Source organism: Mustela nivalis (assembly GCF_964662115.1).
Source record: "Mustela nivalis genome assembly, chromosome: 4".
Lineage (NCBI taxonomy): Eukaryota > Metazoa > Chordata > Mammalia > Carnivora > Mustelidae > Mustela > Mustela nivalis.
The window spans coordinates 89,650,533-89,722,621 of record NC_139023.1 but is presented as its reverse complement, the minus strand read 5'-3'; the positions used below and the strand labels follow the sequence as shown (position 1 = coordinate 89,722,621).

Below are 72,089 nucleotides of genomic sequence, written 5' to 3'. Positions count from 1 at the left end.
ATAGAGAGATCACAAGTAGGTAGAGAGGCAGGCAGAGAGAAAGGGGGGAAAGCAGCCTTTCTGCTGAGCAGGGAGCCTGATGCAGGGCTCAATCCCAGGACTCTGAGATCATGACCCAAGCTGAAGGCAGAGGCTTAACTCACTGAGCACTCAGGTGCCCCTGTTGTGTGAAATTGTTAAATTAATATATGATAAAGTATCTTGAAAAACATAAAATAACTTAGAAATACATTTTGTTTTTTTCCTCAGAACTAGTAGATTTCTGGAATCTGGTACAAATGAACAAAGGGCTGTCTTTCCCTCAGCCCCATTTTTTGCATCAGATTCTTGGGAAATAGCTGAATAACTATCAGGTTATTTGTAGCATGTACACTGCATCTAATGTAAAAAAGGCACATTAGCCAGAATTAGGTCCAGTAATTTAAAACGTAAGCCTGAAGGAGGAAAACTTTATTTTATTCCATCAGAAAAATTCAGCTGGTTTTGTTCTATAACCTAATACCTGAATTATGGATTAGTACAAAGAAATGTGTTTTCTGGTAAATATAGCTGAATATGTATCTTGAATAAGAAGATAAACTTTCTCAGAACTCCTTGCTCCGAGCATTCTGAACCCCCCCCTTTTTTTGGTACTGAGTAATATCACATGAGAGACAATACAAATTTATTGCTACCTAAAAGGAAACCGAGGTAGCAATATTTAACAGTTCTCCAACAACGGTTAGTAACATTACTCAAGTGATGACCCCAAACTTATATTCCTTGTCTTCCTCCCCAGATTTCAGGACTTTCACCTATCTTCAATCCACTGTCTTTGATTTTTGACTTTGGAATGTATACATACGGTACTTGGTTAAGTACATAAGGTAAGGATTGAAATGATCATGAGGCTTCCTTGGACTAGAAGCTTCTGTTGTATTTTCCTGGCAACAACTTTTCTCTGGTGGGGAAGGTAAAGGAATTTAGGGAAAGGGGTGAATTTCTCCATGTCAGTTCTGCTTGAACCCACGTAGACCCATTCTTACAAAAAATGATTCTGCCTCATCTTTGACATGTTAGACAAAGCTCACTCCCTCTGGGAACAGGTCTCTGAGCTCTCAAGATTGGGTCAGATGACTCTCCTTTGGGTCCTAGAGAACACTGTGCTTGTTTCTTGTATCATGTATATCTTTTGGTCTCAAAACACCAACAAATATGAATAAAACCAGCTTATACAAGAAAAGACCATTTTCTTCCACAATGTATATATCTTCAGTGCCTAGTAAAGTATGTGGCTTTTATTCATTCAAATATTGAATTGTGGATTAAGCATCCACAACATGCTAGGCTTTATTTTAGGAATTGTGGAGCTAATGTTTGAAACATTAACAAGTCCCATCTGCAGCTGGGACTAAGAATCAATCTTGCACCATAATCCTGGGCCTTCCGTTCCCATCAAGATACAATTGTTTCCCTTAATTATCATTGTTTTTGTCCAGCCATTTTAACTGTGCTTCTCCTTAGTTTTCTACTGGTTTCTGAAGTCCCATGCTGTGACTAGAACTCTCCACTCAGCAAGAAATGCGCCCTGGTTATTTACCACACAAACTTTATGAGCTCTCTGAATCATGATGCTCCTGTCCTTTTAACTTCAAACAAAGCCACTGCCCATTCTCTACAGTGGCTATTTCAACTTTTATTTCTTAAACCTCTTCAGCTACTGCTGCTCTCTCTCTCTCTCTCCCAACAGATGATCTCACCTCTTATTTCAGAAGACATTTGATACAAACATCTGGAAATTTATATCTCCACATCTTTAAAATTACCTTCAACCATTGTTTCCTTCTTTCCTGCTTTCATTAGGGGAAAACCTCCCTTCTCCTGGGAAAAACAAAACAAAAAACAAAAAACAAACAAACAAAAAACCCAAGCTCCTCAAGCTAAGGTCTGGTTCTCATTCTTGTCTTATGTCTCTTTGACTTTGAAGCAAAACTTTTGTTTGAAGTGTAAGTTCCCTTATAAATCAGACCTATTAACTCTTCCATACAGAGCCTAAAAATCCTTTACTGTACCTGAAAAGGTAGCAAAGCAATGCACTCAGTAAGGTTTTCAATAAACTAGGTTTTCTTTTGTTTTTTTACCCTTACCATTCTTGGCATTTTGGATGGGATAGCTTGGGTGGAGGTGTCCTGTGGATTACAGGATCATCAGCCAAATCTGGTCTCTATTCACTAAATGCCAGTAGCACCCCATGTCCTGACAATTAAATATGTCCAGACATTGTCAAATGTTCCCTGGGGAGGCAAAATTACCCATTGAAAACTAGTATTATATACAATCAGGAAAAAAAAAAATGTAGGATTTGAAAGCAAGATCAAGAGTTTCATGTTTCTGGGTTCAGATTCAGTCTGAATTGTTTCAGTTTGAACACCATTAACCACACAGATTTCAGGGTCATTGTAGAGCTGACCCTTGAGCAACACAGGTTTGGACTGTGCACGTCCACTTATAGGCAGATTTTTTACAGTGCAGTGGTATAATGTATTTTCTTTTCCTCGTGATTTTCCTGATAACTTTCTTTTCTCTAGCTGACTTTATTATAAGAATACAGCATACAATGCATATAAGATACAAAATATGTATTGACTGTTTATGTTATTGGTAAGGCTACTGGTCAACAGTAAGCTATTAACAATTAAGTTCTGAGGAAGTCAAAAATTATACAGGGATTTTTGACAGCATGGGGTTTGGTGCCCCTAACTCCCATGATATTCAAAGGTCAACTGTATTGTGAAATTGTGGTAAAGAATTAAATAATTCAAATTTCAGCTAGGGTTCCAAGATAAAGTTATGAATCACAATGAAATAACAGATCAAGAGCAGAAAGATTTTAAAAAATAATAAAAGTAGAAATATCTTCATTTTGAAAGATATATAATAAAGAAGAATTTTATCTTCTGTTTGTTCTTTCTGTAGGAAGCTTTGTTGAATGAAAAGGAAAACTTCAAAAATCTATGAAGTGACTCAGTATTCACAAAATCCTCCTTGAGAATGTTTATAAATATCTCTCCAAAGAAGCCTTTCTGAATTACACAGTTACAATAAAAACTTCCTCTTCTGATTTGTAGAAAATAAGACACAGATTAAGAAGATAAGAACTCTTCCAAACAGTATAATGAAACAGTTCACATTTATTGTAATTTACAATGTTTCATTCCTTAGTTGCCCTGTGTAATTCTCATACATATATTGTTACTTGCATCAACAGATTAGATACATTCATAGTCACTTCTATTAAAAATCTGGTCAAGGGTCATTGAATATACATAGGAAATAATACCCTATACTAATTTTTTTTCATGAGAAAATTCAATTTTCCATTTATTATTTCAATTCATTTTCTTTTTTCAGAAAGGGAAACTTGACAGGAACAGAGTATGTTGTGGTTAAGTCTAAGGGCTAGAGGCAAACTGTGGGGGCTTGGATGCCAGGCTCCCTTACTCGCTAATGTGTGATATTAGGATAATCACTTATCTTCTCTGTGTCTGCACCATAGAATTCAATGTAATAATGCATGTGGGGAGTACAGTGCTAGTATGTCCATAGCTATCATAGCTATCATTGTCACCATGAGTAACCATCCCTGTTCCATAGCCACAGCATGAAGGCTAACCAACGTGCCAGTCAAGAACAGGGCTTACAGGACCTTACAAGAACAGGACCAGGACAAACCTTGTGCCAAAAGTGATCATCAACTAATGATGACTTTTCTTCCTAATGTACATCTGGATTCACTGGTATCTGCTTCTGGTATGATTCTAAAAATCTCTCAGGAGCTTGCTGCTGGCTGACTATTAACCTGATCATCAAGAAAGGAATTATCTAGGATTTAGCACATTCTTCAAATTACAAAATCTAATTTTCTTTCTTAAAGAGGTAAGATATAAAAACATATCTTGGGACGCCTGGGTGGCTCAGTTGGTTAAGCAGCTGCCTTCGGCTCAGGTCATGATCCCAGCGTCCTGGGATCCAGTCCCACATCGGGCTCCTTGCTCAGCAGGGAGCCTGCTTCTCCCTCTGCCTCTGCCTGCCAGTCTGTCTGCCTGTGCTCGCTCTCTCCCCCCCCCTCTCTCTGATAAATAAATAAAATCTTAAAAAAAAACATATCTTATGCATTGCAAAAAAAAAATAAATAAAAGCAGAGAAAATATATGGAAATAGTGATTTCATTGATTTATTTTAAAATTGTTAAATGTCTACAATGTACAAGGAATAATTTTGCTGGGTGTTACAGAACAATACAAGATGAATATAATATGATTGCTATTATCAAGCAGTAGAGACAAATATAAAACATATATATTAGATAGCAGATTACATATCAGAAGCATGAGTTAAATGCTGTAAGAACATAGAGGAGAAAGAGAAAATTAAATATAATATAAGAAAATGGAAAATTTCCTTGGCTTCTAGGAAGACATATATAAGACTATCTATAGAAGGACAGGGACAAGGAAGGGTGGATTTTCCATTACCAGCAGCTGTACTATCTCATCTTCCCCACCTGTTAACAACCACAGTTTTGGTACGGGAGATAGAGCTAAGAGAAAAAAATAGCCATCAGAATAAGAAAGATTGCATGCCGAGAAGTATATGCGAAAAAGAGGATTGTCCCATTCATGATACAAAGTGAGGGAATCTATGGGGTGATTATATACATGGACACTAGAGTGCCAACTTAAAAATCCACTGTCACAAGGCAAGTGGGTGGCTCATGGGTTAAGCGTTCGACTCTTGATTTCGGCTCAGGTCATGACCTCAGGGTGGTGAGATGGAACCCCTTGTTGGGCTCAGCTTGTTCCTCTCCCACCCCTGTCATGCGCCAGACCAGCCTGTGTGCACATGTGCTCTCTCTCATGTAAATAAATAAATAAATAAATAAAATCTTAAAAAGAAAAAAAAAGCCACTATTACCTTTTATTTCCATGTGCTGCAATGCCTAGCATTGTCTACATGACTGAATGTGGCTCCATACTTCATACCCAAGGCTTTATTTCCTGTAAAACCATTCTGATTCTCAGTATTCCGGGAATAACTTTGGCATAATTGAAACAAAAAAACAAGTAGACCAACTTTATGTGACTTCATTAACCAGCCTTTCCTTCATTATCTGGTCTGTCTTACTGTACACAAAATTTAACTCAAGGATGATGAGCAGCAAATGTTTCCACCACATGGCTGCTAACCAAAAGGCTTATTCTTAAATTGTTTGAAAGCAGAGTGATTAGATGTTTTCTGTAGGAAGAGTAAGACAACAGAAAAAAGTTGTCCTGACTTTTTAGCTATGCCACCACCTCCCTCTCTACTTTCCTTCATTCCCTTAATTTGTTTTCCTATATATCTCATTTCTAAATTTCCTCCTATAGTTATTTCTTAGATTTGTAACAATTTCTGTTGTTCTTGCTCTCAGAGTAAGTTCCAGAAAATCACTATGCCTGGAAGGAAACATGGTTTACTGAACTGAAGTAGCAACTTGGAAAGGATGGCTCTAGAATGTTCTAAACATATGATTTTATTAATGCAAAATGTGTAGCAGAGCAAAGTGATGAACCGCCAAAAGATATTGTGAATTTTAAAAACAAATAAAAAATCAGAAGGGATAAACTGTACCAATCTATAATACAATCACAACTAATTATTTCAAAACTCCTTTCAGTGAATAATAACATTGAGAGATTGGTTTTTAGAAAAACCTTAAATAAGATCAAATAAAATTTTTGATTATTCTCAGCAACACTTTAAATTTATATAAGAAAAAATATTTAAAAGACCAATGGACAATGAAGATAGCCTAATTCCTAAAATATTCATTTTGAGAAACTGTCATTTCTAAAACTGGATTGGTAAGATTGGATTTTGTAGTTCTGATAGGTAGATAGATATATAGATGATAAATATTTAGATAAATGAATAAAATGATTTAGCTATTCTTCACTTGAAATTCAGATTTGGTATTAAATACTGTACCAAGGGGCGCCTGGGTGGCTCAGTGGGTTAAGCCTCTGTCTTCGGCTCGGGTCATGGTCCCAGGGTCCTGGGATCGAGCCCCACATGGGGGCTCTCTGCTCAGCGGGGAGCCTGCTTCTCCCTCTCTCTCTGCCTGTCTCTCTGCCTACTTGTGATCTTTCTCTATGGCAAATGAATAAATAAAATCTTGAAAAAAAAAAAAGAAAAAAAATAAATACTGTACCAATAGTAGATGTTTACCTTACTTTGCACTTTTCTATGATTCAGCAAAACAACCATTTCAAAAAACGTCACATTTTACTCCACACTTCCTCTACCCTGCAAAGGTGCCAGGGGATTACTGTTTATGAAAGTAGGAAGATGGCTTGAAAGGAAAAAGACTGGATAAATGTAAATTCTTGCCCCAACTTTACTATTTGCCATGCAACCTTCAGTAAGTCATTTAATCTTGTTGAACCTCATTTTCTCATTTGAAAATGGGGACAAAAAAAAAAAAAAAAGAAAACGGGGACAAAAGGATTGTTCTCTGCTTTACCCATAAGGGTGTTGGGAATATCAAATGACATGTAAAATACTTTTATAAAAATTGTAATGAATTTGTATGCCCTTTACTAAAGATATATAATGAGACAAACTCTTTAAAAATATACTTATAACCCAAAAAAATGCATCTATAGTCCTTATCATGATTTTTCACTAATTCTTTTGAAGTAATTAATACACACCAGAGTATCAGGATTAAGTTCATAAAGTTTTGAGTCAGACTGCCACTTACTAGAACAAATTGCTTTATCTATTTCTCAATGTTTTAATCAATAAAATGGTATGCAGTAAGAGTACCTACCTCATCTTCGGATCTGTTGGGCACATTAAATTCATTAAAATATGCAAAGAACCTAGAACCATGACTCTTAAAGAATAGACAGTCATAAATATTAGTTCTAAGAATAAGAATCTGAAAAGATATGTGAGTCAGCTGGCAATTTTATCATTACCAGAGACAGGTATTTAAATAATCAGACCAGGGACCCCCTGCGTGGTTCAGTCAGTTAAGTGTCTGCCTTTGGCTCAGGTCATGATCCCAAGTTCCTGGGATCGAGTTCCTCATCAAGCTCCTTGCTCAGCAGGGAGCCTGCTTCTGTCTCTGCCTACCACTCCCCCTGCTTGTGTTCTCTCTCTCTTACACAAGTAAATAAATAATATCTTTTAAAAAGATAAATAAATAAATAATCAGACCATATGATTCATTTATTCTTTCAGAAAAAAAAAAAACACTTTAAACATTTATCCAACTTTCTCTCTTAAAATCCACTCATCTCCTGTATCTAAGAACACAAGATCAAGAAAACTTTGAGAGCTGAACTGCTCATTTCCTTGCATTTTTTCTTAAGAAACTAAAAGATATAACCAATATGACTCATAGCAACCGAGAGGATATGGCTAAACAGTGTCATATTCCAGACGTCCACTTCCCTTTGGTGGCTCACCTCTGGGTCTGCATTACTTAACCATAAGAAAAAGGAAGTGATGATGGACTTCAATGAGAAAGGTGTCTTCCAACTACCCCACCTGGAAATCCAAAATAATCTACCATACCTGGAAGAGAACAAGAGAGCCTCATGGTCATGATGGACACAACAGAACCCTGTCTTGAGAAACAACTAAAAGTTTGTTCTTTGTTTTATCTTCTATTTCTGAACAACTAAAAATTAAATTTCAAAAACTTGACTGATGGCAGTCTTACAACCACCCCCTCGATTGCATATAAGCATCACATCTTATAGATTTTTTTTACCTCTTCATTTCTTTCATGAGGTCTATATTCATATCTACATCTGCCTACTAAAATTCTCCAGTTGGATATCCCACATGCATCTTAATCACCATAATTTCCCACCAGTCTCTTAATCATATTTATCCTATTATGGTGAATAACACCATTATCCCCTCATTGGAGGAAAAAAAGTAATCTGATAGACTTCATAAGTTTTTTCTGCTCCTTTGATCATCTACTCACCAAACAAGCGTCATGCATAACACCCCCCAACCCACACACTATTTAACCAGTTAAATCACTACTGCCTCTTAATTATCACCTAAACTATCACAAGTGTCTTGTTACTGATTTTTCTGCCTCTAATTTCATCCCACAGTCTACATCACCTCAACCTAACTTCCATACTGCGGCCTGAATGACATTCGTGGCATGAACATTTGCGTCTTTTTCCTGCTTCCATTTTCATAATACTGTATAAGATCAATTCTGAACACTTTTGCAAAAACACTTTTTCCAATTCACTCAGATTAATCTTCCAGTGCTATTTCCGTGGTGTGGAGTATCTCTTCTCTGGGACTCCCACAGATCTTAAAAGCTTCACTTGAAATGCTTCCTCCTTCAGGAAGACTTCCTGTCTCTTGACGGCACACTTTGATGCTAGTGCTCACATGCTTTCAGTTAATTTGTCAACATCTCTCTATTATAACAATTATCTTAGAGCTATAGAATTGTTTGTTCACACATCTATCTTCTCACTACTATTCTGGGAGGCAAACTAATATATACATTTAAAAAAAAATTATAACACTTAAAAAATGTGATCCATTCTCATTGTAGGCACCTCCAAAAATTCAATAATGTGTAACAAAAACAAAATTGTTTCTATTTCTTCCACAAAGAAAATGCCATTATTTTAAAAATAGCTCTTCTATTCATATACATATATGCACACACTCACATGCACACACCCACACTACATATTTTTTATTTGTCTTAGAACAGTCATAGTTTGGTTTGTTTTGTTTATTTTTCTAGCAGCTAGCACAGGGCCTACCACATAAATAGTCAACAAATATTTACTGAGTAAATGAATAATCTCAAATCTATGCCCCACTTCTCCCTGTTTTTGGCTGCTGCCTTATAATCATTCTTCTAATCTACTCTAATAATCTATAATTGGTCTCACCCTCACCAATTTCTTTTCCCTTGGATTCACCCTCCATATTGTTGCCATGATTATATAATCAAAAGAAAATCTTGCTACGTTGTTGTCATGTTTATGAATCTTTTGGGGACTTTTGTTGCCTATGAAATAACATGCAATTCCTTATCATTCAAGACTATTCACAATTTAGTTCTACTATACTTTTCTGACCCATCTTCTTTCACTTCCACCTCTTATATTGAGGATCAGCCTGGTCACACTAGACCATTCACAGTCCTCAAAGACGGCCACAGAGTCTCACTCGACTCATGCTACTCCTTCTGACCAAAATATCCTGCCCCACTCTTCCTCATCAGGCAAATATTTGATGTGTCCTTCAAGGGCAAATATATATATATATATATATATATATATATATATATATATGTGTGTGTGTGTGTGTGTGTGTGTGTATACACACACACATATATCTTCTACAAAGTCTTTTTCAACATTTCATCCATTTTCAGCCAAGTGATTAATTCTTTCAGCTGTTTCCAGAGAAGTTTGTCCCAAAAGCTAAAACTTAAGTTTTGTAAAACTGCATTCTCTGACCCCCACAAATGGAGGCTCGGATTTCGTAAGAGTGCAGTGGAGACAGGAATCTGTTGTTTTAAAAACATGCTACATCCCAACATAAACAATGCCAGACTGAACTCTGGGTTGCTGAGCACGAAACATTCTTCTTAAAGCATGACTCAGGATCATGCTGGAAACAGCCAGAAGTAGAGCATGTGTGGACCCATGTTTTCAGAAATAAATAAAACCAGTCATTGTTTTTCACAGGTTTTATGTGTATGAGTCTTTGGGAAGTAAAATCAGCTTCTGTTATTTCAAGCTGTTCAAAATACCAGGGAAATAGAGGGTTTGAAAACATAAAGTAATCAAAACTTATTTCACATAAAATAAAACAAAGGCATAAACTATTATATATATACAAAAAGAAAGAAATAAAAGGACATGAAGTTATGTAAACTGTCTCTATAATATTGTAGTCACTCATAGGAAAAAAAAGTGAAGAAGAGAAGCACAATGAGACTAGTTATAAAAAAAAATATGCTTTGTGTCCAAGGAGCCATCAAGGGTCTTGGCTTGTTCAAATCAGCAGAACTATTATCCTAGACTGGCATTACTGGCTCTGAACAAGTCACTTACCCCAAAATTCTTGGGATTTTCCTCATTCAAAAAAATACGCAACTCCTTTTGAAGATTTCAGTTCAAAGTAACTCTGTAAAACCCACCCTCCCTTCTCTTGGATGCAATATGCTCATTCACTGAACAAGTGCCTGGAGAAAAAAAGTACATTAATACTTAATCACTTCTGAAGTTAACTTTAGAAAAAGAGTTTTTAGAGGCAGAAAGACTGTTAAGAGATTTTCTAGGCCATACTTTTTAAACTTTTTCACAATAGAGTGGAAACTCCATAATACAACAGAAAATGGTATTTGTGTGGCACACTGGAATAAAGAGCTGAGACTGTTGGAGACTACAGATGACCAGCAAGGGGCTCCTGCTGCCGGTGGGCGGGTGTCAGAAGCTTGGTATCTCCCAGAATCTCTGTAACCCATACTACTCAAGTAGTTTATACTAGATAAACCAATGCATCTTAGAGAAGAGAGAACTCAAGCCCCAAAGTGTGGCTTGACACCAAAGAGGTTAACAAAGTCACCTGGTGGGAGAGTGAGCACTGGGTTTTCACACATCTCATATGAACAGTAGTTCCAGTCTATATGCCACTCAGAATTTACCAGTTCCGATCACTGGTGGAGGAGTCATTTGAAGGGACCCACCAATCACTGAGGCACCCCGATAGCTCGCAAAAATGATGATCTCTCCCACAAATATCTTACTGATTTCAATCGTATTTAATGCTACTTTAAAAAACAGCAAAGACATTCATTCATAATTCTCTTAATTCATTGAAAAAGTGCTAGATAAAATCCCAACAGCACTTTGTAAGGAAATGGAAGAGGCTGCCAGGAATTAAGCAGGAGTATGAGTTTAGCTAAGTAAGTGAGAAGTAGTTGGGTGTCCTGGGAGAACCTGTATATCCAGGATGCCTAGAACTTTGCATCTTCCCAGAGCAGAAAGCTCCATTAGTGACCCTCCAGCATGAAAGCCATGCTCAGGAAAAGCCAGGTATGTAGGAAAAGAGTTCACTAGAAATATTTGAATAAATAGTCCTTTACAGAGGCAAGCAGCAAAGAAAACTGAGATTTAAATAAAAGAGATTTAAATATGGGGCCAAAGCTTTCCTGAGAATCTGTAGCCACTGGAAGTTTCAGCCACGCATTTGGGATCAAAATTTACACAGTTCACATGATATGGAAAATTGTAAGCTAAAAATTTTCAAGTCTGGATCCATTTAAACTAAACCCAGGTCGGTAATGTCCTCATACATGTGCCAGAAAGAAACACAGATCCTCCCTGGAGGAGTGAATTAGAAAAGTCCAAAGGATTGTGTTTTAATTGTGAAGAAAGTTTGCAATAAGAGAAAAATCACAAAACACATGAGGAGAAACTAAGCCACCATGAATGCTGTCATAGAAATTATAAACAATAGGAACTTGGATACTGGAAATATACAAATACAGAGAATATATTAGAAAATAAATATATAGGGTCACTTGGGTTGCTCAGTTGGTTAAGCATCTGCCCTCGGCTCAGGTCATGATCTCAGGGTCCTGGGATCGAGCCCCACACTGAGCTCTCAGCTCAGTGGGGAGCCTCTTCTCTCTCTCCCTCTCCTTCTGCCTGCTGCTCCACCTGCTCATGCTCTTCCCTCCCCCATCAAATAAACAAATAAAATCATTTAAAAAAAGAAAGTTAATTTATATGTTTAAAGAAGTTTTAAAAGGGAGAGGGGGAGGTAAAAGCCTCACTAATAAACAAGAGATTAGATAGATTTGGGAAAAGAGATCTAACAATAAAAGTATAATAATTAAAAGTAAATATTCAATGTAGGGATTAAAAGCAGCAGATGATGGACAGAATTAATAAAATGGAAAATTCTTTTTTTTTTTTATTTGACAGAGAGAGATCACAAGTAGGCAGAGAGGCAGGCAGAGAGAGAGAGAGAGAGGAGGAAGCAGGCTCCCTGCTGAGCAGAGAGCCCGATGCGGGACTCGATCCCAGGACCCTGAGATCATGACCTGAGCCGAAGGCAGCGGCTTAACCCACTGAGCCACCCAGGCGCCCTAAAATGGAAAATTCTTATTAAAAAAGAGAAATTACATAGAATAAAGCAATAGAGATTTAAAAAATGGGAAATAATTTTTAAAAAGATTTTGAAGACATGAAGAAAACAGAGGAAGTCCAACATGTATTAAAGAAGAAGTCCAAAAATATATCTAGTTAGAGTTTCAGGACAACAAGGCAAGTTCAACCAAAAGAAAGTAATTTAGCTGTAACTAATGTCAGACAGGATTCTTTAAAAAAGACTAAAAACAATTTTATTTATTTGACAGAGAGAGTGAGAGAGAGCACAGTCAAGGTGAATGGCAGAGGGAGAAGCAAGCTTCCTACTGGGCAGGGAGCTGGACGTGGGGCTCCATCCAAGGATACTAGAATCACGACCTGAGTTGAAAACAGACCCTTAACAGACTGAGCCACCCCAGTGCCCCCAAAATTATTCTTTGAAGGAAATAAATACTACTAGTAAAGAAGAAAACTCTTTAGAAATAACAAGATATAATCAAAACAATATCACATTTATAGGTTTATATTATTTGATATTGTAACCTCAAAATAAATAACATATAAACAAAAAACACTACAAAAAGAAATTGGCAAAGGCAAATATTTGTAGGGAATATCTAACACATAACTTTTAGTTACTAATACTTAGAGCAGCTAAACCCATCAAAGTTGCAACCAATAGATAACAAGTTAAGTCCTGGAGATCTATAAAGCACAGCATACTGAATATACAACAATACTGTATTATAATTGCCAAACTTGCTAAGAGACTAGATCTTAATTATTCCCACCACAAAAAAGAAATGATAATTATGTACATGTTAAAGATGCTATCATTGCCATTGGGCAATTATATTATAACAAATGTAATAAATCAACACATACACCTTAAATCTGCACAAGGTTGTATGTCAAATGTATTTCAATAAAAAATAAAATGGTGGGAATAAAAAGAGAAAAACCAATATTGCTAATAATCTGAACAATAAGATTATCAAGTTTGATTTCATTAATATATATAGAAGTCTACAACCAGTAATTGGAAAGAATTGGTATCATACAGAACACATTTTTCTCACCATTAGAAATCATGGCAAGGATTCTGATCTTCTTCTCAGTCCTCATAATAGAGTTAAACCCTAGTTTTAGAATCTCTTTTATATTTAGAAGACTTAGAACTGTCCTATGGAATGTAGAAAGAGGTGATGCATGCCCTTTCAGGTCTGAACACAAAATATCCTGAGAAGTTCTACACATTCTTGCTTCCCCTTCATCTAAAACATACAAAGCTACATGTTGAGAATGCTGGCAATTTGAAAAAGGGAAAAAGCTTACTCTCTGTGTCATACATAGAAATATTCAGGATGGACTTTGAATGAACAAGAAATAAACTTTACTGTGTTAGGCCCTTTGTAGTTTGGAATTTTTTGTTGTAGCTGATAGCTTATCATAAGAACAGAGAAATTAAAAATAAAATGAGAGCTAAAAATAATTGTCTCTGTTCATAAAGTTCTAAACACTATTATGGTAACTCAAGAGTTAAAGAAAAAAAAAGAGTTAAGGAGAAGAGTGTAATAAAGATTTTTTAAACACTGGAATTAAATAATAAATAAACCCAAAGATAGTTGGAAGAGGAAAATCATATGGAAATAGAAACAAGCATGTAAGGGAAGAGAACAAGATGAAATGTTGGTTTTTGAAAAGACTAATAAAATTAACAAACACCTAGAAAAGTTGATTCATGAAAAAGGTAAAGTAAAAAATCAACAATATTAAAAATGAAAAGAGGAATACTGCAGATGTAGCAGAAAGTTTAAAAATAAAAGAATACATGAAGTATTAAAAGATAAGAGACACTGACTGTCTTTTGTTCTGGACTAACTTGTCAGGGATGTTTGCATAGTGAATAGCCTTGGAAGATACAGTGTCTCTTTCTGGAGCAAAAAGCAGTCAAAACTTACTGCCAATTAAAAAAGGCTCAAGTTCCCTAGGCTTAAGGGAACTTAAAGGAACTTAAAATGCAACCCAGTGCATATGCAGGCATCCATCTGAGCCCAGCTGGACTTGGAAACAAGAACTGATGCAAACATGAAACCCATGCTGCTTGCTGTGCCTTAAGTAAAGTATGTTATCTCTGACTCAGGAGTTAGTATCTTCTGCAGGTGTTGTAGAGGATGCAAAATGCGATAAAACCCTTAATGGCTGCTAGTTGGAGGATAAATTGGTATAATCATTATAAGCTCCAAAAAAAATAAAAAATCATTATAAGCTCCGAATTTAACTCCCAGCTTTATTCTCCAGAAAAGCTCTTGCATAAGTGCCTCCAAGAGACATGCGCGAGTATTTGTAGCAACACTGCTTCTAATGGAAAACAAACAAATAAGTACCTCTCAATAAGAAATTAGATTAGTAAAAGTGTGGATATTCATACAATGAATACTAAACAGTAACGAAAAATATTCACCTGCAACTATAACAAAACATGGATGAATCTTGGAATTTTTTTCAGTGAAAAGGAAGTAGCAGAAGAATATAGATAATTTCTTGATATTTTATAAAGTTCAAAAATAACCCAAAGCAAACTATGTAGTTTAACAATATATACACGCTCATTGGAAAACCTGCGAAGAAGACCTAGGACATGACTTCAAGTATTTATTACTATGAGTACTTCTGGGAAGGAACAGGGAAGCAGGGAGAAGATAAAAGGGACAGATATGGGCTTCAATAGCATTGATAGCATTCTATTTCTTGAGTTGGGCAATATATTCACAGGTATTCATTTTAAAATTGTGCTTCATAACTTACATATAATATACATATATTAGTAATAAAACTAGGGGAAATAGACATTAAAAGAAAAAGTGTTTCTAAATATACAGACTCATATGCATAAATATATTAAGTAAATGTGTATTTACTTTAAAAATCATCTTTTTTTTTCCCTCCAATTCTTAAGAAGTGAAATATTTTCCCATTGTGCATTGCCTAAAGGAAATAGTTAAATTTTCCTGGGCCTTTCTTCCCACAGAGACACTTCAACTGCTGTAGTTCGCTATGGGATGGGCCACTGAATTACACAGTTGAGCCTTGAACAACATGGGAATTAGGGGTACCAACCCCATTCCTCATAGTCAAAAATCTGCATATAATTTGGACTCCCCCAAACTTAACTACTAATAGCCTACTGTTGACCAGAAGCTTTACTGATACAATACACAGTTGATTAATGTGTGCTTTGTGTATTATATGTATTACAGAATGTAGTCTTATATTAAAGTAAGCTGGAGAAAAGAAAATGTTATTAGGAAAAACATAAGGGAGAGAAAATGACGTGCTTACCGTACTGCACTCTATTTATGAGAAAAAAAATCTGCGCATAAGTGGACCCGTGTTGTTCAAGGCTCAACTGTGTAAGGTAAGACTTAGCAATGTTATCCACATTCGAAGTCGTTCCAATGACCACTTTGTAAATTTTCTGCACATAGGAAGGAGAATCTGTCCCAAAATCAGCTCAATTGGTTATTCAAGTAAGTCTCTTTCTCTTGCTAACGGCTTTATTCCTAAAGCATCAAGTTTTTACAGCAACAAGTACATGTAAGACAACAAGCATCTCTAGGAGTAAAAGACATGTCTACCTTAAAGATTTTAAATTTAATGGGGAGTTATGAATTGTGATGGTTTGGCTCCTCATTACTATTGAGGCAGTGTAAAGAGCATCTATTGTGAAGCCAAGCAACCTGGGTTTGAGTCTTTGCAACAATGCTTCTGAGCTAGGGCAGGTTACTTAGTCTTCCATGTGTCTGTTCTTTATCTGTAAAGAAGCGGTGATGATAAGAGAACTTATCTAGGGTGTTGTGAAGATTAAATGAGTTAATTTATGTAAAACACATAGAACAGTCTCCGATATACTACAAGGGGTATAGAAATGATAGTCGTTTAAATGGTGATCATGGGGGGGGGTTGACAATGCTTCCTTTTACATAAGCATCACCTGGAAACTTCTGGGTATTGCCCCAGCAGTCCCAGAGCCCCAGCATTCTAATCAATTCAACTAAGTAATGTTCAACTTGGAAATTTTAAGAATAAATTGAGAAGAGTTTTTTCATATTATATCCTCACTCACTAATTGATCCAACGATAATCCACTTGTGGGTTACACAAATCCCTGTTTTGTGGCATTTACACAAATATGGTAGATCACGATTAGTATTACGGAGAAAGTTATATCAGGAAGTTTGGGGAATTCTGGAGGGAGGAGGTATTTTTTAATAGGGTAGATAAGGAATGCTTCACTAAGAAGGTGGCATTGAGTAAAGACCTGAAGTAGTGTGGGAGAGAGCCACATAGATATCTGGAAGAAAGTGGAACAGCAGAAGGAACAGCCTAGAATATTTGAACAAAGCAAAGAAGCTTGGAGGTCTATAGCAGCAAGTACAAGAGAGAGAACAGATGTGGTCAGAGAGAGTTACCAGATAGTAAAAATGTGGAGGATATTTTTAGGCTATTCTTGGAGCTGGACTTTAAGATATGAATCCTTGAAAGCATTTTTGAGAAGAGGAGCTAAATATGATTTTTAAAACGTCCTCGCTACCTTTTGAAAAGGCACTCAATTGAATGAGATGTAGAAATACATGTAGAAATAGCAGACTGATGTACCTCTGACCAATCTCCTGACTTCTTTCTCCCTTACTTTGCCCTAGTCACACTAGCTTCTTCACTTTTCTCAAATATGCCAGACATGTTAATACCTTGGAGTACTTGTTCCTTCCTCCTGGAATGTTCTTCTAATACATCCACATGGATTCCTCTTGCCTTACCTTTGGGTCTTTATTCAACTATCATCTTTTCAATGGGCCTTCTTTGGTCATTCTAAAATCAATCATTTCCCCTCAACAATGCTGCCTGCCTTCTCTACTTCTCTACTTTATTGTTTTTCTTAATTATCATTATCTAGCGTATGGTATATTTTACTTGCTTATCTTGCCCTATGCCTATCTCTCCCACTAATGTAAGCTCCATGCAGATGGGAATTTTAAAAATTTGATTTACTACTTAGTGCCTAGAATAGTACTTAATACATGCATTTGCTCAGTCAGTATTTGTTGAATGAACAAACTAAGAAGAAACAGGAGGAAGACCAGGAATATATGGTTTCCTGGAATAAAGAGACAAAGCTTTTTGTATTACAACTGCATTGTATGGTGACAGGTGGTAGGTAGTTCACTTGTGAGCACAGCATAATATAATCAGTTGAAAAGTCACTGTATTGAACACCTGGAACTAATGTAACTTAAGTGTTAACTGTACTTCAGTTAAAAAAAGAAAGCCTTTTTAAGACTGAATATGCATTTTGACTGAAGATCTATGTGTATATCTGAGATGTATTGAGGTTGTGTTTGCATGGCATGCATGCGATTTCAGCTTCAAGAGTTTAGACACAAAATAAAGGAGCTAAAGTTCTCCTAACCAGCATCACTAGTTGGCCCACTGCTGCATATCATGGAATCAAAAGGTAAGAATGAAAGGTTAAGTTAACAGTGGTGAAAGGAACTACGATCCATTACATTCCTGCCATGGCCCATGCATTATACTATGCTATCCAACAGATATTTGCCACCTGACTACGATATACCATTGCTATCTTAAGCTCTGGCATTACAAAGTGACTTAATCTACTAGGGAGTAAAATATCAGAGTCTTGTGAAAACAAAGAGATTGAATACCTAACATATGTGTTGTACATTTAAACACAATACAACATAATCCAGAAAAGCAAGTGACCCAAGAGCAAGCACAAACTATTTGGGAAGATCAGAAAAGATTACAAGGAGGTGAAACTTTCTGTAGATGGAGGTGATCAGAAAATCACTGGAAACTCACCAAAAGAGCTCAACAGGTAGAGGGGGAAACCTATTGTTAGCAAAATTTCAGGTTCCCAAACAACGAACACGGGTAGAGACATGAGAGCTTACCCTCTCAAGTGAAATGTAATTTTAATATAATCTTGTCAATCATATGAGATGAAAAACAGGAGAGAAGAGCAAGCAAGAAGGCTGGGGCTGCAGTTGCCTTATAACCATTGCTGATGCTTGGAAGAGAGAACAAAGAATGGAACGAGGCCTGCTTGTAGGTCCTATCAACACACTGTGACTATAGTTACCACCCAATCTGGTCAGATTGATGTCTTGAGAGACAACATTCAAGTTATTATGCCCTCTTTTCCTTTGGGTGGGAGGGCTGGGGTTGAGGTAGACATCCTTTCCCCAGCCTAAAAGTGATTTCAGTGCTTGATTAGATTGTAAGGGGAAAACAAAAAAAGAGGATTCTATGGTGATTCCTGGCTTGGTCTGCAGTGTAGGTAGTGATGCCAACATTCTCTAGACGTCTATCTGGGGAATTCAGGATGAGGGGCTCATTTGAGAGGAAAGGGGATGAGCCTAGTTTGGGATGTGTTAATGTTATGCCCTTTGGAGGACACGAAAATGGGGGTTCTTATTGCAATTTGGAAAAACAGGTGAAAAGGTGGGGAGATAGGTCAGGATCTGCCACTTACGACTGTCTTAAACGTAATTTCATGAACTGATGGGGCATAGACTTACTAAGACTAATGCAGTTGGGAAGCTGCCTTGTCTGGACCTGCTCAGATCCTGGTCCCTTGCAGATTTATCTTGGTGATGTCATGCTGGAGATCCTCCTGATGGCACCACCTGGTCCTGAGCCCAAACCTCACTGCACATTTTTTTTTAAATGTCGCATGTCACATACTTCTCTTCTCCTCCCGAGATTTCTCTCCAATGATCAACCATCATAGACCTACAACTACCATGAAGTGCACCACTCCAACTCTCAAATTATCAACATTCTTATTGCTTCACAAATGAGTACTTCTTCTTCTTTTATCTCCAAACATGTTCAAATTTCCTCTTTCAAAGCATGCATACACCACACTCACACACACATGCAACTTGTTTTCCTTTTAGCTACTGAACTCTTTCTCCCCTTTACATCATAGCCAGTCCTTTCAAATAAATAGTTTCCATTTCAGCTGACACTTCCTAACTACTCATTATTGTCTTAAATCCTTTCTATTTGGATTCTGTGACTACCACATTAAAAAGATGTCTCTATTTGCCAAAGACCGACTTCTTGCCAAATCCAATGACCTTTCTCATATGTCATACTCTGCAGAAATTGACAGTGTCTGGAAATTCTCTTTTCTTTTGAACTTTGGTCTCCTGGTTCTTATCTAATTTCTTTAATTTTTTTATTATTCATTTTTTTAAACTCTCTTACGCATTCAACAAACATTTACAAAGCACTGAATTTTTCTTTTAAAATGTGTCATAGTTTAATGAGAAAAAGTAGGTGCATTGGATTTAGGCAAACTCATGGGAAACCAGCAAATTAGTGGACATTTGGATGGTGAGCAGATTTAGAACATGGAGAGTTATTCCTATTCATTTATTAATGCCATTAGATTGTGATACACTGACAAATCACTTTCACATAAGGTATCTATATATCAAATACACCAGAACCTTCACTGTTCATTTCTGGATAATTTATTTCTTAACAATCCCTCTTCTGATCTACACATGCTTCATTTCTGTGCATTAATACCATGGCTCAAGTCACATCCATATTTCTTGGTTAAGGAGCCGTTTTGTTTTTTTTTTTCTGTGTGACCTTTATCATGTGATTTAACCTCTCTGCGTCTCGCTGGCAAATGGGAACGAAGCTATTGTTATTGAAGATGACTTCAGATATTTTGCTTGTCTTCCTTTTACATGTTTATGCTACAGGTAAATTTTGATGATAATAATAATGATGGTTATCATTTATGACACACTTAATATCAGCCAGGCATTGTGACAAGCCCCATGCCATTGACTTGCTCTATGACATTGTTGCTATGGACGTCCTTAACTTATGCACAGTCAGTACTGCTGATACGCTAGCCTGTGACACATAGCTGTGAAATCCAGACTCTGTCACAAAAAATGTGGACTATACATTCTTTAAAAAGCTTCACGTTTTCTTTAATGAACTTTTATTTAATTAGGTCATGCTAAATTTATATATAAAAGCAAGGGTACATTTTCTTGCAGGTGAGAAAACTGTCAAAGAAAATGCCTCCATAGACTGTAGGAAAAATACAGGCTGGCTAGCATCATGAAAGGAAATGTGACAAAGTTCTGGATAAATGCTGGAATTATGCAAGAGGGGGAAAAATGATTTGCGGGTTTGCTTTGGCGACTTATTTCTTAATATTCCTGTATATGAAACTTTCTTTCTTTCCAAGTTCCCAACGCTATTGCGTGAACCGTCCTTGACAAGCTGGTCGTCGGGTTCTGTTTGACTCTCCTTTTCACCCCAGTTTACCTTAAGGCTTAATTTAAGAGCCTAGAAGGAAATGCTTAAGCAAGAGGAATAAATTTGCAGAGGAAGACAGGTAAAACCCTGGGTTTGCCTATAAATGGATTATTTTGATAGAGCTGGATTTGATTCTTATTTTTGGCCCTGAAGGTGGTTAAGTGTGTTTGTGTGTGTGGTACACCGGCCAGGAAAGGAAGGAGAGGTCTGCAAGCAAATGGCACATGTTTCCATTTGTTTATGTTCAGCACTTTAATAACTTTAGTATTTGCACAGCTGAAGGAAAAGAAAGCACCCTGAGAATAGACACCAGGAGGAACTCTAGAAGCTTGCAAACGAGAAAAACACGAGTTGGAAAAAAGCCACAAATGTTATAAGTAAAAAGGACCCCAGCCAAAATAAAGTGTGTGTTGGGATGCTCCATTCTAAAGGGACTTGATAAGGAACACATTGAAATAATTATTCTGATGGTTCTCAACTCTGCTTCTTTATTTTTATTATAAAGATATCAATGCAGAGATATTTGGAGATTGAGAAGATACATATTTCTGCATAGTATAGTGAAAATACAAAAATATTGGGGCACCTGGGTGGCTCAGTGGGTTAAAGCCTCTGCCTTTGGCTCAGGTCATGATCCCAGGGTCCTGGGATCGAGCCCCACATTGGGCTCTCTGCTCAGTGGGGAGTCGGCTTCCTCCTCTCTCTCTGCATGTCTCTCTGCCTACTTGTGATCTCTGTCTGTCAAATAAATAAATAGAATCTTTAAAAAAAAATACAAAAGTCTTTGGATCAGACAAACCAAATGGTTAATTCCATCTCTATAATTTACAAAGATGATGATACGTGTGGGTTTTACTTTCTCTCTCAGAAGGTCAGTTTCCTCCTCTGTAATGCAAGAGCAAGACTAGAAAAGTATGATGTAGTAAAAAGTTGTTTTATTTTTTAAGAAAATGCTCTTTGTCTACCTTAGACATTATGTTTTTGCTTTTACTTCTTCCTCTCTCTTTCACTTACTTTAGCTTTTAGACCACATGCACTGCATATATGTGTTCACATGATGCTGTTTAGTACATATGATACACACACTTGGGGGACTTGATTTCTCCTTCCAGATTAAGGTGAAACATTTCACCCTCGATTTATAGGCAGAGCGGGTTACAAAACTGTATACTGATATATGCCGCTGCCTGGCATACATGAACTGCGAGGTGGCTGTAACAGTTCCTCTCACCCCTGCAGGGGCCCTGAGGCCTTTGCTATGGTGAGATCAGTTGCAAACTCACCAATTTGTCTGCTACTGTCTCACTTTGGCCAGTGGGATGGTCATCAAACACTGCTTGTAACTACTCTGGCCTTGTCTGGGTAATGAGATTGATTTTAACCTGGGCATTCCTCGACGTAGAAAAATAAGAACCACGGAAGACATGGCAAGCCAATTAGCCATAAGGAGAATGGATAGGCCCTTCACACACACCAAAACCCATGAGTCCTTAGACAGCCTTGCCGACTGTAAGCTTTTACACCTTTGTTATTCTTTCTCTCCTCCCAGGGTTAGTGCCATATATGACACCTGAAGGTGGTAAACAACTGATCATCTTAACAGGTTTGTCATTTAACATTAGCCTGGGAGCTTCCCTGTTTGGGTTATGTGTGCATCTTTCCAGAACTGAGCCTCAATAATGGTGATATGTTGTCTGCCCATCTAGTAGACAGCCAGTTCCCACATCCTGGGCACCCCCATCCCCCGGATCCTGCCCTAATCTCTAACTGCCCACAGTCACCTAATATAGAGTGCAAATAGGACAAGGAGAAACACAGAATTTAAAAACAAGTGCTCAGTCAGAGGAAGATCAATGTAGACCTTGTTTACCACTTGGCTAAAGGGCTCATGTTTACTATACTGGCTAAATAAGGTTAACTTTCATGGTCTTCATGGTGTGGAATTTTGTTAGGTGGTATACTGGCAGTGAGATTCACCTTATTTAATCTCTTTTTTTTCCTGTAGCAAGTGGTGAAAGGAGTTGGAAACACACTGTGGCAGCCCCAGTAATGAAAATGGTTTGGTTACAAGGACATTGACAAGTTCTGCCATAAGCTTCTTCTTCACTAGCCTCCCAAGGCGCTGAGTTCAACCATTAGAATCCCATTATTTTGTCTGCAAGAAAAGATCTCATCTTTGACTGTTAGCACCATTTCATTCAAAATACTTAGGGTGAGGACGCCTGGGTGTTTCAATCAGTTAAGCCTCTGCCTTCAGCTCTGGTCATGATCCTGGGGTTCTGGGATTGAGTCCCTCGTAGGGCTCCTTGTTCATCAGGGAGCCTGCTTCTCCCTCTGCCTATCATTCCTTTTCTGGTACAGAGTGTGTGTGTGTATGTGGTGGCGGTGGGGCTGTCCTGGGTCTTGGGGATGGAAGAGGGGGTGCTGAGGACAAAGGAAGACTGCAATATGATAAATGTAAAGGAAGTTTCATCTAGAGCCAGACCTCTGTGCAGATGAAATAGAAATATATTAACTGTGACTCGATTTAAAATTTAAATGCATCGCCTCTCAGAATGGACCATCTGAAAATACTTTATAAAAACCAGTAATGTTCTTTTCTAAAATTTAGCCTTGTCATGGGAGCTCATGGATACATACACTGCCTGAAAGTTACAATACCAATGATTTGTTCTTTCTTCTTTTCAGAATGAACAATAACTCAGAAACCAGAAAATAACCAAAGATGCATATGAATGAGTTTAAAAAATAAGGCAAACAATTTTAAGTATAACTGAAAAACAAAAACAAGTAAGGTGTCATAGTCTTTAAAACTTTTCCTATTATTTAAAATATCTCCTTTCATTTCAGGGACTCCTGGGTGGCGCAGCTGGTTACACGTCTGACTCTAGGTTTCAGCTCAGGTTGTGATCTCAAGGTCATGAGCGCAAACCCTGCATTGAGCCCTGCATCAGGCTCTACTGTCAGTGTGGAGTCTGCGTGGGTTTCTCTCTCCTTTCCCCCTCCCCCCTCAAATAAATAAATAAATTTTTAAAAATATCCCTTCAAAAAATTTTTTTTAAAAATCTCCTTTCATTTTAGAAATCAAAGTTAACTTAACAATTATTATCTGCTGAGGACTCCAGGTCAGGCTGTAGAACTACATAACACAAAATTGGAAACATATGAAGGTTATACATAGGAAAACTGGGATTTTCTGAATATATTTTTATTTTTTCCTGTATAATGCAGTTGATTGTTCTAATGCTTTCATACTGCAGGAATGATAACAGTAAATGAAAAATTAACATTCATTAAGCTTTTATTAAGTATCAGAAATTTCTAAAACTGTTACATGTAAAATGTCCATGACATGATGTGGTAGAAACTATAATCTCCATTTTATAGGTAAGAAAACTAAAGTTCAGGAGGACTTAACTAAGAGCATATACAGTAAATGCTAGAACCAGGAATTTAAGAGTAATTGGAGAATCTTAGGAGGATATTTAAATTCATTTGACTTTTGTAAAATGGTTTCTCATTGGTACCTAATTCATATCTTAATGCAAACAATAGCTTAGAAGCAATTGTAATAGTTTAGCTTAAACCCACTACTACCTTGAACCATGATCAGGCACCAAAAGTGTAACCTACTTTGATCTCATTCAGAACAATTTCTCCCATAAGTGGCTATCATATTCTCTTATTAAAGTTACTCTTCATTTATTAGAATCCTATTTTTCCTCCATGTGTTTGACATAAAAGGAAGAGAATTCCAAAATTTTACCAAACCTTCCATGCGTTTCACAATTAATCTCCAACCCACTTACTTATTCATTCGTTCAATAACTATTGAGTGCCCACCACATACTAGTCACAATTCTTTTTTTTTATATATTTTATTTATTTATTTGACAGACAGAGATCACAAGTAGGCAGAGAGGCAGGTAGAGAGAGAGAGGAGGAAGCAGGCACCCTGCTGAGCAGAGAGCCTGATGCAGGGCTCAATCCCAGGACCCTGGGCTCATGACCTGAGCCGAAGGCAGAGGCTTTAACCCACTGAGCCACCCAGGCGCCCCACTAGTCACAATTCTTGATGCCCAAGCGTTTATGGAATTCCTTGTATTTTGGTAGGAAAAAAAGACACTAGATAGATAAAATAATATCGATATATTCTTGTGTCAAAATCTGGGAGCTGTCACACAGTAACCATTTATTTCCTTTGTCAGTAAGTTTACCTCTGAATTTTAGCTGGGCACACAGCCACACAGAATAAAATCTACATTTCCTGACCTCTCTTAAGCTCTGTATGGCTATTTGACTAAGTTCTGGACAAAGGGATATAAGCAAAAGAGATCTGAAAAATGTCAGAACATCTTTTGAAGAAGAGACAGTGTGCCTTTCTCATTACTTTTTCCTTTTTCTGCTAACTAAAATATGAATGTGCTGGCTAGAGATGGAGTAGCCATGTAGGCCCAACAAGACCGCATTTTAGGGATAATGGAGCAAAAAATTAGAAGGTAATTGAGCCCCTGATGATTATGTCAATCACACCAACCCTAGATTATTTGCCTCTGGACTAAGTTTATATGTGGGAAAAACAAACTTCTGTCTTTTTAAAATTTCTGTTTTGGGGTTTTTCTTCCTTCCATTTGACTTTAATCTCAATGAAAAATATAAATAAAAATGAAGCAAAATTAGGGACCAGAGAATGGCACCATGTGATATTTTAGACAAGGTGACTGGGGAAGTGTTTTAAAAGGAATCAGTAGTTGAGTGGAGTCTTAATTGCATGAGAGAGTGAGCTGATGGGTAGAAGAAGAGCATGTTACAGCAAGCAGGAAATAGTAAAAGCAAAAGCCCAAAAAGGAGAACATTCTTCCTCAGTGTTCAAAGACCGCCAAGGAAGCCAACAAGGCCCACCATCCAAACCTGTTATTCTGTCATTCTCCCAAACAAGAATTCTTGACTTCAGACCTTGCAAAGATTAGTCAACTTTGTAGGCACTGTTCTTTATAGGATCTCTTCAAAAAATATGACCCAGTTATGAGTCTAAGCTTTTACTCAAATAGCTTCATGGCTCAATCTTTAATACCATTTTCCAAGTGTTCCCCCACTTTGCCATTCAAATATTACCAATTTTGCTGAATCTAGCATAAGTTCTCTCACTCCCACATAAGGAATGGTTCTACCCATCCACTTCACATTGCTTTCTTCATTCTTGAAACTCTGTAGATATTCCTCATACTTTCTTTTTAATGGTTAATGACCTATCATTCTGGTCTAATTCATGTATGTCTCTTGCCACCTCAATAAGGTGTAGCATAAGGTCCACATCTTAAAAAGTTTTAAAAATCCCTTTTGGCTACCGTCTCCTCAAAGAGAAGGTGCTCCAGAAAAACTTTCTGTATGTTCATTCAACCATCTCGCAAACTAGAAACACAATGGAGAGAACCTAATCTTTCTCTGTTCCTCCCTTTCGCCAGGAAGATATGAGTAGCTGAAGTATTTGGTGCTATATATAGTCAGTTGATGTCAGCTGGATGCCAGTCTCTTCAGAAAGGCTCAGTCCCTAGTTTGAGTCAGAGCTAGGGACCATGCCTTCCCAGGCTCAGGGATAAAAACCATCGGGCCCCAGTGCCATCCATATTCCATCTCCACTCTTCCCTCTACAAATTGGGGCTCATCCCTGCTGAAAAGCACGGTCTAAGAGCAAGGTGAGTATATTGTTTCCTAAAATGTTTTATTAGTCAGTTGTCCGAGGAGGTTCAGAGTTATGACTCATAAATGGGCATTCTTGCTTTAAAGGGCAGCTGTTGATGCTAATATTAAAATGTCACCGCCAAAGAGTTCTGGTTTAATCTAGTGTGCTTTCTTCATTCTTACAGTTTGCTAGAACTGATGTACCGTGATGCTGATACAAATGAAGGCCAACAAGGAAACAAAGACAGATTAAAATACACTGTGGAAAAGAAAGAGGGAGGGGACAGAAGGCAGCTCTTTCATTGTTTCTCATTGCCTGGTGACCATTGTACAAGTGTATAGATAAGACTGGGCCTGGAACTCTGAGTATTATCTTCTGTTCACTGTGACACTGCCTGTCAATGAATAACATCTTCTGTCACCAGATAGAGAATGCATAGTAAAGTCACTCCGTAGAAAGCAATAATAAATGCTCTCTTTCAAAAGGATGATTATAAAACACTCCAAATGAGTTCTTCACATTGCCTCAATAACTTTCCTTTATTTTCTACAGGGAACAAAAAAAAACCATGCTTTCACATGATACCATGGTGAAGCAGAGAAAACAGCAAGCATCAGCCATCATGAAGGAAATCCATGGAAATGGTATCAATAAAAATCCTTTTTTAGCATTACTATAGCTCAGCATTAACAAAGATCCTTCTTGATGTTATTTAATATTCTATAGTTTCCTTCCTTTAAATTCTTGCTATTCTGTCATAACAAACCTGGAGCTCTACGGGTGTAGAAAAGCCTATGGTAACTAATCCTTTTGTAGTCATCCTTTCTCATCTGAAAGCTATTTTCAGATGAACAACTGCTCTAAAGGAATGAAGCAATCAGACAGCTGATGTACATTCTGCTTGGCTTGCCTTTCACATTTCACATTATAAGTTAATATCACTCTCAATTCCTTTTTGGGACAGGTCTCATACTTGTCTTCATGGTCCAACCCACATGGCATATCTTGATTTCTTTTACCTTATATTACATAAACATTAAATTATATTCTATCATCCTTTTTGTACAAAAGCTGTTATGTTGGAATTCATATTGTGAATTTCTTTAACCCTGAAACAAGGCTTCATATTTAGTAATTGGCTTACTAAGATATTTTCGGTAGAAATCTACTTTTATTTATAATCTCTAGGGAAATATAAAGTTTATGTAGTCTCAAAGCATACGACTCAAAAAAATTTAATATAAATTAGATCCAAGCAGATATTCCACTCTCCTTTTCCTTAAGTTCTAACAAATAACTCTAAAAAGCAATGCTTTATAAACTGCATTTTGATTGTTATAAAGGAAAGTCAACTTTATGAGCAAAGGATAGCATCGATTTTTAAAGTAAATGGGTAGAATATCCAGATGCTTTTACGGGCTGATTTGAGCCATTCCAGATATATCTGTGGAGTTTTCAGAATGCCTCCTTATTTCCCCTCCATTGACAAGGAATGTAACCTTTCACCTGAACACTATTGAGACCTAGAGGCATGAGATCTGGTGGGGGCAGCCAGGAACAGGGGTAAGTATAGTGTTTTCATATTTCACCTTCCGTAAAGCACACTGCATAGAACCAATCAAAGACTGTTTTAGATATGCCCCCAAACAATGTAGTTATATCTAAACAGTCCTGTTAAGTTTCGTTTTCTATTTTCTGCAATATAAAATTAGCATACTGGATTCAATTTAGTTTCCTTGTTTTATCACGATGTCAGACTAGCCCAGAATAAAGTGCGAATAATTCTGATCAGATTCTAGAACTAAACTTGTACCTGTTCAAAGTTAAAAAAAATTCACACTTCTTTTAAATGTTTGTGCTTCTTTGTAGTTCCTGCATCAGGTAGTTTGCTTGAAATTGTTTTTATAGTTTTCCTGATCAACAAGGAAAAACTAGATGAACACCTGAGTTTGGGAATAAATTATTTACCTTAAAACTGGACTTAAGTTATTTTCTAATTGCATTCTAATCATTAATCAATTGATCCATTTAATGTATTCCCAGTTTAAATCATGTGTTGGATTCTACTCTATGTTAGCCCTGACATAGACCTACAAGGGTAAGAATATCTTTTTCTTTTTCTTATAACTTTTGTGTTTATGAAATATAAAGAAAAAATACAATTCTATCTCAAAGGGGAAAAAACTCTCCAAACTATTATCGTACCACCATGTAAAGTCTGCTGAAGCCTCCCTCCCAAGTCACGGGTAGATTTCCAACCCCTTTAAGTGGAGTCACATGCTCTGCCTGTGTTTGGAGGTCAAGTATCCCGATAATGCAGGATGACTGCAGACTTTCTGAACTCATCTCAGATAAAATAGCTGTAGTACTTTATGAAACTGCTTAAATAATTTCCCTCTCTTTTCTACTCTGACACCTTATATGGAATTTTACTACCTGGATATGACATGTTGTCTAGAATTGTCAGGAATTGTCGTGGATGCAGAGATGAGACAGACTGCAAAAATACCTTTGTGGGAATAATCTTCCAAACTTTCAAATATTACGCAGCAGAAAAAATCTGGATAATTTAAGATAGAGCATGCAACTCTTTCGATCTTAATTAGAACACTCAGTAAATCAAACGTGAGCTGGATTTTCCTTTATAAAACTGAACAGAGAAAGATGTTTTCCAAACCCTTCTCTCACCTCCTCTCCTTGTGCATCAGGATCTTTTTTCTTTTGTATGTTGTAACTCCTTTGTTTCTTATATCACTTTTCAAAAATGTCTAATAACCTGGGGAAGAATGACACACGACAACGAGCTGACTAAATGTATTGTCTTTTAACATGAACTGCAAGTTCACTCCCTTCTTATCGTCTGGGAGAGATACTATAGCTGGTGAACCTCTGAGATCAATTGGTAGGAAAATGTAAGAATCAGAAGAGGAGAGTTTTACATCAGAGCACTCATGCCCTCTGAAGGAGACATAACTGCAAAGAATTAATGAAAAATCCTACCCACCTAGACTAAAATACACAGAACTGGATAGAATGAGTAAAAGTGTAGATAACTTCCACCCTCTACTAACTATACCTCAAATTGTTACTCATTATGGATCCATTATACTTGTCATGTCAGATTATGTCCCAGCAGCAAATATACCACACTCCCAACAAATAATTAATAGAAAGTATCCCCTGACACTAAGGCTCCATAATTTCATATCGTTATGTTATTATATCATGGTCATCATGATGCTCAGCCTCAATATTAGAAGCAGTAGAGCTGATGGTAGTAGTTGTCTTATGTTACTGCCGTGAAACAAAACTGGGATTTATACAGAAGTAAGAGAACCATGTTGCTACCATCTAACAAGTGCTATTCTAATAGGCAAAAATACACAAATATTTTGCTATTATCCGTGCATGAATTAGTTGTGGGGGCAAGAATAGTTGGCTTATCAAAGCTTCATGCCCACCAGCCCTGTGCCATTTACTCCTGATTAGTACATATTCTCTGCTATTATTCCTGTTCCTCTCTCACTCAGTAATTCTTTCAGACTTGAATACTGGAGGAGGAGGGAGAGAGATAGGAAGCATCAAATGATAGGGAGTGATATGTTGACAGAAAAAGGAGGGGGAGTAAGATTAGAAGAAGGCGATGCTCTCTAGAGCAACTGGCATCTGTCCAGAAGGGGATGGGAAGAAACCAGGGAGAGAGATGAATTTTGAGAAACTATGGACCTGGAGAAACAATCTGGGGGTTTCAGAAGGGAGGCGGGTGAGGGGAAGGGGTAGCAGGGTGACAGGTATTGAGGAGGGTACATGCTGTGATGAGCGCTGGGTGTTATACTTAACTACTGAATCACTGAACACTGCATCAAGGATTAATGATGTACTATACAATAGCTAACTGAACATAATAATAATAAAATAAAGAAGTAGTGGGGAAAAGGAACTGGAATGAAAATACCTACAAGAAAAACTGGGCATATATTGTACCTGGGGCTTACACACAGATATAATTGACAGTTTAGAAGAACTTCAGAAACAGAGAAGACCACAGTGTCTCGGAAGGCTGCTTCAGTCACTCTACAGTTTTTTCACTGGGGCTCTGTGAGGGCTGTTTTGGCATGTTTTTTGTTTATGTTTTTAATTTTTCCTTGCATAACTGGTGAACAGCTTTTCCCAGCACACAGAAGAGGACTGAGCAGCATGTTTTTGTGACTTAAGGAAAAGAGTTTAGCTTTGTGGTCTGAAAACAGGAAGCCTGGGTTCTAAATGGAGTGCTGTTGTTGATATGGTACCAGGAGCCCTGGGTTCCAGACCAGACATCAGATGCCTCATCTGAACATGAGGGGTTTGGATCTACTGATACGTTTAATTCTAAAATTCCATGATTCTGATTTACTGAGCTGTGTGCAGTAGTCAAACATCAACATATTTGAGTTTCTCCAATAACAAAGACACAGATAATATTGACATAAATTTCAAGGGTATTTTGAAAAGTATAGAGTATAAAATCTAGAAATTCAGATGGAAGGTTTGTGAAGACCCCTTTTGCTTTTCCTGCATCAGCATATCTTAAACTATAATTTAAAAATCAAGCTATCAATGTTAAAATTAGGATGCTAAGAAGGTCTTGAATACCACAGATCCAATATGAAAAGTTGGGGGAATAAAAGAACTTAACCAAATGCTTCAATGTACAAGTTTATTAGTTTTCCTTGGCTTAACTTTTCATTTTAGTGTTCCATAACCCCCCCAAAAAGTATGGGTTTCTTTGGAAATTGGTATGCAGTAACATCTTGTGAATTCAGAGATTTTCTGAGCATGCCATAGGTTTCTTAACTTCTAATAAGGTCCTTCAGAAAAGTAGCAGCAGAGAGGTAGGCTAAATTCTAGTTACCACCTAAGTAGAAATCACAGTATTTAAGTCCAACCATACTAGTCTATCATCCTTGTTTCTTTGTTGTCTTTTTCACTCTAATAGGTTGTACATGTGCATTTTATAAATAGTACTAGATAACTGTGTAATTCAAATTGTGTAATTCAGTATATTGGTAATCTCATTTTCTTAAATGTTTATAAAATTACAGTTATTAAATGATAATATTTTAATAGTAAGTTTTTGAAAACTTTATAAAATATCTGTAGAATTCAAATCAAGGCAAAGAGATATAAAATAGGAAGTTAAAGAATCTCAGATGGATTTCAAAATCAATTTCTTAATGCAAAGAAAATTATTAATGACTTTATTATCAATTGTAGTCTTTCCAGATATTATTCAAAAATCACAGTCTGGACTATTATTTTTCATGTAAGATGTATATATGTATGTTAAATTTTGAAATAATTCATATTTTATGCACTATTATTCAATCCACTTAGGCCAACTATCTGCAAACAAGCAGGAAACCTGTGCAAGTACAGAGAAAATCGTTGGTCTCAAGCTTCTAAGGAAATCGATAGGACCACCTTAGAGCAAGTCAGTTTCAGTTAACTCCCCTCAAGTGGTTTTGCCCATTTTACCAGAATTGTAGGGAATCCTGAGTAAAGAGATTTTTTTAAAAAGATCTTTGGTCTTACTACAATTATGTGTAAATGAGTATCTTTACAAACTATGAATTAGACTCACTGATCTAACTAAATATGTAGCTTTTGGTAGGATCAAAATTTCCCATGAAATGTGTAGAACTACCTGTGCACTCACAAATCATTTGACCAAGTTTCAGAATGTTAATGTATGAAATAAGTGAAAAAAATAATGTTTCCTTTTGGAGCAACTTAAGTCCAATAGTTGTTCATAATACTATATATTAAAATGCAAGCTTTGAAAAAGGAACTAATCACATTTTTGAAGATCACATATTGTCTCAGTAAAATGTAATTTTCCATTTGGTTTCTAATACTCATAGTAATGGGACTCCACAATATGAAATGTAGAGGGAAAGTATACTCAAAAATCAATATTTGAACTTTTTAACATAAGATTTTAAATCTTAGTTTAACTATCAAAGTGTTGTACAGTTGAGGATACTACTGAGGAAGAATATTGGTTAACAATTATTTAATATTTCTAGTAGATTAAGAATTGTGGTTTTTTTTTTTGTAGAAATTAATCTGGTTACGGCCATCAAGACCCTTAGATTATATGTATGTATCAATTTATAATTACATATTCAACTGTTCATAAATAATCATTGATTCTTGAAATAATAGAAAAATATAATATATCAAGTCCTATAAAATCTTTAAAGAACAAAGGGAAAATTCTGGATTACTATAAGTGACATCACTAGAAATATTATTTTCAATAGATCATCTAATGCCACAAAAAAATCCTTCGAATCCATCAAGGCAAGGATATGTATCCTGAATAAGTTATGTCATTTATCAGGCATCCAGATTAAAAACACTGTTGAGAACCTACAGAGGGGTTTGCAATAAAGGGCAGGGAACAGCTGAACTTGGATTCTATGTGCTCATTTGACAGTGTCTACACTCTGAAAGTTTAAGTAATGAAAGTATTCTTAACATTAGATCCCCCTCACAGATGGTCTGGAACTCCTGTTCTAGTTATAAATTGAACTATTGGAAGGGAAGGGAAGAAAACCTTAGAGAATTTAGATATTTCTTTGCTGTTTGTTTGTTTATGCAAAATAGGTTGACTTAACATATTCCTGTGTCTAGTACCTTGCTAGTAAACAGTGGGTTCTTTGGGGTGGAGAAATGCCTTGGTTTCTAGAGTTTGCCAATTTCTATGGAATAAATACACCCACCACAGCTGATTTCAAGCTACCATCAAAAAGGTACTGAGTGGAGATTCAGGAAAATATATACAGTAATACATTATACAGTATTTCTACCATACAAATACAAACAGATATAAATAACATCAGGAGCATAGATAATAGCAAAATGCAGTAAAAAGACTTGAAAGTGATATGTTTGAGTATTTATTGCTTTGTTTTTAAATACATTATCTAATTATTAAACTTAATTAATTTTAATTAGGGCTATGTTTACGGAAGTTGACTACTGGCTCACAGAACTCTTGAAAATTTATCAGTTGACTCTTGTGAGCTAGTAGAAGCTTGCTCTAGTGCTGAATTATCATCCAGTATTTCTGGCCCCAGAGACTCTGAATTCTGTCAGGTGGCCGCTCAAAGCTAGTTAACTCACTGTCTATCACAGAGCAGGAGGGAGAAAATGTAGGCTCAGAAGAAGTGGAATGGAGTATGAAGAATATTAAAAGAGGTTGAGTGCATTGTTTTATGCACCCTCTCATTTTTCCTTTTTGTCTCTCACTTCTTCTCCCTCATGATACAAATTTGCTAATAATAACAGATTGCTCCAGCTGATTATTTCTTGGTATCCCTGACATCAAGGGTAGGTAAGTTCCTTATGGCTCTTACTGAACATCTATTCCTTGAAGCAACTTGAGCAATGGGTTCTAGTGCTTTGCTTAAAAGGAGTGAGTGTTTCTTATGAAACCTGATGAGTCTGTGACCAACAGTACATCCGTTTTTGTTATAGTTCTTCTCTCTGCTCTCTTTCCTCTTTGAGGCCTCCACTTCCAGGCTTTTAAGCTGGTCTTCTTCACTCTTCCTTACGACTCTAATCTTAATACACTTTTTCGATCTACATCAGTGGCATGAAGATCTGGAGAGAATAACTATATCTGCATGCTTTTAGTTGAATAAAAGAGAAAGTCAGAAGCCAACTAGCTTAAGCAATAAAGGGAATTTATGACTCATACATCTGAAAAGTTCAGAGCTTCATCTAGCCACTCAAGTATGCCACCAAGGATTCTCCGGTTTCTCTGTCTCTGTTTTGACTTCCTTGGGGTAAGTTTCACCCCAAGCCTGGCTCTATTATTCTACCAAGTACCTGTCAACATTTTCCTGGGCAATAAACTTCTGTGCTTACATGCGGCAGTATAAAGAAAGGATCTTTGGCACAACATTCACAGAGAAAATTCCTGATAGTCACTCTCATTGACCTGGATCAGATTTCTGAATCAATCTCAGAGCTGATCAAGTCTGGTCAAACACACCGCAGAAGACTACTGTAAATCATATGGAGCAGCGGGATGGAACCTACTTAAGTCATGTGGTTATTTCAGAAACTTTGGTGGAATCAGTGAATATCAGGAGGCTATTAGGAAGAGGGCCATGCGATAAAAACATTTTCTCAAACATGTTTGGTGTCACAGAATTTAACTTACGCTATAGCTTGAAATTTAGAAGATAGAGAAATTAATATAATAATATGCTATTCCTTTTTCTAACCCTCTTTTCATTTAACTATTTGTAATGACTCAAACCAGTAACAGAAATGGGGAGGGAAAAAAAGTTGCATTTCTGTTGCGGTTTCTTTATGGAAAAACTTTGTAGCATTAATTAAAAGGAGAAAGATTCCATAACTATGAAGAATGTCATCTCTGCATTTTCTAGTGGCTGCCTGTTTTGGGGCATTTTTCATTTTCTGAAAATGTCTCATTAGAAAAGTTTTCCAGGAGAAACATAAATGTGTTTAAAAACATTATTTATAATATATTACATTACATAGAATATGTATTTCTAGAAAAGTTCAATGGGAAAAAATCTGTAGATTTTGATTTTGTGTGTGTGTTACTATTTTATTCTCTCTCTCTCTCATTGCTGACTGAATTGTTTTGATAAGCATTTAAAGGAGATTCCCCCTTCCCATAACTGCACAAAGTCTAAACAATACTGTTTCTTCTATCCTTTGTATCTAAAAGGAAATTTCTATTTTTATTACAGAATCAAAAAGTTGGGTACCTGGGTGTCCCAGTTGGTTAAACCATTGCCTTTGGCTCAGGTTATGATCCTGGGACCCTGGGATTGACCCCACGTGGGGCTTCTGTCAGTGGGGAGTTTGCTTCCCTACTTCTCTTATTAAACAAATACAATCTTTTAAAAAAAGGATCAAAAGGTTGAAAGAGCCCATCCTGTAACTCTCTCCAGAATACTGAGGTATATATTCATAGATATGTTGAAAATAACCTAGCTTCTCCTTCCATGTTCCAAGAACACAGTAAAAAAGATTCCAAACACTGGCAGATAAACGAAGGTGAATATTCCCTGTAGAACTCAGCAGGGTTGGCAAGCAAATCCTAGGCAACTGTTATAAAACACCCTCATTTACTTTGCTCTCTTCCTCCAATCCTTTTTCACAGGTAATTTCTGCCTCCCTGGGGATTGTAAAGCATGTATAGCATAGATTTTTTTTTTTTTCCATATGGGAGATCAGACAAAGCTGCTCTGCATTGCTTTGGGGGTGGGGTGGGGGAAGGCTATGAATTTTTTTTTCATTAAAGTTTTTTTTAAAAAAATAATACACTTAATTTTTTTTTTAGAGCAGTTTCAGGTTTACAGAAAAACTAAGCAGAAAATAGTGTGTTTCCATATACCCCTTCTCCTCCCAACATATAGATTCCCCTATTATTGACATCTTGTCTTGGTGTGATATACTGGTTATAGCTGATGAACCAATACGGATACACTATTAAAAACTATAGTCCAGGGGCACCTGCATGGCTCAGTTGGTTAAGCATCCAACTCTTGGTTTCAGCTGGGGTCATGGTCTTGGGATCCTGGGATCAAACCCTGAGTTGGGCTCCACACTCAGTGCCAACTCTGCTGGAGATTGTCTCCCTCTCCCTCTCTCTCTACTCCTCATGCACACATACACTCTCTATCTCTAAAATAAGTAAATAAAATCTTTAAAAAAAAATAGCTAAAGTCCATAGTTTACATTAGGGGCCATTCTTTGTGTTATAGTGTTTTATGGACTTTCATGAATGCATAATGTCATATGTCTGCCATTATAATACCATAGGGAATAGTCTCACTGCCCTAGAAATCCCTTGTACTCTACTCGTTTATCCCTATTTCCTCCCCTTCCCCCACCCCAAGCCCTTGGCAACCATTGATTCTTTGACTGTCTTCTGGAATTTTGTCTTTTCCAGAATATCATGTAGTTGGAACCATACAGTGTGTAGTCTTTACTGACAAGCTTCATTCACTTAGCAATTTACAATAAAGATTATTCATGTCTTTTTATGGCTTGGTAGTTTTTTTGGAGGTAATCGTAGTTCATATGCAATTCTAAGAAATAATACAGAGCTGTTGCATCATGTACCTTTTCCTAATTTTCCCCAAGGTAATGTCTTGCAAAGCTATAGTATACTATCCCAATCAGAATATTGTCATTAATACAGTCAAGAGACTCCTGCCAATCACTACTCTGCTCTTTATTTCTATTTTTTCATTTCAAGAATGTTATATAAATGATTTAAATATACAGTGTGTAACCTTTGGGAATTGGCTTTTATCACTCGGTGTAGTTCTCTGGAACTAAATAAATAAATCCAGGAGATGCATGTTTCAATAGTTTTTCCCTTTTTATTGCTGAGTACCATGGTATGGATAGACCACAGTGTTTTTAACCATTTACCCGTTAAAGTACGTCTGGATTATTTCTGTTTTGTTTTTAATTGAGAAAAAAAAAACGGCTATGAACATTTGTACATAGCTTTTTGCATGAACATGAGCTTTCATTTTACTTGGATAAATGCCCAGTGTTACTACTAATTCTATGGTAGGTTTTTAACAGAAATTACTAAGTTACTTTCCAGAGTGGTTGTACCATTCAACATTTCCAACAGCAATGTATGAGTGATCTAGCTTCTCCATACCCTCCCCAGCTTTAGGAGCAATAATTATTTTTCATTTTAGTCATTCTGATAGTGACATAGCTTTATGGTCTTCATTTGCATTTCCTTAATTTGAATTGACTGATGATGTTGAACATCTTTGTGTATGCTTATTTGCCATCTGTATATCCTCTTTGGTGAAATGTCTCTTCATGTCTTTGGCCCATGTTCTAATTGGATTGTTTGCATTTTTACTTGTGAGTTTTGAGAGTTCTTTATATATTCTAGCTTGTTGTCAAATATGGTTTCCCACTCTGTAACTTGTCTTTTTATTCATGTAAAGGTCTTTCTCAGAGCAAAAGTTTTTAATTTTGATGAAGTTCAATTTATCAGTGTTTCCTCTAATGAATTGTGTCTGTGGTGTCATTTAATCATGTTTTGCCCCACCCTCTATCCCAAAGGTATGATCATGTAATTTTTCTTCTCTAGCCTATTAATATGGGAGAATATATTGATTTTTGAATATTAAAGCAGTCAATATCCCTGGAATAAATTCTACTTATTCATGGTATAGAATTCTTTTTATATATTGTTGAATTTTAATTATTAATATGTTATTAAGGATTTTTGCTTCTATATGTATGAGGAATATTGGTCTGTAGCTTTCATTTTTGTGTCTTCTCAGTTTTGGTATCAGCGTAATATTATCTTAATAAATAAACTTGGAACAGTTCTCTCATCTTCATTTTCAGGCAGAGATTATTATTTGGGTGTTAATTCTTGAAATGTTTGGTACAATTCTCCAGTGAAATTACCTAGCTCTGAAGATTTCATTTTTGAGAGATTTAAAAATTATAAATTAGATCGTATTTACAGATTAATCAACAACTCTACTTCATACTGGTGAGATGTGACATTTTGTGTTTTTCAAAAATTGGTGACTTTTTTTAAGTTTTCAAATTTATGTGAATTAATATATAATGTGGTTAATAGTATTCACTTATTATCCATTTGCTATCTAGAGTGTCTATTGCTCCTGTAGTTCCTTCTTTCATGCCTATCATTGGTAATTTGTGTCTTTTATATTTTTGTCTATGTCAGTCTAGCTAGAGATTTGTCAATGCTATTTATCATTCAAAACTCAACTCCATGTTTAACTAGTTTTTGATTTCTGCTGTTATATTGATTATTTCTTTCCTTCTGCTTGCTATGGGTTTATTTTGTTCTTCTTTCTCTAGGTCTTTTGTTTTTATTTTTATTTTTTTTGAGAAAGAGAGAGAATGTATGCATACATGCATGAAAGCCAGGGGGTGTGTGATGAAGGAGAGAGGAAGACGGGGAGAGAGAATCTTAAGCAGGCTCCATGCTCAGTGCGGAGTTCCCCTTGGGCTTGATCTCAGAATGCTGGGGTCTTGACCTGAGCTGATACCAAGAGTTGGACACTTAACTGACTGAGCTACCCAGGTACACCCTTTTTCTAGGTTTTTAAGGTAGAAGCTTAGATTATTCATTTGAGACTTTTTCTTTTTCTTAGTGTACGCATTTAGTGCTATAAATGTCCCTCTCAGCACTGCATTAACTAGATCTCATAAATTTTGACATGCTTTGTTTTTATTTTCATTCAAATCAATGATATTTTTTTCTTATTTCTCTTGAGACTTCCTCTTTGACCCATGGATTATTTAGAAGTATGTTGTTTAGTTTCCAAATGTTTAGAGATTTTCCTATTATCTTTCTGTTACTGATTTCTTTCTTTTTTTTTTTTTTAAGATTTTATTTATTTATTTATTTATTTGACAGGCAGAGATCACAAGTCGGCGAGAAGCAGGCAGAGAGAGAGGAGGAAGCAGGCTCCCCGCAGAGCAGAGAACCTAGGACCCTGGGATCATGACCTGAGCTGAAGGCAGCAGCTTAATCCACTGAGCCACCCAGGCGCCCCTCTGTTACTGATTTCTAATGTGATTCCACTGTAACCAGAAATCACATTCTGCACAAGTTTAACTCTTTTAAATTTGTTGAGGTCTTTTTTATGGCCCAGGATATGGTCTACCGTCATTTATGTTCCATGATCACATATGGGCATTCTGTTGTTGTTCAGTAGAATCTAATTCTATGGCTTGCTTAAACATTTTTAAGATTTCCGTGTCTCTTTATCCACAGTGATTTCAAGTCTATCTGTAATAGCTTTTTTAGTAGTTGCTCTAAGAATTACATTACATATGCATAACTTATCAAAGTCTATTGATGACAAGATCTCTGGCTGGCTCAGTCAGTTAAGTGTCTGCCTTTGGCTCAGGTCATGATTCCACAGTTTTGGGATTGAGTCCAGCATCAGGGGCCTTGCTCAGTGAAGAGTCTGCTTCTCCCTCTGCCTGCCTCTCCCCCTGCTTGTGCTTTCTCTCACCTCTCTGACAAATGAATAAATAAAATCTTTAAAAATATATAAATAAACAAAGTATCCTGATGTCATCACTTTATCAATTCAAGCGAAGTACAGAAAACTTACCTTCATATCCCTTTATCCTCCTCTATTTATAACATAATTGTCTTAACTATTTCTTCTATATATATTTATATTATATCAGTTTTTTCTTCTAACATCAAACATAATTTAAAAACCTAAAGAGGAGAAGGGAAGATTATTGTACTTACCCACACTGTTGCTCACTGTAGTCTTTCTTTGCTCTATATTTTGTTTCCTGTTTAAAGAACTCCCCTTAGTTTTTTTTTATGGTCTGAATGTTCATGTCCCCACCAAATTCATATACTGAAGTCCCAATGCTCCTGTGATTATTAAGAGATGGAATCTTTGGAGATGATTAAGTCTTGACAGTGGAGTCCTTGTGAAAGAGATAGTACCCTTATAAAAAATAGGTCCAAGAGAGCTACCTGTCCCTTCCATCATGTGAGAACACAAGATGGAAGTAATCATCAATGTGGAACCCAGAAGGGGGCTTTCACCAGAACCCCAACCATGCTGGCACCTAGATCTCAGACTGCCAGCCTCCAGAACTGTGAGAAAGAAAGTTCTGTTGTTTAGAAGCCACTGGTCTTTGGTGTTTTGTTATAGCTGCCCAAACCATTCTTTTAGAAAAGGTCTCCAGGAAACAAATTCTCCTAGTTTCCATTTAACTGAAGATGTCTCAAATTCTCCTTCATTTCTAAAGGATATTTTCACTGGGTATCAGATTCTGGGTTGACAGTTTTATCTTTCCATAATTTTGTGCCACTTTCTCCTGGTTTTCATGGTTTCTGGTGATAAATTCACTGTAATTCTCATTTTCTCCCCTCCCTATAGGTAAGTTGTCATTTTTCTCCAGCTGCTTTCAAGGTTTTTTTGTCTTCAATTTTTAGAAGTTTATGTCTTGTGACATTCTATAGATTTATCTTGTATAAGATACTCTTTAGCTTCTTGAATCTGTAGATTTATCTTTCTTGCCTAATCTGGGAGTTTTATCCATTATTTCTTTTATTTTTAAGAGATTTTATTTATTTATTTGAGAGAGAGAGAGAGAGAGAGAGCATGAGAAGAGGGGGGTCATAGAGAGAAGCAGGGAGCCTGGTGTGGAGCTTGATCCTGGGACTCTAGGATCATGACCTGAGCCAAAGGCAGATGTTTAAGTGATTGAGCCACCCAGGTACTCCAACCATTATTTCTTTGAGTACTTTTCCAGCCCCACTTACTTCTTCTCTCCTGTCTTCAGTGACACAAATGCTGTATCATTTGTTCCAGTCCCACTAACCCCTAAGGTTTTCTTCTTTTTTTTTTTTTCATTTTATTTTTTCCTCTGTTGTTCTTATTGAGTGATTTCTATTATTCTATATCCCAGTTCACAGATTTTTTTTTCCTTTCTCCCCTCTATTCTGCTACTGACTCCATCTGTTAAACTTCTGCTTTGGTTATGTATTCTCAGTCCTAAATTTTCCATTAGGTCTTTATAGTTTTTATTTCTCTGCCAGAACTTTTTATTTCTTTGCTAAGGCTTTCTATTTTTTCAATTCTTTCTAGGAGCTTTGTAATTAATTGCCCTTTGAATAATTTTTATCATGGCTGCTTTGAAATCTTGGTTGTGTAATTTTAATATCCCAGTCATCTCATATTGGCATCATTTTCATTTAGTTTGAGATCTTCCTGGTTCCTGGTATGAAAAGATTTTTTATGAACTTGGACATTTTCACATTATGTTCTAAGACTCTTGTTCTTATATTTAAGCCTTCTTTTTCATCTACGCTGGTCTGACACTGCTTCAGCCAGAGAAGAACAGTGGCACCTCATCACTATCAGGTGAAAGTAGAAGTGCAGGCTCCCTACATGGCTTCATTGAAACTTGAGGAGAAGAACTCTTAACTACTGATAGGAGAGGGTGTTAGTTTGAAATCCCCACATGGTCTTCACTAACACACAGAGAGGGAGGGTTGTTATTGGCCGGCAGAGATGAAAGTCCCTTCCTTCGCTTTTCTGATACCACCCCTTTGGGAATATTGGGGCACCTTCTTATAGCCTCAGAGTGGTAAAATTCTGAGCTCCTCACCTGGAACTTGTTGCTATGGATAGGACCCAAGGTTTTTCTTTGGTATCTTGGTGAAGTAGAGTGGCTATTGCCTAAATTTTCTGTTTTTTTAGGCTGCTCCTTTCCTAGTCCTTTAGCTAATGATAACTGTCTTTTGTTAGGGTTTTTTTTCGTTAGCACTTGTTGGTGTGTCTGGGATGCTATCATCTTAGCTCCAAGTCTGGGATTCCTAAGCTAAAAGAAAACCCAGAGAACTCACCACCACATTGTTCCTTGAGTCCTGAGTCTTCTTGTTAATTGTCTTCTTCTCTTCACCTTTCAAAGTCTTCTTATGTTGTATACATAATGTCCAGGATTTATAGTTGTATTTCGTAGATTTATAGGGAACATCTCCTATATTTAAGGCATGGGGGACACAAAGACTAAAACATTAAAAAAATGAAAACTATCAAATAAGTAAAATGGAATCAAGTAATTGTGATTCAGTGCTATGGGATATGAAAAAGGCATGTATAATTATGAATAGAGATTTAGTGAAGGGATTCACAGAAATAGCATAAGCTAGGTTGGGAATGATTTGTTCATTCAGTACCACCTGCCTACTTTATACTAGGTTCCTTGTTGATGGCTGTAGAATAAATGGTATTTTAACAGAGATCGGGAAATGGAGTGGCACAGATGGCAGGGTAGGCACTCAAGCAATAAGGACAGCTGAAACACACATACAAATTTGGGGTGCCAAATAGAACTTATTAAAACTATAATCAGGGCTGTTTGAAAACTCATTAAATTTGGAAACACTAAATTATATTAATAGTGTTATTATCTAACTTTCATTTACTCTATGTGCCAGATATCATAGATAAGTGATTTATATGAAGCATTTTATTTAATGCTCATATCAAGCATATTCAGTAGGTATTATCCAAACTTTAGAGATGAGGATCCTCAGGCTTAGAAAAATAAGTAACATATCAATAATCATACAGAGAGAAAGTAAGGGAGCTAGGATTCAACCTAAAGCAGTCTGAGTAAAGAGTCTCTATCTTACTCACTACACTAGCATATAGCAGGCAATAAATTATGGAATTTAGCAAAGCCTATAAAGATGATTACCTTGGGGTTTTCATATACATGAATGTTGTTTTACAGATGTAGATGCCATGCACCTGGGAAAAAAAGTCAGCATCCCCAGAGACATCATGTTGGAAGAATTATCCCATCTCAGTAACCGTGGCGCCAGACTATTTAAGATGCGACAAAGAAGATCTGATAAATACACATTTGAAAACTTCCAGTATGAATCTAAAGCACAAATAAATGTAGGTATAACTTGATTATGTGGTGTCTAAATAAAGAGGTAGCATTTCTAAGTGTATTTGTATCACTGGATCCCAAACAAGTATTCTACATATTTATTCAGCGTATTTTTTCTGTGGATTTTGTTAGACCTTTTTTAATGATAATAAATAGTTCAGATGAATAAACAAAAGAAGTATTATATATGTTATGAGTATCTTTTTAGTTCAGTAGGGATATGACAAACCTGTAGATTTGTCACTGAAAAGCTGGTGTGTTCTGCTAAGAGGAGGGAGAGGGAGTGGAGATTGGCGGAACTAAAAGTTTCCATGGTCTTATCTCTAACAGTTAAATGTTTGGGATGGAAACACTTCCAAAGCACACAGCACTCCACAAAGTAAGCATAAGCATTTTGCTGGCTGAATACATCCTGGCACTGAAACGTGCCTGAGAGCTACAGACATAGTTGAGCTTCTCTCCCTCAAAGCATTTATTCCACATCATGTAAGGAAGTCTGATACCTATTAATAACAAAACCAAGGTGGACAAAACTCTTTCGACCAAATTTTCTGCATCTGAAAAATAATAAACAAATGAACAAATTAATTACATTATATTTTACATACTGCATTTATATTATATTCTTTTAAACTGTCATGTAGAGAGATTGTCAAGGAAGAAGTTCATAGCAGGAAAACAACTAGTTTTGGGGTATTGGCTTTAAAAATAAAGTACCAAGCATGAAGAATCAAAAGGGAATAAAGAATTGGTTCTAAATTTGAAGAGGTGGTGGAAACTATAACAATTTTAAATTTTATTTACTGAGGGTTTCTTCCTATAGCTATGGGAAGTATGTAACTTTACTTGTGAATTTAAACCCTAGCATTTGCTAGCTGCCGTCACTAATCAGTTGTTTTGAATGGACATCTCACTTCTTTTTTTTTTTTTTTTTTTTTTTTTAAAGATTTTATTTATTTATTTGACAGAGAGAAATCACAAGCAGGCAGAGAGGCAGGCAGAGAGAGAGAGGAGGAAGCAGGCTCCCTGCTGAGCAGAGAGCCCGATGCGGGACTCGATCCCAGGACCCTGAGATCATGACCTGAGCTGAAGGCAGCGGCTTAACCCACTGAGCCACCCAGGCACCCCGACATCTCACTTCTTTACAAGAAACAGACTAGTTTCACTGAGATCTTATATAGTTAGTTATATAACTAATATCCACATCCAGAAACACTGAAATGTTAGTTATTCAAAATGTCTGTTTTCTCTGGTTAACAATAAATGGAGAATAACTTAAATGAAATCATTTATTTTGCACATTAACAAGCCTCATCCAACATGTACTAAGTGTAGTTATAACTATGAATTCAATTAGACATCAAATCTTACTGAACAATAGTATTTACATTTGTGAGGGATGATTTTTCACTTGAAGTCATGGATAAATATAATGTTATGTTACTCTATAATTATGTCTGATATCTAGTTATCAAAAATGATTGTAGCTAATACAGTGTGAGACTAAAATAATCTCTGTCTCAGCTGATGGAGTCTAATTATATAATCATATTCTTTTAATAATGACAACAGCTTTAAGGAGTAGTATAAAATAAGGTGGCTTAAGGAAATTCTTTGGGAAGTCATCTACAAGTCTAGACATCTGAATAAATGAGTAAATCCAGTTTTCATAACTTATACTTAAATATTTAAGTCTATGCTTTAACTACAATTCTGGAGCAAGGGGCAATGAGTATTTAAATGTAATTATAAACACAACATATTCCCTCATCTCCAGTGTGTTAGTTTATTTTCATTAACCTGTGGCCAATTATTCTAATTATACATAAAATCTAAGAACATGCCTTGATAGTTTTTCAGTATTCCTAGATAGTTGGACACTAAATAAATAAAATAGTCCAAAACAGGCTTTTGAAATAAACAATTAAATGCTGATAAGTAACTTAGAGCAACAAACAATAATAATGTATACCATGAACTTGTATGTCATTGAGTTACATAACATAAATACCCTGAAGTCTGATGAAATCTACTCTCTCTTTAGAAATGAGGAACGTAGTGTTCAAGGAAGTATATTCATTTATCTTAACTAACACTATAATAAAGAAGATTGAAACCCAACACTCAGAATTCTAGAATTCTTGGTACTGACACTTATCATGGTATAATCAAAGGAAACTGGGTTGGAAACCAGAAAACCAGGGTTCTGTCCCAGCCATCTTACAAGCCATGCAATTTGGCTTTGCTTTCTTGGACCTGTTTTCTCATTTAGAAAATGAGTGAATGGACTCAAGCATTCTCTAAAGTGTCTTCTTTAATGATCTATATTTAATTCTAAAATTGACCTGTATGATAAATTATTGAGGAAAATAGTGAGCCACATTTTATAATGATATATTTGCTTTATCAAGGCATTAGATTGCAACTTGAAGCAAGCTTTGTTAATATGAGAGGAATTTTAAAAACAATATTAGGTTCAGATCTATTTCCATTCATTTATTTACACTTTTGGCAAATATTTATTGAATGCCTACTGTGTTTTAGATAGGATGTTGGGAGCTCAAAGACAAATAAATACAGCTTTTGTGTAGTGAAAGGGAAACAAAATAACATTGAAAGATAGAAAACAACTATTACTTATAGTCTACTTCTTGAATCATCTTTATATGATTTAAATCACATTTTCCTAATTTATTGACTATATTTTCTGAAATGAACTTTTACTGTTTCCCTTAAGCTATATTGCCAAAATAATTATAATAATTATAACTCTCTATATATGTCTTATTTTATTATAACGTTTAGGACATCATTAGATGAAAATATAAAGCAACTCCCTGGTAATTTAATGCCATTTGTTCAAATATTAAGTATCATCTTAAAAATTAAAAAAATAGGTCAGCTTTTGGTCACACTCTGCTGCTGAGAAACTGGCATATTCAAGCCACACAAACTTTATGACATAAATAATAACAGGAAATGTGCTTTCTTAACAAGAAATGAAGATCCACTGCTTGCTACACAAGCCAATTTTGAACCCTTAGTTCATGATTGATCAAATTCTTTTTTTTAAAAGATTTTATTTATTTATTTGACAGAGAGATCACTAGTAGGCAGAGAGGCATGCAGAGAGAGAGAGAGAGAGAAGCAGGCTCCCTGCCGAGCAGAGAGCCCGAATCGGGGCTCCATCCCAAGACCCTGGGATCATGACGTAGGCTGAAGGCAGAGACTTAACCCACTGAGCCACCCAGGGCCCTCCCTCCATTTTTTTTTTTTTTTTAATAGTCTCCATGTCCAATGTGGAACCTAATGTAGGGCTTGAACTCATGTCCCTGAGATCAAGACCTGGACTGAGATCAAGAGTTGGACACTTAACTGACTGAGCCACACAGGTACCCCAACTTGTGAAATTCTTGCACCAATAGACAAAAAAATAAAATGGATGAAGAAAATGAGCATTTAAGGAAAAATAAAATAGAAGAATGATTCATGATAATTCAAATTATCTTCTACAAATCACTATAAAATGATATTAAAGAAAACAATCTACATTTTATAGTAAAGATTACATACATATTTGGTAATTATGGACTTTTGAAATCTGTTGAGATCTTATATAATACTGGGGAAAGAGTAAGTATATTATAAAAAGTAAAATAACTTCTATGTATTTAGTACAAATTATAGAACAGGTTTTTAAAAAAATCCTTTTATTTCTATTGATATTTCAACAGAAATCATGTAATAGACCTTATCTATAACTTCTATGTTTATAACCTATAAGATGCTGCATTAGTTTTATTTTGTTTAGGGTCAACTTAATTGAAATAAAAAGAAACACATTTTCATTTACCTCTTCAACTTTTCATGAAGGGAATCACATATGATGGAACTCTATAATTTAAGGCTTATGTCATAACTAAAGTAAGTTGCTACCCAACTATTATTAGGCTTTGTTTGTATACTTAACAATGACAATAGCAATACTGGGTGTCTTCCTGATAATTAATGACTAGCTAGAAGCAGTTGATTGTCCTGTTCACTAATCCCCAGGAAAAAGTCTCTAATGAAAGTCAGTATTACAATTCTTAAAATACCATAGATAGAATGCTTTGTAAGTTTAGTTGAAATGCATTTCACGGAACTTAGAAAAAGAATCCTAAATGCATGATAGTTCTATATTTATCTCAACTGGTTTTTTGTTTATAATTAACATTTTAAGAGGTGGTATAAGTTCAGAGTGAGAAAAAATACTAATCTGGTCAAATAAGTCTAACAGTTAGGATAATAACTACATTCAAAATGCTAAATACTAATATTTCTGAGTACAGCATTACACTAGTCTTTAGAAATTATTCTTTATTGTCTACAGAATAAAATATCAGCTCTTCTGCCTAGTAATCAAACCCTGTGCTCACCTAACAAACATTACCTCTCATGTCTTTGCACCTTTCCACAAGCCAACTCACCATTGCTTACTTGTGCCCTATTCATTTCCACAGCAGCTTTACCATGGTGCTGCAGAGAATAAGGTGAATTTTGTAAAAATCACCTGGCAAGAGGCTATTGTTTGGGTGAAGCCTGAAAATGAGGGTGAAGTTTATTTTGGTATTAAATACAACATTATTTTTCACCATATCATTATAAATGAATGCAGAAATGAAAAAGCATCTCCAATTATTTTTTGCTTATGTCACACAGAGAAAGGTCAAACTTGGTTTTTATTTGCTGTTCTCTTCACTAAGTTTTTCTTTTTAGGGTTAAAAAAATTGACTTTATATACTTCTTAGATAGATTGGCTTTTTTTTTTTTAAGATTTTGTTTGTTTATTTGACAGAGAGAGACACAGTGAGAGAGGGAACACAAGCAGGGGACTGGGAAAGGGAGAAGCAGGCTTCCCACAGAGCAGGGAGCCTGATGCGGGGCTCAATCCCAAGACCTTAAGATCATGACCTGAGCCAAAGGCAGACCCTTAATGATGAGCCACCCACGCGCCCCAGTGGGTGTCTTTTCTAAAACACATATTTTGGGATGTCTGGGTGGCTCATTTGGTTAAGCCTTTGGCTCAGGTCCTGATCCCAGGGTCCTGGGATGGAGCCCCACTGTAGGGCTCTCTACTCAGCAGGGAGCCTACTTCCCCCTCTCCCTCTGCCTGCTGCTTCCCCTGCTTGTGCTCTTTTTCTTTCTCTCTCTTTCTCTGTGTCAAGTAAATAAAATATTTAAAAAAATAAAATATAATATAAATATTTCCCAGATATAATTAAAACAATTCTTTATTATAGAGATAAGGCCTAGTCATGCTTCTAAGAACATTGCCTATTAAAATGTCTTTTTTCTCTGTTAAAATGAAGATTAACTGTTTTTAGAAGTGCTATATTAATGTCATAGAATAAATCCTAAATTATAATCATAAAACAAATTCAGCTAAAACTTAAAAGACAAACATCTCTTTTAAGCATTTTGTTTCCTAGAAATCCCAAATTCTTCCTTTTACAGATCTATGCAGCTTCAAGTATATTTTTTTATACAGCTGGTGTTCAAATTTCAGATTAAATTTTAAATTAAAATTAAATATAAACAATATAAATAGAGATTGTAATGTAACAATGGCTAAGCCAAATATTTGGCCAGTATGCTCTATAATACTAGATTATTAAAGATTTAAAAATTTAATAGATTCACCTTTATGGGGACTTTGTGAATAGTACATTAATTAATTGATACAAAGCCCTAGATACTGCCTGGCACATAGTAAGCTTCAATTAATTATTATTAACTGGAATGTTATCATAAAACATATCTTAAGTTAGTAGCAGTAAAATTTCTCATTCAATAGCTCCAATTACATATAAGCTATTGAGACCGCAAGGAACAAGGCAGTGGCGCCGTACTTAAATTTTAAATATACCAGTGGAGTTTTGCACATATGGTATCTCCATATTAGTGTGTCTAATATTTTTGAGTTTTCAGCAGAGTTTATTTTTGATCACACACAGCACAACATTGCCATGCAGAATGGGAAACTGGATGGAAGCAACTTGGAAGGTGGCTCACAACAAGCCCCATTTACCCCTCCCAACACTCCGGATCCACGAAGTCCCCCAAATCCAGAAAACATTGCACCAGGTAACTATTCCCTTAGAAACAATAAATAAACAATAAGTAAAATAAACAGGATGAAATTGCTGTGCACTTAAATCTATGACTCAGGTCATCTGGCTGCTTTAGTAAATGGTATCTAAGTGACATGACTTTACTCATTACATATCTATTTTGTGGTTAAGTTCAAGATAAATATAAAGATTCAGATCTAAGGAGTCATGTAAAACATTCTACTATGTTCTTTCAGATGGTTCTTTGTATTTGTTATATTAAAAATTGAGTCACTTATAATTACATTGAAATTCTATTTGTATAGGACTATAATTTATGAAGTGCTAATCTTGTCTTCTTTAATTTCAAAATAACTCTAATATATTTATTACAGTCCTCATTTTACAAATTAAGAAACTGAGGTCACAAATGGTTATAAACTCATTGATTGATCAAGAATTAAATCCAGTTACCAAATTTACAGATGCCTTGTGAAATTGACCTTGTGGAGGTTACTATCATTATTCTCTGCTTCCTTAAAGGATGTTAAATGAAATTCTTCAAAATTGCCTATTTGTTTATTATCTTAAAAGAGAAATAAATCCTTATCTAATGAGTATATGTTACTCAGAAATATTGTTATATTTTGAAATATTAAATGTCACAAGAATTATCTACTTAGACAACACCTTTTCAAAATAAATGACAGCAAGTACCTTCAAGTATTCCTTCAAGAGTACTGTACAAAGTAGATTTTTTAAAGACTTGAAATTAGCAATATCTATGTCATATTTTTGTAAAATAAGCAATAAATTTAGCAAAAGCGATTCGAGTTCTTCTCAAATAGCCAGTTTTTGAAAATATGTAAGTAAAGTAACTGTACCATATTGAATCTTACTTAAAAATAAATTAACTCAGTCATTGATGTGCTTAGATTTATTAGTACATTCTTACTGAACACCATGAGAAAAAGTATTGATAGACAAAATAGCCCTGAAGGAGACCAAGAACACACTTAGAATGCATAGAACTCTTAAGTGAAGCATCATAATAAAGTTCTCAAATGGCTTTCAAGTAGCCTTGTGTGTGTGTGTGTGTGTGTGTGTGTGTGTGTGTGTGTGGCAGCAAAGCAGGTAACAGATTCTACATACACAGTGTTAAGCACACAGGAGAAAAACAAGCCTAAGGATCAGACAGACCTGGCTGGGTTCAGCCTTCTGGCTCCATCCATCCCTGCCCATTTTACTACTGTGTTGGGAAAGAAAGTAACTCTCTTTGAGTCTCCATTGTCTTCATAAGTAAAATAAGCAAAACAAATCTCACTGCACAGGGTTCTGAGAATTAAGTGTGATAAATATAGTTCCCAACCATATAATAAAGTACAGTTGTCCTCCTTATCCACAGGGCATACACCCAAGACCCCAGTGGTTTCCTGAAACTGTGGGTAGTATCGAATCCTATATATACAAAGTTTTTTCCATACATACATACTTAAAATAAGGTTGCATTTATAAATTAGGGACAGTAAGAGGTTAACAATAACAAAATAGAACAATTATAACAATACACTGTAGTAAAACTTATGTGAATGTGGTCTCTCTCTCTTTCGAAATCTCTTATTGTACCATACTCACCTTTCTTGTGATGATGTGAGATGACGAAATGCCGGTGTGGTGAGATGAAGTGAGGCGAATGATGTAGACACTGCGCCATAGCATTAGGCTACTATTGACTCTGACCATGAGTCAGAAGAAGGAGCAGCTAGCTGCTTTGGGACAGGACTGGACGGAACCAGGATAACTGCCTTTAACTGAAAAACTGCAGACAGTGAAACCAAGGATAAGAGGGACAGTACTGTACTTAGCTAAAGTAAATTCTTTCCCTATCAACTTTACATCCTTAAAACAGAAAAGAACACATACATATCCTTTAAGTTCCCACCACTATTTGAGAACCTTCTGATTTCTAATGTTTGGGGTGTTTTTTGTTTGTTTTCTTAAATAGTAAAGAGAAGACATATAGAAATGTTTGTGTTGGTTCAGTCTGGTACTCTCAACACTGTGTTAGAACTTTTGTTATATGGTCATCATTGTAAACCATGTCATGGCAAAAGGAATAAAAAAAAATTCATCTCTACCCTCAAGGAATTCACCCTTGAGACAGTACAAAAGTTCATGTTACATTTGTTGTCTCACTTTCTCTCTGCATATATAATTTAATATCATATGCATTTTATTTACTGTCAGGAATATATATATACACACATATGTGTAAATTTATACATATATAAGTAGAACATTTAAAAGTATAAACTCATACAGTGCTTTAAATCTAAATATCCAGTTATTGAATATTATGAAATGTCCATGTAACATAGATTAAGAAAAGGGGGGAGTATGGAGCTCATCAGATAGTTTATCCTGAAACAGAGTAATGGACCCTTCCTTCTTGGTTGTTAAGTTGAAAAGTATAGCAAACTGAGGAAGCAAACTTAAGCTTATCCTAATTTAGCAAGAATCATTATTGGTTAATATGCCATGTATCCAAAAGCTTTTTTGAAAAGTTTCTTCAAACATGAATCAATAAGAGTATTATGATGCCATAATACTGCAGGAATTAAGTTCTTTGAATTTAAATCAGTTGTGTTAAGGAATGTATCTGAGAACTTACATTCTTTCCTGTACATAATTCAGCATATCAAAAAAGAGTTATTAGTTAATTCTACCTATAAAAAGAAATTAGAAAACCAGGAATATTTTTAAAATGTGAAAAGATTAGACCCCTTATCATCTTTCAATGTAGTAGGTTATTATGATAGTTTTATGAAAGTGATTATAACCATGAAAATATTCTAAGCAAACTTGGTTAGGAATAAAAGATACTAGATAGAAGGTTTACTAGAATTACGGTTATGTGATCATTATGTTTATGGGTGAAAAAACAGAGAAAAAAAACACAAAGGTAAAATAATTGTATTAGGGTAGTGGGATTTCAAGGACTTTTTTTAAAATATAAAATTCTAAAATTTCCAGTTTCTAGATGGCTGATATCTGATCACTTTTAGGAAAGGAATGGGAAATAAAATGTGCTAGTTATGATAATGGAGTTCTATACACCATACAAATGGAAAGCACAAGAAAAGTAACTCTGCTTTCCTGGGGGAGATAGGAAAGGCTAAATAGAAGAGGTAACCTCAAGCCAAGGCTTAAGGTAAGAATTTCCAGGTAGCAAGAATTAGAAAGAGCATTCCAGGCACAGGGAACTAATGGAGCAAGCAGAGAAGCATGAGGGGACACAAGATGTGTCAAGCAAATCCAAGTTCTGGAGCATAAAAATGTGAGAGGAGAATGGCAGGAGCTGAGGCTGTGCTGAATAACCTAGGTTTTTGTCATGGGTAGCCATCATAGCACCCTGGGAAAGGGAGGCCAGTGACATGATCCAGTTTTCCAATTGGAAAGGTCACTCAGGCAGCACTGTGGAGAGTCTGGGGAGGAGTTGGAGACTAAAGGATGAGTATGAAGACTATCGTGAAAGGCTAGGCAAGGGGTGGTCAAGGCCTGAACCAAGGTAGTAGTAAAGGGAATGAGGAAAGAAGAAGGAATTTTCCAGAGCAAGTTTTCCAGTGTTCTGTTTGCAAATCCCTTGCTTAAGATCTATAAGCCATACTTGAGACTTACTAAAGCTAAATCTCTGAAAGGAAGAATCCATTTGGCCCAAAGTGACTCAGAAATGAAGTTGAGAGTCACTATTTTAGCAATTCTTAAGAAGTACAGCTGTACTTAGTGATCTGCTGTAGGAAAGAGAGGAAGTTTAGGATAATGCTTCTATCTTGGGCATCTGAGGTAGTGTTGGTATTCACCAAGTATTCACTAGTATAAAGGAAGAACTAAGTAGAAAGTGGCTACATATACAGTCAGGCTTGGTTAGTACTTGGATGGGAGAAAATGGCTACATATAGGTTTAGAAAGATTATTAAGAGTGTCAGGGGATATTCGTTTGGAAAAATATAATGGAAGGAAGAGCCTGGAGATTAAAAAAAAAAAAGAATTATGAATATGTAGGTCACAATTGTAACCAGGAATATAAATGGAATTTTCTGGGGAGAATGCATAGTATAAGAAAAGATCTTTGAGTAGCTAAGTGGCAAGCATCAAAAGAGACTACCATGAGATACTAGAGGTAACCAAAAAAAAAAAAATTACATTACTACAAACAAATAACTGCCTAGAGGTGGCATTATCAGCAAGATATTTTGGAGGAGATAAACTCTTCAGTGTAAAGAATGGATAGACATGATTGTACACAAGAAAGCAGAAAGCATTTTAGAGAAGAGAAAGAGCCTCAGAAAAACCTAAAAGTAAGAGTGAACAAATGGTAAAGGGTTTTGACGTCATGGAAAAAAGAATTAGGCAAAGGACACAATAAAGTTGTATGGTGGTGTAGTTGGAGAGTACCAAGCTGCCTTTGGATACTTGAAGAATGTCACTTTGATGCAGGTAAAAGCGGTTTAAAGTTGATGCCAGAAATTTGTGTGATTTTTAAATGGCACTTGCAAAAAATTTCCAGCTCCCAGAAGAAGTTGAGGAGGTGAGACCAAACAGAAAAGTTAGGTAAGAAATCTTTAGGAACAAAGTAAGCATGGGATGGGCACACCAGGGAATAAGACTGGGGCCTGATTAAGGCAATGGAAACAAGTTACTTCGCCATTTTGAAGTTTAAATGGTTTGCAGATCGCTTAGCAATTTAAGATAGACAAGACCTAAAAATTACCTCTACCGGATCAGCCCCCAGAGGAGGGAGATTTTGTCTTCCCTGATCCTTCCCCAGCACCTAGACCACAGTAGACACTCAACATATATTTTTAAGTTAATTCATTCACTCTGATATCTAAAGCCTACATTATAAATTAATGTAAGGGTGGAGTGCCTGGGTGGCTCAGTGCGTTAAAGCCTCTGCCTTCAGCTCAGGTCATGATCCCAGGGTTCTGGGATCCAGCCCCACATCAGGTTCTCTGCTTGGCTTCCTCCTCTCTCTCTGCCTCCCTCTCTGCCTACTCGTGATCCCTGTCTGTCAAATAAATAAATAAAATCTTTAAAAAAAATTAATGTAAGGGAAATAGTTTTTCACAATTAAATGAGTAGTTGCACTGAACAAATACATACTAGGATAATCAAGGAAGAAACACTTGCATGATTTGGTATAATTAAACATAAGGAAAAGTGGTTTCTTTTGAAATTCCGTAAGTTTGAAGGGGTTAAAAATGTCTTACAGTTTCAGACTACTCTTTGCCAAGAGCATAAAAAGGATGCATTCTTCATAAGTTCACCCCCACTTGAAAAATTAAACATGGTAAAATGTTAGGTGGAGTTCAGTAACTCCTAGGCGCTCTGTATTTATTTACTCTTGCTATATTTTTCCAAAGGATATTCTGGACCGCTGAAGGAAATTCCTCCTGAGAAGTTCAACACCACAGCAGTCCCGAAGTACTATCAGTCGCCCTGGGAACAGGCCATTAGTGGTGATCCGGAGCTTTTAGAGGCTTTATACCCTAAATTTTTCAAGCCTGAAGGAAAGGTAGAACTGCCTGATTACAGAAGCTTTAACAGGTAATCCAATTATCCTGGGCGATACTGTTGGCATCTAATACCAAGGGTTTTATATCATAGTATGGAGAACTGAATTCTCTGGAAGAAAAAGAAATTTTAATAATAGATTCAAAATAGTCATACAGGATAACTCCTAAGCCTAGGCAAGGACTGATTTTTACAATATTACATATTTACAATATGGTAAGACTTGGGGTTTTTAGTACAAAAATAAAGGAAATGTTTCAGAAACCATCACTGTTAAAACATCAAGATTATTTCCCACATTACTAAATTTTTTTAAAACATTTTTATTAAAAAGTTTTATTAAGAAGTTTTTTAAAAATTAGTAATAATTTCTCATTCAAAGGTTGATATTAGCTTTTATGTGTTCATTCAAATGAGAGTGCTATTCAAGAATTTCAGAAATAGGGGCGCCTGGGTGGCTCAGTTGGTTAAGCGACTGCCTTCAGCTCGGGTCATGATCCCGGAGTCCTTGGATCGAGTCCCACATCAGGCTCCCAGCTCCATGGGGAGTCTGCTTCTCCCTCTGACCTCCCTTCTCATGCTCTCTCACTCTCTCTCTCAAATAAATAAAATTAAAAAAAAAAAAAAAGAATTTCAGAAATAATTTACGTATATGTGTAACGTTGCTGTGTAACTCTAGGCTCCAAATTATATTTTTTAAACCACATTAAAGTTAATTTAAGGAATTGTGGCCCAATACCTCAGCATATGTATCACCAAAACTTATGCTACTAAAAATATTGCCAAATATCTGTATGATAGTATTCACAATAATATCTAGTTCTCCCTATTATCCAATTTTAATAATTCATAATAATTAATAATTAATGGGTATTTTAGATATATATTTTAATGGTCTCCTAGTCCATTCTTTGATCATTTGGTTTTCATTTTTACAATAAAGTATTTTTAGTGTGGGGGGTGCCTTGGTGACTCAGACTGTTGAATGTCTAACCCTTGACTTCAGCTCAGGGCATGATCTCAGGGTGGTGAGATCAAGCCCCACATGAGGCTGATGCTGAGCATGGAGCCTGCTTAAGATTCTCCCTCTCTCTCTCTTTCCCTTTGAACCTTCCTGTCCCTCTCTACCACCCTCGCTCACATACATACTCCCTCTCAAATAAATAAATAAATAAATAAATAGAAGTATCTCCAGTATGCTGTTTTGTACCCATAGAAAAGTATTCCTAATTTATAGGCTGCTTAATGACTATTCACTTGAAAATTAATGAATTTAGGAGTAAGTCTTTGATTTACAAAAGAATACCACAAAGTCTGCATTTAAATAGTGATCTTCTTTAGTACTTTTAAAACTATTACACTATTAGAATGTTAGTTTTCACATTTTACTATTGTAGTGGTATTAATATTATGCCTCTTGTTAGTAATAGAGTTACTAGGATTGCTCCTAATACTATTACTAATTGGTAATGCTAATAGTATTAGTACTACATCTACTGCATAAATGAGGTATACCACAGAATTTAAGGAAGGATTGAGGAGTGTCTGGGAACCAATGATAGAACTTTCTTCCAAAATAAGAGTGTAGAAAATTACAAAAATTAAGACACTAAGGGAAAATGGAAAATAATGGAATACTTGAGGCTTGTTTCTGAGATTAGTGCTTTAGAGATGTTGTGTGACTTTTTGTGCACCTTGTGGCTTTCCTATCCCATGCCTGCTGAGCAGCTTGCTTCCAGTTTTACAAACACACTGGTATATTTGGGTTGGCTATAAAGAGATGCCCATTGTTTGTATACACACCAAATGAGTGCTATTTCGGTGAGAGAGCGAAAAGAGAAGTAAACCTGTTAATAATTCTCCTTTCCTTGAAAAAATTTTCTTTTTATATACACATCAATATATAAATAAAAACTCCAGAACTTAATGTTAATATTACATCCTATTCTTAGATTCTTTTTTATGAACATAGTTTGGTATAAGTCAATATACATTTCATTATTATTTTAATATATACAAATGTCTTCATACAGATATGCCAATATTTTAGTCATTGTCACTGATTTTATGAGACAGTAAATAAGCACTGATCAATTTTTAAAGAAAATTTGAGTATGGTTGACACATGGTATTACATGAGTTCTGGGTGTACAATACAGTGCTTCTGCTGTGCTCACCACAAGTGTAGCTACCATCTATCACCATAGAATGTTATTATAACACTATTGACTATATTCCTTACACTGTACTTTTAGTCACATGACATTCGTCCTATAACTGGAAGACTGTATCTCCTGCACTCCTTCATCCATTTTGCCCATACTCCCAATGCCCCTCCTTACCTGGCAACCATCAGTTTGTTCTCTGTATTTCTAGGGCTAATTCTGCTTTTTTGTTGTTGTTCATTCGTTTTGTTTTGTTTTGTTTTTAGATTCCACAAATAAGTGAAAGCATATGGTATTTTTCTCTGATTGATTTCACTTAGCATAAGTGAAATATAAGTGAAATTCACTTTAGGTCCACCCTTGTTGCAAATGACAAGATCTCATCCTTTTTTTTAATGGCTAAATATTAGTCTGTTGGGTATATTCCAGTGGAATATATACCACATCTTCTTTACCCAGTCATCTACTGAGGGACACTTGGGCTGCTTCCATATCTTGGCTATTGTAAATAATGCTGCAATATTCTTAGATTCTTTTTTATTGTTAAATAACAGATGAAACAAAATATGATATATAGATAATCCCGAACAGGTAGCTTTAAGAGCCTTTTTGCCCTTAAAGTATACATACCTGGCTACACAAAATTTGAGGCCTTGTCTGTTACATACATTGCTCTAATAGCCTACTTAACAAACATTTAAACAGTATAACCATATCTTTGCCTTGAATGCTTGCTAAATAAATGAGCCTATAAAAAATTACATGGGTAGGAAATGGAAATCCATTTCTAGCTACAGAAGACTAGTTATATTAGAAAAACTTCAAAAAATAACTAGAAAATCTAGTTATTATAAAATGTTTGAAAATCTGTCAAGGAATTAAGGACTTACGAGCCAAACTAGACATGAGGTAAATTTAGAGAAGTAAACTCACATTTGGTACCACTTTTTCCTGTTAAGGATTTTGCTGATTTATTGGCCACAGCTAATAAGTAGAGAAAGTAAGCAAACTTTTCAATAATCTTGAATCTGAGAAGGCCAGAAATAGGAATATAGGGTCTGCTAAGAGGAGAGGTCCAAACATTCTAAGCTTTTAGTTGGGATTCTTACAGGCTATCCCACTAGAATAAAGGTGAACAAATAATAGACCAGCTTTCATGAAGATAAATACTGGTCCTAATCAACACAATCCTAGGTTGGATAAAAAATCACCTCCTTTATGTCAAACTGCTTGTCATGGCCAAAAGTAAATCAGCATCTTGCATCCAGTGGATAACCATATATTCCTGAACTCCCATGAGTGGGTGCAAGTCCTGTGCAATTGCATGGGGTGCCCATGCTTTAAAGGGTCATGACTGGTTTTTCAATGCTTTGTTGTTTTTAACATGAAATTCTTAACAATTTCTTAGCAAGAACCCCAGGTTTTCACTTGGGGCCTACAAATTACACAGCTGGTCTTAATCCAAGGCTCCGAGTTTAGGAAGTGGTTATTGACCAACCAGGTGGACTAAGGTGCTTTTTACCTTAAGCTTCTCCGCACACAGGACACTCTTGCAACTACCTTATTAAAAATGATATGGTTTTTTTTTTTTTATCTTCATGTTTCACTCTTTACTTGTCCATAAGATCTATTGCATCTTTGAATTCTTAGCACATAGTAAGGTGTTTAGACATAATAAGCCATCAGTAATTTGTTGCATGAATAAATGACTGAATCAACAAATAAACAAACTATTGATATATAATGGCCATCTTCTAAAATGATAAAACACTGTCTTGGACATCTTGCACATCCAAGGATAAGTATTACTTATGTACTGAATCAACTCTGAGTCATAAAGACTCTTCAATTCCGTAAATCAAATGACAAAATGTGAGACAATGAATCAGCTATTTGCATCATGAATGGGACAGCAACCTGGCTTGACATCACTTAGACACAGCCCAAGCAGGGCGACATTCCTAAACACACTGCTTTACTTAGCATATGATCTCAGAAGGCCCCATATACCCCAAGAATTATCTCATGAGGGTGTGGTATAGAGTAGTGACTAGAAAAATAGGACTCATGGGAGACTGGGTTTAAATCCTCGTTCTACAGCTTAATAGGTGGGGGACTTTGAGCAAGTCATTCAACTTAGCTGTGTCTCTGTCATCTATTAAATAGAGATATAAGTAGAACCAATTTATAAGAATATGAAGATTTAATGAAAAAAAAAAAAAAGGCAAAGCCTTTGTCTTCAAAGTTTGATCCACAGGCCAGTAGCACTGGCATTACCTGGGAATTGATTAGAAATGTGGAGTCTCAGGACACACACTAGACTGATTGAATTAGTGTCTGCTCTTTAATGAGACACCAATGTGACTCCTTCATCAATTGAGTTTCAGAACCATGTAAAAAAGGGTTGGATATATTAGTACCTAGTCACTAAATAATAGCTGTAATCAATATTATGCCTTCTGGAGCTTAATAATGATAAAGAACTGAAATGATAATCTAAGTTCTTTGAGTTCTTTTCTAAACTGATCTCTTTTACCTCCAGAGTATGGTTTTAGGCCCTGAATGTGAAAATCTATACTAATACCTTTGCTAAGTACCACCTGGGATTAAGGTTGCTGCACCAATCAGTGACCTGTTATTATCCATATCTACCATAGCAATTTGGGGGGAATATCATCAGGTCAGTCAACCTGAAAACAGATGCAACAGAAAATAAAACATACTGCTCATCAGAGAGGAGTAAATTAGTGGAAGATAAGAAAATGATGGGAAACAAGACAGAGATTCTATATCATGGACCATCTGTTCAGCCACTGCTGAGATCCTCTGTCCACTCAATGGATGTTCCCTTCACTGAGGATTTTAGTGTCTGGCTCACTGTCTTCCTCCCCAGGACTATTCCGCTCACACTTCTTGGTAGCTTCACAATCCATATATGATTTATTGAACTCTCCACCCTTTCAAGCCTTTGATTCTCTCATCTTAAGGATCGCTTTCTGAATCCCACCTCAGCCACCCCTGGTTTTTCTTAAAGTGTGTCATTACCAATACCTGTGTTGCCTGCAGAATCATTTCAAGCACCCTCTTCTCTATCACATTGTATCTTTACTTTTCATTTATTCTTTTATTCAGTAAAACGTCAGCTCCACATGTTAAAGCCATCCCACATTTCAAAGTCCATCAATCACTGTCTCCTTACTTAATCACACTCCACGGTCTCTCACTATTGTCACACAGAAATTAAGATATTCAAGAAAGATCACAGAGTGACAGAGCTACAAAGAAAATCAGATTTCTTCCAGGCTTTAAAATAATCTCCACAACAATTAGACAATCTGATAGTCTTCCCAGTTCCATTGTTCAAATTTTTATGAGAGTCTTCTAGATATAATGCACTATACAAGTATATTGTAATGAGTTACAAAGATATATCAGAGAGAATTCCTGTCTTCTTGCAGTACGGTTTAGCACAAAAATTACGCAGATATATCAATGGATGTAATGGAAAATAGGAATTGGGGTTATAGGGGAGGTAAAAACAGAATCCATGGAAACTTAGAGGAGAAAGAGCTACTTCTGGCTGTGGGAGATCAAGGAAAGCTTCAAGAAGAAAGCTACATGTTACTTAAATAACAAACTTAGAACTTAAAGAACTTAAAGTTTACTTGGAAGTGCAAATTAGAAAAAGTTATAACCTAAAGGAGATAGAGAAATGTGGTAATAAGTGTCAGAGTACTCTAACAGAGAAAAAAGAATATGACTAAAAGTAGGAGAGCATAAAGGAGAAGAGGAAGCAGTTCATTAAATTTGGCTGGAACAAAAGGGACATAAAAAGAGAACAGGACAAATGGACATGATTGACCTTTCCACTGGGATGTCAAAATCGTTTCCCACCCATACACCAAACCTGTTCCTTTCTGTATCTTCCACCTAAACTCTGTATATACTAAAACTCTGTATATACAACGAATCCTTGATTTCTATATTTCCTCAAAAATTTTTATCCGTTTTATCAGAAAATCCTGTTGACTCTACTCCCCAAACCCATCCTGAAACCATCCACCTCTTTCCATCTTCATGGAAAATACCTGAAATTCAAGCCACCATCATTTCTCACTTGAATTGCCACAATATCTTCTCTCCTTCCACTCTTGTCCTCTTACAATCTATTCACAGAGCAACAGCAGTCAGAGTAACCTTTACAAAAATTTAATTAAATTACACTACTCCCCTACTTAACATTTTACAGTGTTGCCCTTCACACTTAGAATGAAATTCATATTCCTTACTTGGACAAAGTCCCATACAATCCACCTCTCTGTCCTCTCTTCTACCTCTTCTACCTCTGTCCTCTCTTTACATACTTGTCTACCAACATAGGCCTTCTTTCTTTTCCTGACCATATCAACAATATCTCTGCCTTAGATTCTTTGCATTACTTACTCCCTATGCCTGAGATGCTAACATGGCTAACTTCTTACCATCAGATGACAGTTTAAATGTCACCTTTTCAGAGAAGTCTTCCCCAACTAGCTAGCTAGTTATTCATCTATGCCCTAGTAAATTATACTATTTTAATTCCTGTATAGCTCTCATTACTAGCAGATGTTTTGTCTCTCTCTCTCTCTCTCTTTCTATATATCTATCTATCTATATATATACACACACACACACACACATATATATATCTATATATATCTATATATAGATATATATAAATTGTCTATCTTCTTCATTAGAGTATAAGAAGCTGGTGGGGTGCCTGGTGGCTTGGTTGGCTAGGCGTCTGACTCTTTATTTTCAGTTCAGGTCATCTTAGGGTGGTGAGATGGAGCCCCATGTCAGTGTAAAGTCTGCTTGAGATTCTCTCCCTCTCCTTCTGCTCCCCCCCCACCCCATGCATACATGCTTTCTCACTCTTTAAAAAAAAAAAAAAAAAGAATAAGAGAGCTTGAACTTTGAGCTCACTGTTCAAGGTTATATCCCTATCCACTTATAAATGCCTGCTGCTGAATGAATAAATAAATTAATGGCTAAATCAAAGAAAGCTAGAATGTTATGTGGGGCCTTGAATGCCAAAATGAGTTGGACTTTATTCAAAAGAAAAATAGAATTTTTTCTTTTGAAAAAGACACACTTCTTGCCTTCAGAGAGCTTACAATTCACAAATTATACCAACCCATATTATTAAAAAAACAAACTCAGACCAAATCATATTATGGGGTAAAAGAAAAAAGCTAACAAGCCAAAGTACCATATCATAAGCACCAAATGACTGACACTGCTATAGGAATTTGGCTAACAGTGTGCCAGCTGGGATAATTGAGAGAAAGTTGGAACTTAAAGGCCACAAGATATATACATGTGGAGAGAAGGCAGGGAGGAAATGTTGAAGCAGGGAAACATTGTTAGCAAAGACACAAAGGCAAGAAATGTTTTCAATGAGCTCAGAGTATAGAATAGATTAGTTTAGTCCCAAACTGAGAGTACATACAAAGGGACTTTATATTGATGTATTAACAAATGTGTTTTATCATAAAAACATTGTTCTAAAATAAAAATGTTTGCCTCAGAGATAAGAAACTGAAAATTGTATTAAGTATATAAAAACATTCCCATAGAATTATGAATTAAATTCTCTGGCAAGTGAATTTGAAAATTAATTAATATGTTCTTTTTCTTTTCACTTCTCACAGAGTTGCCACACCATTTGGAGGTTTTGAAAAAGCATCAAAAATGGTTAAATTCAAGGTTCCAGATTTTGAGCTACTACTTCTAACAGATCCCAGGTTTATGGCTTTTGCCAATCCTCTTTCTGGTAGACGGTCCTTTAATAGGACTCCAAAGGGATGGATATCAGAAAATATTCCTATAGTGATAACAACTGAGCCTACAGAGGATACCACTGTACCAGAAACAGAAGACCTATGAAAAAAAGTTGTATGTGCCACAAAACCGTCTAAATATAAATGTTGCTGTTTCATTATTCTACTTACTGGCAAAATCACTTACACTCTTCATTAGTAACAATAATTTAATAGCAATTTAGCAATTTTCCTTTTATTGCTTTTAAATTAAATATCAGATCAAACACTAATAAACAATTTGAAATCTTGTTTTAAAAACTTTCAACTCACATGTCTTTATTCATAATTTTGTTTTCACCCAGTCTAAACAATCCAGACTTGTCACTGAGAAAGTCCAGAAGAGTAACTGACTACAAAAGGTTGCACCTTGGGGCACCTGGGTGGCTCAGTGGGTTAAAGCCTCTGCCTTCTGCTCAGGTCACTATCCCAGGGTCCTGGGATCAAGCCCCACATCAGGCTCTCTGCTCAGCAGGGAGCCTGCTCCTGCTTCGCCCTTTCTCTCTCTGCCTGCTTGTGATCTCTGTCTAATAAATGAATAAAGTCTTTAAAAAAAAAAAAAGCTTGCATCTTATTTTTTTTTAATATGAGCTATTTTTGAATAAGTTTTTTAAGTGGGATCTAGAATTAGAGTGCAGTGCAAGATATTTAGACACATTTGGAGTTTTCTTTAAGGGATGAAAGCTATGGAAGCTGATGTACAAACATTATGGATGGAGAAAAGGGTTGGAAAGCATTCTTTTCTGGTGACCAGGATAAAACAGCATGTCTGGATAAAGCCTTTTAATTAGTCATTATTAGAATTTCTAAACTGCTTTGTATTTTTTGACCAGCTTTGAATCACTAGGTAACTATTCCAGATGACATTCTCCAAAGTTCAGTTGGGTGACTATATTCATTTAGTATTAAGTCAACCACACAAAGAGACAATGATATAGCAAACATCATACTCGTCTTAATGGCCAGGGTATACTTGGAATTCAAACTCCATAAATCCCAAAGCTGTGTGTTGATTAGGTTTGACTTTATGTATGCATTTTTAGAGGAGTAATAACAAATGAAATATATAATAATATAGGTAAAATATACATATGTATGCATGAGAGAGATGTATAATTTGAATTGACAGGGTTTTTTTTTTTCTGAATCTTTAAATTCTAGTCCTTAAATACTAGGGAGTATATGCTATAAAATATAAAAAAAAAACACAAGAACTGAAAGAGCACAAAACATCTGAAAGCAAATGAGATTCACAAACATATTGATATACAAGGCTCAAACTAATATAAAGGTATAGATCTGTCTTAAAATATGATAGAGGGAGTAGACAGCATAGAGCTAATAAGAAACAAGTATCAATTTTTCCCATTTCAATTCAGTTAAGAGTTCTGTGATAGAAGGTTATGCCAGAGAAGGAATGTCTCAGCCATAAAAAACTATGCCTAGACTTAAGTTTAGGGAGAGAGGATAGTAAAGAAAATGCCACATAACAACATATTTACAAAAGAATCTGTGTATGCAGTGCTGGAATTGGTGGTTTTAATCATTCACTAGTCTTGTAAGCAGAGAATTTTTTAAAAAAATTGTTAATGAAAAAAGTTCCTACAAAGTAGCCATATCAAAATATTGTATTAATACATACTGAAATTATAGAGAATTTATATAATTTAAAATATATCTTTAAGATAATTTAGTTTAAGTTTTGGTGTTTATCTGTTTTAAAATAACAACATTGGCATATTTGATGACCTAGATATAAGGCTCTCATCATGACAATTTTCGGTCCATTTTTAGTGTTTTAAAAAATAAAAATTGTCATATTCTATTATACATTGTGATGATATCATTTAGTTTTTACTGGCAGTTTGAAATGAGTTACTATTTCTCATTAAACTGAAATTTTATTGCATGATTTCAATGATCTCCAAATAATTTAACTGTGTGCTCAATGTCACCATTCTGTCAACCATTAAAAGGGGGCCCGTGATTAAATACGCTAGCTAAAAGAACAATACTCCCCCCTTCTGCAACTACCATAAAGGAATATTTAAAAAGGGAAAATCTTCAGTTGCCTTTTTTTTTTTTTTAAAGATTGGAGAGAAAACGATGGAATAACTCTCTGTTCACTATTATATTTCTCCCTTTCCTGGAAATGTGTATTAATTCTAGCTCAGCTGTCTGACACCTTTAGAAATGCCAAAATTTCACACTCGGGTTGTTACATAATTGAGAATTTGAAAGGAACTTTGAATAGGTTTCCATTGACCTGAAAAGCAGCTAAATCTTTCAGAGTCTGAAGAAATATGATAGTCTATTTAGAACAGCAGAAAGACTGTGGCATCTTTTCCAGTCACATATGTATACATGAAAAATGGAATAAAGGAGAATGAAAATTAAAAGAAAAAGTAAAAGAATAAAAATAACTTTCATTGATGGACTACTAAATGCCAGGCAGTGTACTCACGGTCTTCTAAAGACTCCTTAACATATATTTGTCAGTTTTTATTTGAATAATTATCCTGCAAGGAAGGTATAATAAGTAATCTCAATTTTATATAAGAACATTGAGCCCTGGAGAACTAAGGTGATTTGCTTAATTCTAGCACGAAGGTTTGATAAGTCTGGCTCTAAAAATATATGCTCTTGTCATTGTTTATCTTCTCTTTCAGAGTAAAATTTAGCCTTAAGCTATTTTTTTACATTAGACAAAATAATAATAAATCTCCTTTATCTTAACTTGAGGCAAATATAGCTATAAACTGGACAATTTCAGAGTTATCCTCCAAAGTCACCCAGGCACTCATGATCAGAGGAGGCTGTGCTGCTAGAATGTGTTGAATGTGAACTCAATAAAACCAGCAATATGCATGTTTAATATAGAAATCTGAGGACCATGAAGGCAAACTCTGATTAAATTTGCTCATTTCTGCTCAGAATCATGCATCCTTTTGATCTATGTAATCTTCCCTTCCTTTCCCCTGCAGAGGTGAAAGAAGAGGAAAGAAAGGAAAAGAATGCATGACACTAAGAAATCTTAAGGTTGAAAGAAGTCATAGTGTGATAAAGCCATTCCTTTAAAGGAAAATATTTTCTACTTCTCAAAACTTTAGATGGGGGGCGCCTGGGTGGCTCAGTGGGTTAAAGCCTCTGCCTTTGGCTCGGGTCATGATCCCAGGGTCCTGGGATCTCTCTCTCTGTCAAATAAATAAATAAAATCTTTAAAAAAAAAAAAAAAACTTTAGATGGAACTCTCTTCCTTTCTATTATACTGTTCAACAGACTTCCAGATCATGAAATTATATCTCCTATTTTATGTAAGCCAATTTCCTAATGATCAGCTGGCCAATTGTTCTCTAGATAATAACTAGAGCGGGCACCTGGGTGGCTCAGTGGGTTAAGCCTCTGCCTTCAGCTCAGGTCATGGTCTCAGGGTCCTGGGATCAAGGCCCGCATCGGGCTCTCTGCTCGGCAGGGAGCTTGCTTCCTCCTCTCTCTCTCTGCCTGCCCCTCTGCCTACTTGTGATCTTTCTCTCTCTGTGTCAAATAAATAAATAAAATCTTAAACAAACAAACAAACAAAAAACTAGAGCTACACTAATAACTAGAGCTGTGGTTAAAAAGACCATTCTTGGCTTTTAACTCTACTCCCTTCAATCATTTCTCAAAGTTAGGATTTTCCATTTCTTAACTCACTATTCAAAAGCACTTGATAATCAAAAACTACTAATTACTGGTCATTAAAGAATCAAGGCAAATATAAACTATAATTTTGAGTCTAAGTGACCATTTATTGAATCCATTTAAATTTTTACATTTTCTAAATAGATCCATTTATAAATGTTTTAGCAGCTTGGAAATGGAGGGGGGCAATTATTCTTGCAAAGGCTAATGTGGAGCAAAATGTCCAGTCATGAGTATGAAAAGAACATCCTGAACTTTCCAACTCGGGGCACAGCTGTACCAGCAGACTTATTAATTCTGGAATTTCCTCACTCTGCTGCTTATGCAAGATAAAACTTACATGACATCATTGCAGTTTCTCAGCCTTAACTGCTTTTTATTAAGCTTAGGAAAGTATTGCTTTGAATGCTGCTTTTCTTATGAAAAATATTTTCGACCTCCACATGCTCTATTCTGTAGGAAGAAGGGCAGTTCGCTTTCTATGAAAGGTGGAAGAATGCCAGCTTTTGCCCAGAGAACAAGCAAGGGGAACCTACTGATCAAAGCACTTCACCAACGTATCAAAGAGTCTTTGGGAAATTCTAATACTTTAAAAAGTTAGACTTTCCAGAACTAAGGAAAAAAAATAAGTAAAATTGTGTAAAGATTTCCAGGGCTGAAGCTGGAGTGTTTATTAGATAAACAACAGGGTGTGTCTCTATTTGAATTCCTTAGATAGAAGGGCTGAATTTTAACTCAGGACAGAAATTTTTTTCTGCTTTCTCAATAAATGTGAAATCAACAGGAAGATTTGGTATGTATGGGCAGACATGGGCGAAATCAGAATTTTAAGAGGTTATAGTTCAGAACCAAAAACAATGTGCTTATTTTTCTGTACTGTGTTACATTTTGAAACACATTTCAGTGACAGCTGAAGGGGATGGAGATGTGTCAGGAAATAGGACCGGAAAAAGTCAGAAGGAAAAAAGATAAATTCAATGTCATACCCTATTTTAAAACTGCTGATTGAAGAACTAGTATAGAAGCTGCAGCACTAGCAAAATAAATATAAATGAAAGGGGCAAAAAAGGAATGCCAGAATGAAGCAGGCTGAAAAGAAATACAGGCCAGCCTGGACAGGAATTAATTGTGTTATTTCATGCTTTCTGCAGGATTTTCTTCATACCTTTTGAAGTAGTTCAGATTCTACATGTACACAACTGTCTAATGTGAATTGTCCCCAAGCAGATACTCTGAGCACATCTTCTGTATCATTACTTACTTACGGATAACGTAAAAGCTGTTGTTTGGAAGGTGCCAGCTGGCTGCTGGTCTACTACAAATCAGCGATGTAATCTCAAGCAATTCACTTCACTCTGTCAGTCTTCTCCAATTCTTTATGTGGCTCAAGTGCTACCTCTGCCTGAGACCTTCCCTGACCACCCTTACTTCAGAACATATATTTCTAACACATTATTGTGGTTTTTTTAAAAAAGATTTTATTTATTTATTTGAGAGAGAGAGAGAGAGAGTGCACGCACAAGCGGGGGTAAGGGGGAGAATCCCAAGCAGGCTCCACACCCAGCATGGAGTCCAAGGCAAGGCTTGATCTCACAACCCTGAGAACATGACCCCAGCTGAAATCAAAAGTTAGACACTGAGCCATCCAGGTACCCCATTATTGTGCTTTTTTAAAACTTGCACTTATTATTTCCCTAACACAATGTGTTAGTTTGGGTCCTTTGAGAAGCAGATGTCAAGATGGGGTTAAATCTGAAAATATTAGGAAAAATGCTCTCAAAAGTGAAAAAGGTGAAGGAATCTAGAGGTCTAGGAAAGCCAAGAGACTTCAAACAGCAGTGCACTATTTGTCCCACACTACCATGCAGTCGAGGGAAGACGCAGTGCAGCTGTTGGAAAATCCTGGAGCCAAAGTCACCTGTAGGAGAGGCCCTGTGCATCCCTGAAAGAGTTCCACCTTAGTGTCCCTGTCACGGTCACTCACTGGCTGGGAGTAGACTGTGGAAGGCAGTCTAGGCCTGAATGAAGTGATGGAGGTCACAGTGCACCAACACTGGGGCCCTTGGTCACTAATGTTGTTGGAGATCTGCATGGAGCATTCTTAGGGCCCACCAAAATAATACATGTACTTGTTCCTTCCTTGTTCATCTAGCCCACCAGAATGAATGTTCTCTCAGGGCAGAAACTTTGCCTTTTTTTTTTTTATTAATTGCTTTTTCCTCTGTGCCTGGTACACAGTAAAGAACAATAAAAATGTGTTAGATGAATAAATGTATCTGAATTATGGGGATAATATTAGTTTCCATCTTAAAAATAATTGCATTATAAAGTATACTACCCCATATATAGTAAGTCCTCAATAAATGTTGTTATAAATATAATAAAAATATATCAACATCATGCTGTAAGATATCAAAATCACTTAGAACTAAGCTAGATTAGAGGTTATATTGAAAATTCTTTGGGATAAATACACTTTGCTCTGATTTGGATCAAACATATGTTGGAGCAAAGAATTTATTAAATATAGACATAGAAAAATTAAACCGACTACCTTTTTAGGATAAGCATTAGCATTAACTTCGTTCTCTAGACTCAAAACTACAGTTAGGATAGCCTTTTTAGGATCTTGTTAGAATAGTCTTATTTCCTGTGAGCTTTCACATATTTTGTATGCCATTTAAGAAATTTTTCTCATAGTCCTTGGGCTCTATTTAATGTCATGCCCCGGAATGAGAGCCAGCTTGGAACCCACAGTCAGAACAGAGCCACATGGCTCATGACTCACCAGGACCCACGGTCTCCCAGCCCACCTTGTGCTGACATACGCCAAGGGGCCTGCATAACGAGGGTGTGGGACTTAGAGGTTTTCACAGATAACCTACAGGTTTTTAGAGCCATCCTAAAATGAGCTCCCAAACCAGCCATTTCTTGTAGAAATTCAGACATCAAGTGGGTGGGTCAGCTGGGCTCTGGTCTTCTGGTCTTCTCTGGTTTCAATCTAAGCTTATTCCAAATCCTCTCCAGGGCCATTCTCAGCATGAAGAAGGTGATAGTAAAATTAGGTCTTGCCACTCTCTGTTATATCTATTATAAAACATGTGCTTCTGAGAATTTTTACTCGAAAATTCCTTGTGAAAGTCAGCCATTTCTTCTGCATGCAATGTCTCTTTTTTGCTCTGATTCCGCTTCAGTTCCCAGGCCTTTAGCTTTTAGGCTTGAGTGAATAAATTCTTCTTTTTTCTTATGAAAAGCCAAATTCTGTTTTGCACAGAACTGTTGGGTTACATCCTTCTGGTTTTGGTCTTAGTTCTCCTAGCTTTTATTCCAATGGTGATTCAATTTTCAGGGACGTCCAAGAGAACAAATCAAAGGTTTGCATTTTTATCTGGGATTCCTATCCAATCATGGCAAGATGTTCTTGGCAGAATCGTGAAACCCTGCTGTGTGTCATGCTTGCCCTCAGGGGTGGAGGGGTAAGCTGACAGCTGGGACCAATGAAGTGCTGAAGAAAGGAGAGAGAAAAGTCCTCTTTGGGGCAGCAAGGCCACCATGCCCTGGGGGCAGCCTGCTGCTTAGGAATTTTTAAAAATTGACATGGCAGATACTTTCCTTGATCAGTGTACCTACCTCGTCAGAAAACCCATCACACAATCAGAACAGAGTTTCCATGGAACTGATTGCTACATAACCCTTTCTTTTTTTCCCCTCCAAATAAAACAATTTTTCATTTAAATTCCTGTTTGGAATGTTTCAATTCAAGGAGCATAATGGCCCTGGGGCACCTGGCTGGTTCAGTCCTAGAGCCAGCAACTCTTGATCTTGGGGTTGTAAGTTTGAGCCCCACGTTGGTATAGAGGTTATTAAAAAAAAAAAAAAAAAGCTATATTGCCCCTAGATTCTAATGTTTTGGTACAAATATCTCTAGAGTATGGTGAATAAAAACATTCACTCCCATATCCTTTCAGGGCAGGGGGGGGGGGTGGAGGGTGTCCTGCCTTGCTTAAAGAAAGTAGGCATCTGCAGTTCATACCCAGGGAAAGGAGTTGATCCCTCTATGAGCTGATGCTAAAATAATAAAAAATTCACCTAAATGTAATCTACCTGAAATAATCTTTTCTTCTTTTCCACCTTACTCAGTAAAAGCAGGCAGAAATACCTTCCAATTTCCATTCTCAAGCTTAATTTTAAAATTCACTTTCTAATATCCATTTTACCTACGTGAAAAATTGAGGCTAATGAAGATTTTACAACAGAGCTGATTTGCCTTAGGTCCCAGGCTTCCTTTATAAGGCTCTGTTCTGGGCCATGCAGCATTCCAAGCTTGGCACCTGTTTTGAAACATAAAGTCAAATGTGAACATGGGCCACACTTATTTAAGAAAAATATTCTTGGGGCGCCTGGGTGGCTCAGCGGGTTAAGCCTGTGCCTTCAGATCAAGTCATGATCTCAGGGTCCTGGGATTGAGCCCTGCATCGCATCGGGCACTCTGCTTCCCGTCGTCCACATAGACACAAGCTGCACACCTTCTAGTGACATTGGAGCCTGCTTCCCGTTCTCCCTCTGCCTACTTTGATCTCTCTCTCTCTGTCAAATAAATAAATAAAATCTTAAAAAAAAAGAAAAATATTCTTTACTTCTCAGACATAGAAAAAACAGTGAACATAGTATATGATTACAGTCACTTTTCTCACAAACTCATCAAAATTATAAAAAACACATTAAACTTATCATAAAATTACCAAACTTATTTAGAGACTGAATGTATGTGTCTCTTTTAAAATTCATATGCTAATATCCTTACCCTCAATGTGATAGTATTAGCAGGTGGTACCTTTGGGAGGTGATTTGATCATGACGGTGTAGCTCTCATGAATGGAATTAGTGCCCTTATGAAAAAGACATCAAAGCACTCCCTCACCTCTTTCCCCATAAGTACACAGTGAGATAGCTGACTATGAATCAGGAAGTGGGCTCTCACCAGACACTGAATTTGCTGGCACCTTGATCTTAGACTTCCCAGCTCCCAGAACTGTAAGAAGTAAATTTCTGTTGTTTATAAACTACCCAGTCTATGATATTCTGTTATAGTAGTCCAAACATACCAAGATACATAGAAACAGAAAAATCATATTTTCCAATGCATAGATGTATACATGTGCATATATGGTTAATGACCATAATTATCAAAATTATTTGACTATGCTATTTGTACAATTCCATACCCTGATGTTTACTTAAGTGTTCTCTTGTTAGCATAGCAAGGACATTAACATTTTAGATATAATAAGAACTTATTATAACTTATTAAAGAATAAGTTATTATTTTCCAAATATAATCCACCAGGACTATGTTAATAGCATAACAAAATACTCTCTTTGGTTTAAATAAACAATCATCAAAGAATCAAAGAACTTTAGAAACAATCTTGAAATATTCTAGATTAATCCCCTCATTTACAGAATGGAAATTTAGAGGAGTTCAGAAAGTAGCCCAATCTCACAATGCACATCTAAAATTAGGACACCAGAATTCTGCTTCTGATCTCACATTCCTTCCACTATCTTATTCTCTTTCTCCTATCTCAGTTGAGAACACAGTCGTCCACATAGACACAAGCTGCACACCTTCTAGTGGCATACTGTAAATATGATTTCATATTTATCTATAAATATATGGATATAGCCTCATATAATTTGCACATCTCATTTATTAACCATAGTTTTAATCACAGCTGTGAATAGGGGTAATGTTAGCAAAATGTGGAGTCAAAGAGTAACGGCCTTTTTATAATGTTAGGAAGTTTTTAGTCAGCAAAAAATTGTTAATGTGATAATATCAAACCAAAATGAATATTTTTTCTAACTGGAAGGGAATACATTTCTACACTATATTGAAGGGGGAACTGCTCCTTCTATTAAAAACCTCTTGGGGTGCCTGGGTGGCTCAGTGGGTTAAGCCGCTGCCTTCGGCT

The 72,089-nt window shown here is 36.1% G+C and overlaps 1 protein-coding gene across 3 annotated transcripts; it reads left to right on the top strand.

Moving 5' to 3' along the window:
- The first annotated feature begins 26,104 nt into the window (after positions 1–26,104).
- On the top strand, positions 26,105–62,694 carry MYOZ2 (myozenin 2). Of its 3 annotated transcripts, XM_082727830.1 has the most exons (6): positions 26,105–26,257; positions 26,797–26,888; positions 42,574–42,743; positions 48,735–48,864; positions 54,254–54,437; positions 62,266–62,694. In XM_082727830.1, exons 2-6 carry the CDS (start codon positions 26,813–26,815, stop codon positions 62,498–62,500), a joined length of 795 nt encoding a protein of 264 aa, XP_082583956.1. In that variant the 5' UTR covers positions 26,105–26,257; positions 26,797–26,812; the 3' UTR covers positions 62,501–62,694. The 3 variants fall into 3 exon arrangements, with proteins under 3 accessions (XP_082583956.1, XP_082583957.1, XP_082583958.1); XM_082727831.1 differs by lacking the exons at positions 26,105–26,257; positions 26,797–26,888 and adding an exon at positions 27,729–27,807; XM_082727832.1 differs by lacking the exons at positions 26,105–26,257; positions 26,797–26,888 and adding an exon at positions 38,149–38,374.
- Positions 62,695–72,089: the final 9,395 nt, after the last annotated feature.

What these genes read in the sequence shown, in the direction of transcription:
- MYOZ2 (XM_082727830.1), top strand. Translation starts at nt 26,813, where the DNA reads ATGCTTTCACATGATACCATGGTGAAGCAGAGAAAACAGCAAGCATCA. An exon ending in TCCAGAAAACATTGCACCAG is followed by an intron (nt 48,865 to 54,253) that starts GTAACTATTCCC and finishes ATTTTTCCAAAG; the next exon opens with GATATTCTGGACCGCTGAAG. An exon ending in GATTACAGAAGCTTTAACAG is followed by an intron (nt 54,438 to 62,265) that starts GTAATCCAATTA and finishes CACTTCTCACAG; the next exon opens with AGTTGCCACACCATTTGGAG.